The sequence below is a fragment of the Alexandromys fortis genome, unplaced genomic scaffold (assembly GCF_014885135.2).
Source record: "Alexandromys fortis isolate MF-2015 unplaced genomic scaffold, M_Fortis_MF-2015_v1.1 scaffold_16, whole genome shotgun sequence".
NCBI classification, from domain to species: domain Eukaryota; kingdom Metazoa; phylum Chordata; class Mammalia; order Rodentia; family Cricetidae; genus Alexandromys; species Alexandromys fortis.
In genome coordinates, this window is record NW_026067893.1 from 3522808 (window position 1) to 3594299 (window position 71492).

Consider the following 71492-nt stretch of genomic DNA (forward strand, 5'->3'; position numbering starts at 1 on the left):
CATTCGTTTTGCAAACCTGCAACCCTGCTTTAATTGTGAGGAAGACATGGGAGGAATTCCGGCACTGGGGAACTCTACAAAGGACTGACCGACACACCGCAAAATTTTCAAGGTTGTCAAAGACAATATTCAAGAGCTGCTTAGGACACAAGGCCTCAAGGCAACACCTTCCTTGGGGTCTGAGCTGCCTCTCTGCTCAGCTAAAGCCCTGAAGGCCACGCCCCTTTAAGTCTACAGGGCTTCATTCTCTGTGGTTCTAGAGCCCCAGAAAGCCACACCCCTTCGAATCTGCAGGTTAGGATCGGCCCTGCTCTTGTTGCACTAATTTTCTCTTTTAGAAAAATATCTTTGTTGTTTGTTTATGTGTATTGTGAACTGATGCACGACTAATAAAAACTCCGAGAGAGAAACTGGAGTTCAACCTGAAGGTCAGAAAAGCAAAACAACCAGCCACTTGCTCTTACCTTAACCTCAGTCTGAAATGGCGATCCTGCCTCCAGGAACCTCAAAATGAGACTGTGTCTGAGGTCTGTCTCCTCCCGTTTTAAAATCCTCTCTAGGTCTGGGACTAAAGGCTTGCACGACTGGGATTAAAGGCTGCAACGCCCAGTTCCCTTGGCAACTAGTGTGGCTACTGGGATTAGAGGTGCATAAGGCTGCCCAGTGGGGCTGTTTTACTCTCTGATCTTCAGGCGGGCCTTATTAAACACGTATGAAAATGCCGTCGCAGTGAGTCTGCGTGTGTGTGTGTGTGTGTGTGTGTGTGTGTGTGCATGCCACTTGCATGCTGGAGTCACTGGGGGCCGGAAGCAGATGTAGGTGGCCGGCCAAGGCAAGACTGAAGATTTGGTTAATCCAACATGTTCTTAAAAATGAAAAGAAACAGTGAAGTATTTGGTATGAAAAGGAAGAAAAAGAAACAGCAAAGAGAGCTCGCTTGTGTGTGGTTTCTCTTCTGACTGAGCAGACTGATACCGTTTGAAAGAGACCCTAGGAGGTGAGCTTGGAAATTGGTTTGGTTAACCGTTCTAGGTGTGTTCTTTGTCTATGGGAAAAACTATACCAGTGCTCCACAGCACGGAGAGGTGGTTCCATCAGCATTCTCCTGGGCCAGGACTGTAGTGGGTCTTTCTTTGTACCGCCAGTTCCTCAATAATGACATGGAGGCTTCTGATTGAATAAGAAAGCTTGGCCTCAGCTTAAGCTTGTCCCCAACTAACTCTTAAAATTTGAATTAACCTGTTTATATTAATTAATCTATTTTCTGCCGCATGGCGCATTACGTCTCCTTGGTATCATAATCCGACTTCCTCTGCATCTGGCTGGCAAACCCCTCTCCTCAGATTCTTCCCCCAGATTCCCATCTCTGCCCAGAAGTTCCGCCTGTCCTCTCCTGCCTAGCTATTGGCAGGTCAGCTCTTTATTCAACCAATCAGAAGGTGCCCTAGGCAGGTGAGGAAGGAGAATCTTCACAATGTGATCACATATCCTACAATGCAGGATGAAATAGATACTAGGGGGGAATGGTTAGTGGGATGGTTCCTTTTTTCATATACAAGCAGAATGGGAAGAGACAACAGGTATACCATGTCTGCCGCTGCGTGCTTACTCAAACTATGATAAATATGTCAGTAGTTATATGTGGGCCCCTGTCTCTTTTTGGGTTTTGAGACCTTGTCTTCTGTCTGGCCTTAAACTCCCAATCCTCCTGTCTCTGTTTCCCAAGTGCTGGTATTACAGACATGTGCAAGATTGTATCACGAATCTAATTTTATAAACTATGAATACCAGGAAATGTGTGATAGTCAATCCTGTCTACTTGATAGGATCTAAACCACTAAAGGGCCAAGCTTCTAGGCATAGCTATGAGGGGAATTTTTAGGTTAGGTTAAGGTGGGAAGACCCATCCTAACTGCAGGTACGTTGTTCTGGGTCCTGCATTACATACATAGAAAGGAGAGAGCCAGCTGAGCACAAACGTTCCTTGTTTCCTTTGATTCCTGGCTGTGGATGTGCTGTGGTCACGTGTCTCTTAACCCGCTCCCTCACCATGGACTGTGTGCCCTCAATCTGTGAGCCCAAATAATCCCGTCCTCCCCTAAACTGTTTCTCATTGTGAATTCGGTCACAGCACCAGAGAAGTTTCTGAGACAGTGGCGTAGGACGACCTCAGCCAACGGGCAGTTTTCAACACTGCAATTATTGTTCATGACAGAGAACCAGAGACATTCTCTGGCAGCGCTGAGGTGACCTCGTTTTTGTTTTAGCAGTAAGGACCAATTTTACACAAAAATACAACCAAAAGACTCAGTAGGACATTACGACGCAAACTGAACTTAGCCTACCCATGACACTGACTGGAAGCATGGTGTTTGGAAGGGGCTTGGAATGTCCACATCTGGGAAGAGTCAAATGAAGTTGACATTCTTAAAGCCAGATTCTTTCTCTGCCAATGCGTGCTTTCAAGTTTTAGAACTATAACTGGGGTCAGATCTCAAGTCCTGTAAGAAAAAGTAAAGTCTAACAGAGGAGAAATTAGTTTAGACTCAACAGAATGCAGTATCTGACTGACTTGTATAGGCAGCAGCCTGGGGTTTACTGTGGAAATGAAGTCTTGGCCTATTATTAAATAGGGTGCATGGAATTGTAGTCTGGACTTTAATGTGTCCGTCTTTACAGTTGGAAGTGTCACTAGAGTTTTCTTGGTTGATTTAACAAACTATATATATATATACACTTACTGGTAGCTAATGTCCTGTGAGCTGAATTCCAAAGCACACTAACATAGCAAAATAATCCACAGATGCAGAAAGACAGGGATGTGGGCATCTGCAGCACAGATTTCCCAGCATAGCTCCTGGGTCCCCTCGAGAAATGGCTCGCGAGGACAGTTCCAGAGTCCTTGCAAAGCCCTGGGGGGCTCTCCTCTAGAGCCTGGCATCAACACTGGAAGATGCTGCTATCGAGAAGTCTTAGGGAGAGAGAAACAACAGGAGATTCCAGCAGGGGACTTAGCATTGAGATTTGTGACCTCGTTGGTGATGGTGAGAAAGATTATTTGCTGAGGTCATCAGAAATAACCCAGGAAGCAGCTGCAATTACAGGGGCTTTGCAGGGTTCTAGGTGGAGATGCTAGTGAGGAGGGGGGCGCCCTGGGAAGATAGAAGTTGGTCCTCTGATGGAAGCCCTGACACTCTGTGATCTTGGAGGCTTAAAGAACATGGAGGGTTTTGACCCTTCGTGAAATTATTGCTTAGGTGACCTTGACAAACTCAAAGGGAGGTCCCTCCTCCACCACCCCTAACAAAACCAAGCAGAAAACACATTTGGAAAGGGACGGTCCCATCTATAGATGCCTTGCCGAGATGCAGCGCAGGACACAGGCGTGCAGACTTGAACTGAAGGAAACAATACTTTGTCCCTTGGATCTTAAGAAACAAAAGTTGAACGGGCAGGGACCTCTGTCTGTTGGAAACCATCCCCTTGCTAGAGCCAGACAATACGTAATCAATATTTGCTGAACGTCGTGGTTGACACATTATGTTACAGTTTCAGAACTCAGCTTTACCATGGCTTCCAAATACGGGATCCTGTGTGTCTAGTTAGTCATGTCTCTCCGCTCTAAAAAGGATCTTTAGGAAAGTCCTGTCAGAGAGCAGAGTCCCACCTCTGCAGAGATGAAATGTCTCTTGGGGTAAGTGGTTTGCTAAATAGAGGTCCTGAAGGCAGCTTATTTGCTCCTGAAAAGGGACTTTTTTTTTCAGGAAAAACTGATTGCAATCAAGTAGAGTGACTCCCCTATAATTCCAACACTTGAGAGGTGGAGGCAGGATTATTGCAAATCCCTAGTAATCCTGACCTATATAGTGAGTTCCAGACTATCTAGGGCTACATGGTGAGATACTATCTCACCCTCGGCAGCAGGGGAGGATGGACAGAAGTCTCTGTTAAGGGTTAGGAGCAGCTCCCATGGTAACCGTGTTTCTGAAGAGTTTGCAAGATAAGACCTAGGGTCTGAGGAACTGGTAAGGCTCAGGAGTCAACAGAAAAATTGAGCATGCGCGTCTATCCAGCGTCTTGCTTTAACCAAGAGATCCATGGCAGCTGAAGCGTCGATGACACAGATCTAGAAAAGGGACCAACATGCAATGGCTTTGTACCAGCAAGGATAGCGAGAGCGAGTAGTACAAACGGGGACAAAGAACTTTTAATAATGCGAAGGCCTTAAAATGGTGTTGAGATTGAAATGCTCAACCCAGAATTATCTGTGTCAAATTAATTACACTTCCCTCATCTTTTCTTCCCATTGAAATGAAAATGATAATGAGCAACGCTGTTCCGCAAGATGAGTATCAGCTTTTCCTCCGAAACATTTGGAACTCAATGAATATCAATTATATTATACGCTATGCATGAAAAGATGCCAGTCATTCAGGGCTGTGAAAACGTATTTTTATTTCAACATCAAATTTCAAAGAAAAACACTCAGAAATTGTTATGCGCATTTGCCTTTATGGCTTTTATTTTGGGGATGTGGCTCTGAACCCAGATTGCCATGAGTCTCACGTGCTCCTGCCAGCAGTGTGTTCAGATTTAGTTGATCTCTGCCACACCGGATCATTTTGTGGGAAGCAAAGCCTTTACATCACCAAATGTGCTTCTGTCAAGGAGCCCATGGACCATGAGCCCACGAGCAAGTGCTTGCTTCCTTCCCGTTTCTGTTGGAGCCCGATACTGAGGCAGCTGAAGCATGGTCTGTTTACTAAACAACACTAAAACAGGCTAGAAACAAAGGCCACAGGCGCTCAGCTGATGGAAGGAGCCAGCAAAGCTCACAGAGCCTTAGGTTGCACTATCTGCCCAACTGCTGATAAAATCAATGGAAAGGAGGTCTCAGCAGGAGAGTGTAAAGTAAACGGGTTTGTTGGCTTCTAGAATGTTGCAGATCAGGGGTCCCTAGACACGTCTAGTAGCCTGAGCCCCTCCATGCTGGCCTGCTGGAGAATGGAACGAGGGATGTGGAATACATAGATGAGCATCATCCTTCCAGCTTTGAATGTAGCTCTTCCCGCACCAGTGATTTGTGAGGCCTCCCATCCTTCTTCCTGGCAGTAACGTTGATTTTAGGATGGCTCTCTTCTCGGTGATCGACTGGAGGGCCTGCGCTGTCTTCCCTCTCCCAGGCTGGGCGCATCCCTCGCTCTTCTGACCACACATCTAGCTCTTCAAGCCTGCAGTTCTGGTTATGTTCTTCATCTTGACAGGAGTGGTCTGTTAAACATGGGATGTGTTCTTGGCTATTTTGGGGCCTCTACAGCGAGCATAAGTCCTGGCATCTTCAGCAGATGTCCGGAGAGAGGGGATTGAGACCGGCATGGACACAGTGGGAGGATCTGGGAGGAGCTGAGGGAGGGGAAAGACTGAGATAAAAATACGTCCTAACAACATCCAGCCCATCTATGACTTGCTGGAATGCATGAAGGGACGGATCCTGCAGAACCGTGGCTGCATGGTCTACACGACTCAGGGCCACAGCGGGATGTTCAGGGAGTTTCTGCAGGAATCCAGCGGTGACGGTGTGCGGGAGGCCAGAGGCCATGAGCCTGGCCAACAACGCATCACACAGTGAACATCTGTAAGGAAACCACCTGGTACAGCAGCTCCCAATGCCTCTGAGACGAAAGGAGGTGATGGAGGGGCAGAGATGGAGGATCAAAGAGCTTTGGGTTTTGTTTTGCTTGCTTGCTTTTCATTGATTTGTTTTTATTTGAAGTTGATAATCTTATTTGTAGTTTTTTTATGTATTTATTATTTTATTATGTTAAAAATTATTTCATCTTTTAAAAATCTATCTTATTCATCATTATTATTATTATTGGTTTTCCTTTGCAGGAGCAGTACAATAGTGAGGGGCAGATGTAGAGGAGCTGAGAAATGGGTAGAACTGGGACAGGAATATGTAATTCCTGAATTGATTAAAAATTATGTTTAAAATTTTTTAAATAAAAATGTAAAAAATGAAGGATCACATGGGCACTATATTGTAAACAAATGTGCATCACAACATGGGTACCATTATGAGCTAACAACTGTGAATCCAGGAACACAACCTTCCCCTCACCTCCTGACACAAGAACAGAGGCCCAGCGTAGCAGTCAGCTTTCTGGGAGTCAGCTGGTGTGATCTGCTTCCCTGGGAGGATTTGTTCAGCCCATTGACAGAATCAATACCCTAATGCTGTTTTCTTTTTCAGAGACCCCTGACCAGTCCCATTTATGCTGGCTAGCCTATCCACAGGGAAAAGTGAGGTGATGTCATCACATGATGTCATCAGGCACACTACCTTTCCTTTTCAGTTCTTAGATGTCACACATACTTGGGAAGGCAGGAAAACCCTTGTCATAGGATGACTGGGATGAAAGCAAACTGAAGATGTTATCTTGCTTGCTTATAGGTGTAAGCCCTGGCTTGGTGGAGTGTCAGTCAAGGAATGTTTTACCCGACACCTGTTTGCACACATGATGTGGGATTCCCCTCTGTATGCTGTGAATACCACTGGTTAATAAAGAAACTGTATTGGGCCTGCACAGAGCAGAATAGAGGTAGGCAGGGAAAACTAAAGTGAATGCTGGGAGAAAGGTGGCGGATTCCAAGAGAAGCCATGTAGCCCAGTCGGAGACAGACGCCAGAACTTTACTCAGTAAGCCACAGCCACGTGGCAATACACAGATTAATGAAGATGGGTTAAATTAAGATATGAGTTAGCCAGAAATACGGTTAAGCTATTGGCCAAACAGTATTGCAAATAATATGGTTTCTGTGTAATTATTTCAAGTCTGAGTGGCCTTCTACAACAAACTGGCCCACCAGCCTGGTCAACTATATCCACATAAAAACCTGAGAAAGCTTAAAAAGGAATTCTAGACACAAAAGAACAGAGTTAAGCATGGCTTTTGGTAGCCACAATTTTTTTCTAGATGGGCTTGTGGTGAGCAAGGGCAGGCTGCTTTAAGAGAGGTGCAATTAAAACTGCATGGCTTTTTTATAAACAGCTCCTGGTTCGCCAGCACAAATGGCTCTGACCCTTTTGAGAGGTCTGGCTACAGGGCATTTAAATGGGGTTTGCAAGCAGACTTGGTTAATGGCAACATAGACCCAAGGTGTGCTTGAAAATGGGACTGTGAACATGGCTTGCACTAAAAAGACCTCCACCCCACCAAGTTGGACTGGGTGGAGCCAAATGACAAAGCAGCCTTAGTACTAATCAAGCCGCAGCTTAGCATTTTAAGAAGCTCTTCTAGTCAGAAAATAATCACAGACACACAATAAAGACAGATTCGGATTTTAAAAAAAAAGACCTCTAAATGGGCCACAGTGTTAGATAAATCTACATGGGCTTGGGAGAGAAAAGAAAAAGAATATAAACAGTTATAAAAAGAAGTAAGTGTTTTTTTTAAAGGTATCTTTAAAGAGACAGAGTACAGACAGTTAGATTAAAGGAGTAAAGATAATGAAATAAATATTAAAAAATTAGAGTAAAAGCAAGTAAGTCATGTAAAGATGGAATATACACTAACAGTCTGGATTATGTATATTATTGTGTTTTCTTTAAATTTTTTGACTGTGAAGGAGCTAAGTATAGAGAGATATTTCATTGTATGGACTGCTATGTTAAACCAACATAAAGGTATCTTGTCTTCAAAATTTGGGTCTAAGGATATGTTGCTTTGGAAAAGAGGCTCTTCTTTTGTTTTCACAGATGAGAACCTGTGGATTTATTCCACACTAATGTGGTTTGATGGACCAAGCGTCGCTGTGAACACCCTCAAAAATTACTTCACCCAATAAAAAGCAGGAAGCAGTTTGGAGAAAACTATGCCCAAATTCCCTAAGTGATTGTTTATAAATGTTTGCTTACATTTAAAGGGGGATATGCTATAGAGACTTGCATTGGTATGGATCTTGGTTTATTGATACTAATTTAAAGTCAGTTTTGTTATACTGTGTATATGTATTTCTGCTCTTGATTAAGGTATTTGTGCAAATCATTTAAAAATGTAATATATAATTAATATAGGTTAATAGACAATTATCTTTAATAGTCAAGCTTGTGTTCATGTTAGATTTTCTAGATTGACAGATATGTATTTCATATGGATAGGCATTTTTCAAATCTTTCAAAGACCTTCAGAATATGGCATTTAAAATGTTTAAGAATGCTGGGTGGTGGTGGCACACGCCTTTAATCCCAGCACTTGGGTGGCAGAGGCAGGTTGATCTCTGTGAGTTCTAGACCACCTGGTCTACAAGAGCTAGTTCAAGGACAGGCTCCAAAGCTACAGAGAAACCCTGTCTTGAAAAACAAACAAACAAAAAAACATTTAAGAACTTAGGACCTTTTACGACAATGAGACACATCTGCTCCTGGCAGCACCAATCTACTTCAAGAGGACGATGGGCATTGAAGAGGCTCCTTATGGAGTTGGTTAGCCATTTGGGCAAGAAACTGCTGGATGCTATGAGCCTAGGCTGACGATGAATGCCCCAATGGTACAGAAGAACTTTGGGTGACTGTCCAGGCAGCGAGAAGTCTCTGTCAATTCTAGAGTTTTGGAAATTGCTTACAATGCACTTCCTGTTTATTTAGGTAATATTATATAATATTATATCCTTCTGGAGTCCCACAAACACGTACTACCGTGACTCAATGGCTGCAACATCCCATAACCCTTTGTCTGCTGGGGTGAAGAAAATCACGGCTCCATACGTCTTCTGCCATGACGCTACCGTGACACTTGGGAACCATGGCCACTGCGGCTACCTGCACAAGATGGGCTGGCCTGCCTACACTCCATCACGAGTGGAGGAGGGGCCCATGAGGCCTTGCGCCTCCCTAACAAGCTCTATGAATGGTTGGTGGGGGTCTTTTTCTTCAGTGGTGTAGCCACTGCTAAGTTGCCTTGCTTGGCAAAAAGCTGTACACTGTGCTCACACCAGCAAGTCCAACCTCGGTGGATCAAAACAAGGCACAAAAACAAGAGAGTCGTGTTGGGAAGAAAGTGTTCAGCCGGGAAGGGGATGGGAGAAGGTAAAGGGGCAGTGAGTCATATTCATGTGTGAAACTGTCAAAGAAGACAAACAAATAATTATAAAAAAAGCACAATTTCAGACTTAGCGGATAAAATATTTTCAGTTAGAATTTTACAAAAATATAACACAATATTTTGTTTAAATTACATTGATTTATTTTCTTGATTTCCCTCTTAGTCCTGCATGCACTGTTAGCGCACAAGCCAAAGCTGATCTCCACCTCCCCGGAAGGGACGGTGAGCACACAGTCATCTGAGAGCTTCTCCGTCAGCGGCCACCAGCAGTGACCCACATGATGTTCATAGAAAAATGTATCAAATATCCTGTTTAATGTAAACAAGGCAGAGAGGCTAACAGAGTATTAGTGATGATATTTTACAGGGCTTAGAAGTAGGATTATCTATCTTAACATAGCAAGTGTCACGATGACATGCATATTTTACTTTATTATACAATCCAAATACGTAGTTACCACCTAGTTTGTGGGTTTAGCATCTCCCCGTGACTCCTGTGACACAGTGAACTTAGAGACTAAGTGGTAACTGTGATGTAATAACTCAGGGAGACATTACCCTGGAAGTACAAAGTCATTCTATAATCTGTGCCCTGTAAAATTAATGTAACAATCTTTACACTAGCAACAGTGTAAGCAAGCTAAGGATTTTGGTCCATATACATATATGGACCAAATATGGTCCATAAACATATATATACATACACACGTTTAAATACATTTATGTACAAACACAATAATATACAGGTAAGCCAAAAAGCTATGAATCCATCCATAGCTTCATATTGCACAGATACAGTATGAGAACATTATATAGTTATAATGTGAGCCCTGTAATAAAAATTGGCAACGACAAATCTGATTTTGTCAAGTGAAAATGGCTTGTTGCTGAAAATAAACCCAAAGGCTTCTGCTAGAAAGTTAGAAAATAAAAAATGTGCACACCAATTTCCTATTTATACAACCACGGAGCAGGTAGAGTTCGGTTCGGAACTCACCATGGCAACCACTTGGCTAAGGTGGTACTTCCACACACCCGGTCTGTGGAAATCCTGGAAACAGCCAGGTCTCTGGAACTGTGGGAAAAAGCCTTAGGGATGTGGCATATGGTTTCCTTAACAAATCGACTTAGTTCTGACTTGTGCTGACTCTAGGTCTGAATTACATATGCAGAAGAAATTACAGAGGAGAAGCCGACTAACCCTAGCTGGTTAGGGATCAAGGTCATTATGATGACTCAGGAAAACTCTATTCGCAGAAGCAGCAAACACACAAATTATAGTTAAAGCTTTACTGAGCTCGTCTGCGTGGATGAGCGGATAAGGTCCTGCCGGGAATTCAAGACAAGTATTTGGTCTGGGAGGTCACCTCATTGCTACCACACCTACTGAGCACTAGGAAGGCATTTAAGAAATATTTGATACCTCTCAATGCCTTATTACTTAGATGAAATACACCTTCATCTAAGTAGACTGCAGCAACATTTAAAAATGAAGGTGCTGTGGTAATTCTTGCACAAACTGGTCAATAAATACAACAAAACCATTTCTCATCACTCACGGCCACAGAAGGAAAACCATGCAGGGAATCACTGTCTCCTGTTGTTATAGTGGAGTTCTTGATGAGCAAAGAAAGATCTGCATCTTGTTGGAAATGCACAGTTGTTTTGTTTTGACAAGAATGACCGCCCTAGACCTGAGGCAGGCTATTCATACTGTCAGCATTTTGTTTCTAAGTGGCGAAACTGAACTATAACATGAATCAGAAACGCTAGTAAAATAGACTGAACAAAGCGTCAAACGCGCTCTGAGCACATGCCACGCGCTGTGGCTGTGCACACACATCTGGTGACATCACAGAGGGGTGGAGGTGGAGCCTCCCGACAGCAGAGAGGAAAGTGCCGCCCGCTGTTTTCACAGCAGCCCACCTCTGAGCGGCTGCAGAGACAGGCTGAGCAGGTGACCTGCAACTGTGCCCTGCAACTCGGCTCACCTAGACATCCTGCATCCAGGCCACTCCCACACACTCAGGCTCCTCAAATCCGCTAAGGTGTGAACTCAACATAGACTTTTTTAAAATCTCTTTAGAATCTCTTAAGACAAAAGACGGAACAAAATGAAAGCAAATGTAAACAGGAAGAGGCCCTCGGCACCCTGACGGCCTCCTCAGACTTGCTGTCAGCTCCCACCTGGACACGCCCACTCCACTAAGAAAGTCAATTATGAAACAGTTTCATAAAGCCATTCTCAGAGAAGGCATGGGGAAGGTCTCAGCATGTGTTAACTAGCTTTACAGGATACTACTTTAACAAACGCTACCACTGAGGTGGACGAGCCCAAGACTGCTGCAAACGTGAATGTGGAGAAACTGGAGCCACACAGGGAAATCAACACGAACATGGCACAAAAGAGTAAAAGAACATTTCTTTAAAAATATATATTAATTAATACTTTTTTATCATATTAAATTGTTTTCTTACAAAAGCTGAAGAAGTTGATGCTGTTCTCTGTGTTTCATCTCCTGGAGCCTTCTGAGGGCTCCTCAACTACATTTCTTTCTCATTTACAATTTTCTTAAATATTTTGTATGATAAGAATCTTAACCTTAAAAAGTTATAAAATTAGTGATTTTTTGCTGCTTATTAATACAAAAGAATATAAGCATTTAAGTCTCAGAGAATGTCAAAATGCTTTGCTGCCTGGGAGGATATTAAAATAACAGAAATACCAGCAAAGTCCTGACATCAGGAGTTTTGCAGCTTTTCGGTCACTGGAAATGCTATCCAGAAGATCTGATTGCATCCCGGGTTTCAACAACGTGCAGTTTACACAGAGAATCATGACGGAGCCAGGGAAGCGACAACAGGCCTGTTCACCGGCAGCAGCCAGGCAGCAGATTCCTACTTCACTGACAAGGTTCTCGTCCTCTCATGGCTGGGTGGAGCTGAGTCTTTACGGATGAAATGTACACAGTAACGCGGGTTCCCAGAGATCACGGTGATGTCACTCACGGTGTGGCGGAAGCGTGGTACTTCACAAAGGCAATGGCTGCCAGCTCCTTGCAGAACTCCTCTAAGACAATCACACCCTCTAGCAACGTGATGTGGTCGATACTGGAAAAGGCAGACAGAAGGTCAGGGAACAGCACACACTGGGCTGGCTGAGATTTGTGGACAGAGTATGTAAAACACTGACTCACATCTGGCCTTCAGGCTCCAAGCCGAGCAGTCGTTTTCTGACTAGGAGAAGCTTAGGGGTGAAGTCTTGAATACGCTGAATTCGAACCATCAGGTCACCAACAACCTGCAGCAGAAGCAAGATTTTAGCCCCTGAGTGACTGCATAGGGATTCTTGGACAGAGATGCCTCCCTTCCCATCACCAAAGAATGCCAAGTGTCATTACTATCTTTGACCAACCAACTCCTATCTAATCTTCAAAACGTAAATGTCAGGGCTGGGAGATGACTCATGGGTGAGGGGCTTGCTGTGCCAGTGTGAGCACTGAGTTCGAATCCCCAGCCCCCACATACAAGCACTGGTAGTGAACACAGGACAATCCCAGGGGCTCACTGGGCAGCTCACCCAGCTGGGAGGGTGAGCTGTGGGTTCAGCAGAAGACCTGACCTCAAAAACTGAAGTGGACAGTGACAGGAAGACCCCAGATGTCGGCCTCTGGCCTACACAGAAGCACACACGGCCAAGCACACCTCCATGTGCACGTATGCATGCAGCATGGGCCTGTGCACACACGCACACTCACTCATACACACGTGCACACTGTATAAAAACAAAACTTGAGGTTTACTTTATGTGGATGTGTGTTTTGTCTGCATGCAGGTATGTATACCGCATGCATGCTTGGTGCCTGCAGAACCAGAGGGTGTGGGATCCCCTGGAACTAGAGTTACGGAAGGTTGTGAGCCACCGTGTGGGTGCTAAGGCTGAATCTTGGCCCTTTGCTGTTCAGAAGGCCGAGCAATGACCTGTGAGCAGGAGACACGCCCTACTCTACACGAACCACACAGTGAGAGGAGGACGCTGGCGCAGCTGGGAGATCCCAGAGAGCAGAACGTTAATGAACTCACCCTGACGATCACAGAGAAGAGCGATCTGCAGCCAGAGGCAAGGTTCACATAGGGGTCCAGAAGGTACTCATGGGTGTGGGGGTGGGGGAAGAGGCACAGCCTGGACAACACTGAGGTCACCTGCAGATTCACATCATACGGCTGCGGAAAGCAAGAACAGAGATATTCATGTCCTGTGCAGCCCCAACACTTCCTCCACAGCCACAGCTCCCATCCTCTTCTGCAAGGGAGACTGGCAGCTGAATTAGCCCTTCCCAGGAACTCAGTGCACGTACTGCACAGTGCTGAAATTTACAAACAGAAAACACACAGACACCTGCAGAAAGACAAAGCTGATGCAGGAGACAGCTGTTTATGTAGGCTGACGTCATGAATGTGTGTAGCAGGCCATCAAACCTGCAGCACGTCAGATGCAGTATTATTAATCATGAATACGGAGGGCACATTGACCCAAAGTCCTAACAAAGGTGTTTGAATTAAACACAGAAATAACTTCAGGGCTACTCCCCGTGACTCAACGCGTGCACGCAGCTGCTCTGACCTCTCTTGCACGTAGTATCACAATAACCCTGAAATTAATTGTTTGTTGCTGTTTACAGGCCACAGAAAGCCTGCGTTAGAGAGAAAGGTGTCTTTAGAACTTCTGACGGAGCCACTTGGTCCTGCCTGTTCTCTTTCACTGAAGCAGACAGGAATCTGGTGGACTCAAAACGAACTACCTAGAGACAGATGAGGCGGCTAGGACAGCAGAGGAGTTCAGGACCAAGTTTAGAAGCAGAGTGAACTCTGCTTTATCACCATTCACTGACTACAATGAAAACAGACTGCCAATCTCCGGTACTGAGAACGGCTGGACACGGCAGAAGACAGCAGACATGCTGACAAACATAAGCTCCCCCTATTCTGTTACAAGGGTACAAGTCCTGGATTTAAGTTCAACTGTGTGTTTTCTTAAGTAAACTCAAGGTTTTGTGAGAGGAAGAGCTTTCTTCCAGCCACCCTCTCCAACATCTTGCCTTAAACAAGACAGAGGAAAGGAAATCTGAAGTTTAAAGGAGAGTTTAAAAGTCTATTTCCCTACTTGTAAATGTTTACAACAGAACACACACAGAGCCTTCTTCAAGAGAGAGTCCCTTGGCCACGGGAATTCACAACCCTTGGACAGTCATCTAACAGAAAGACTAAGTCAGACAAGATTACTCGGGAGGTCTACCACATTGTATAAGAATCAGTATCTTCCGATGAGTTACCTGGTCAAGAATTCTTCCCATTCTGTCAAATAAAACTTTCAAAAAATGTCCTTCAAAGAAGGCTGCTTCTAAGTCACACTTCTCCAGTGGTTTTGGGGCTCCGGGCCACTCCCATCGCAAACAGACAGCGCAGTAGTCTCGGAACTGGGGGAAAGCATTGGGTATTAAAGAGCAGCCAATCAGGATGAAGCAGTCTTTTCCTCAGAGAGCTCATAAAGAAGCCACGGCTGTCAGCTGCCCGTGAGGCACCAGGGCCAGGTGGGAGGACGCTCGGCCCTGACTAGGAGTACAGGAGACACCACAATGGCAGGGGCACATCCAGGCTGCTGGGAAACGGATTATCTGACTCGAGAAGTAACTCCTTCAGTACCTGCTACGTCCTTTCTTTAAAGGATTGAATCCTTCAGTCATCCTGACAGACTCGGAGAACATTTACAAGGCAAGGCTCAGAGCCCAAACCTCATCTGTCTAAGGTGTTACAGGTAATAATGTTACACATATTGTTACATGAGGTGGATGGTCAAAGCCTGTTGTGAAGCAAGCTTACTGTTCTTAGGACATACAGACACTGGGCATGTCACCAAGAAGGGACAGAACAGTACTCTCCAAAAGGTGGCCCATGGGTCAATGCTGACACTCAGATTCTTGTGACCACCATCAGTGACGAGATTGGAAAAGGGGGAGTCAGCATGCACAGCTCACGGAGTTGACTAGGCACTTTCATATTGGCCAAATCTAGCAAGGAAATGTGTTTTTTCAATGTTCATTTTTCTAGTAATTCATTTTTGATTATGTTCAACGAAGTGTTAGTATATGATAGAGTAGAAATAAAAACTAGTCCTTGAGAGCCACAGGTGCACTAATGGGTAATCCCGGCTCTTGGGAGAGGGGAGCACGAGGTCAAGGCCATAAGCAAATTCAAGGCCAGCCAGACTAGCCAGAGACACCAAATCAAAAATAAATAAATAATAGATGATAGATAGGTAGAGAGAGACAGAGAGTGTCAGCAAATTGAAATCTCATTTCTTGGTGAGCTGATTCCTTTCTTCTGAGTAATGGTTGCTGGCAACTGGGCAAGGTAACAGGAGGGCACATGTGTGCATTTATTCCCCCCCACCCCAAGATCAGCCGGCTCTGTCACCTACCTGCCTGTGAGCATCTCTGAGGTAGGTGTCATACCCAGTGCCCTCGACATGGTAGGATGACTTTGCTTCATCTGGTACTAAACAGAGGAAACTTAAAGGGAAGAAAGGCCACAGTGAGCAGAGTCTCTGCCACAGTATCTCATACACTCAACCACAAAATACACTGTGAGCTTAGCCAGCTATAAATACAATGGAAACTTGAACAATCAAAGTATACATTGCTTTGTAATGGTTTTATTAAAAAATAACTAACTCTGCATGTCACACAAGTCTAAAACAGACAATACTGTGTCACAATAATGGGTTGCTTTTTCTATTAATCTCAAAAACTGGCTTTAAATAACTGAACTTGAGATATTTTTATAGACTGTAATTTTACTTTTGAGCCAGATGCAGTTATTTTATGTTACTTGCCATGATGTGGGATTCCCCTCTGTATGCTGTGAGTACCATTAGTTAATAAAGAAACTATCTAGGGCCTGCGCAGAACAGACTAGAGATAGGTGGCGAAAACTAAACTGAATGCTGGGAGAAAGAAGGCGGCGCAGAGAGAAGCCATGTAGACACTGGAACTTTACCCAGTAAGCCATAGCCTAGTGGTGATACACAGATTAATGGAGATGGGCTAGTTTAGGATATAAGAGTTAGCCAGAAATATGCTTAAGCTATTGGCCAAATAGTACTGCAAATAAAATGGTTTCTGTGTGATTGTTTTGGAGCTGAGCAGCCAGGAACTAACTAACAGCCCCCTACAACATTGCAAGGGTCAGCATTAAAAGCAAAGACACTAGAGAAAACTGTCATGAAAAAGATATTTAAAAAAAAATGTAAAAATACACAATGAAAAAAATAGTTCAACACTTAGCACACATGCGAAGTGAGAACCATTCGTCAGACTGGCGCTTGCCGAGGCTACTGTCAGTGCTGGGGACGTGTGACGTCGTCTCTATTAGATCCTCAGTTATCTTTCCTTTTCTTCAGTTGCTGTGCTATGGCTGGTCTTGGAAGCAGACAGAACGCCCAGGTGCTCCTCCACTGGGCTGAGAGAAAACGACTTTTCTGTGGAGCTGGGTTTTCTCATGGCATCAGCTGTGGCCCCAGCTGCCGCCTGCTACACGACTCAGACAAAAAGGCTCACAGGACCTGCAACACCGAAGTCACGGTGCACTCCTGTGACGGCCTAGGGCGGATCAATCACACAGTGACTCACCTGTTGACGATTTTATGGACTTCCGTCTTGCCATCATTTTTGGGGTGGTCTGGGCTGGCATGGGGTGAACTGATCCACTCTTGGTTTGGCAGAATGTTATCTGGTGAAATGTCAGTAAATAATGGATCTTCCTCCAGATCTCTACGTTCAATTTAATGATGTATAAAAAACAACATTTATTATGACATTTTCTAAACCAAAAGATTCTTTGCTAGTTTTTGAGAAATATTACATAAGTTTTCTAATACAAAGAAGCAATAATGTATTTAATATGCAAATTCCCACTTTACACTAACAATCTCCAGTGCCCACTGCTACTTTTGTTACCTGGCTCAAGGGGTAGTTAGCATTCCCTGGAATTTACCCAAGAGGAAGCGGCTAGACTGCTGGGGAGAGCTGCCCCCAGACACTTACACAGCTCCAGCCACCAGCCCATTCTCCACCGCATCCTTATCTTCCGGGCACAAAGGCCTATATTCCGTGTAGTTCCTTTCCTCCAGGTTTCTCAGGACCAGGTTGTAAAGAATGTGCTCGCTGGGCTTCTGCAGAAGATGCTCGAACAGCCTCAGGGTCATGATGCTTATCTGAAACCACAGCGAGAAGCCGTGCCAGGGGCTGAAGCCACACAGAAACTCACTTGAAGGGTCACAAGCAGAGGCTAGTGAGGTGGCTTAGTGGGTAGAGGGCCGATTACCCAACTTCCGTCCTGGGACGCACATGGCAGAGGAGAAAACCGACTCCGGCAAGCTGCCCTCTGACCTCTACAGGCACACCATGACACATGCATGCCACCACCCCCAGACCTCCTTCCACCCCCACCACCTCCTCCACCTCTACCATCACCAAATCAATCACAAGCGCATTAGAAACACTTAGAGACTCTACGCCAGCCATGTTGCGCATGGCTTACCTCATCAGATATGTGATCACAATGCTCGATTAACCTATGTCTTAGGGGATGCCTGCTAATTTCCGACAGCGTTTCTGGCTCCCTCTGCTCTCCGAGGATAAAGGCCACCATCTCCTGAAGCAGGACGTCCGAGGTCACTTGTCGAACAATGCGATGCAGCAGAGCCGTCGATGTCAGGATCCCCATCTCGGAGCTAGGGAGGCAGATGGGCGGTCAGTGGGAGGAGTGACGGACAGCGACTACTCGACTACTCTACGGGAGAGGGCACTCACGTCTGCATCAGCTGAGGCTCCATGACACCGATAAAGAACCTTTCATGGATGGCTTTGGCGAGAGCAACAGCAGCAGTCTAGAACACAGCATGAACATCAACAAATCACCTTGGGCCTAAAGAGCAGGACTCTCACCAGAAGCCATGTGGAGATAGGACCCAAATGTGGGTGGGGCCTCGGCAAAGCAGGTGTTGGCTTTTATCCAGCCCCATTCCCCAAAACTAAAAAGATCAGGGAAAAAAAATTCCTGCAACTAAATTCAGAGTAATTAATATCACCCCAAAGGGGAAAGCTGGAGGGGAGCCCCCCCCCACCCGCCCCACGCAGTGAGCATCTGCAAAGCACTGCACGTGACACTTAAGATACTTTTGGAAAAGCGATTCACATTTACTGAATAAGCACATTTTAAAGCTATCAACAAACAACAAAGAATTCAAACCTTTTGTGCTTCCTTGATGAGTTGATCACAATAATCAAACCAGGAAAGAAATGAAATTAAGGCTCGCTTCCCAGGGAACGCTGACGCATCCTCTTTATGACTATAGGAGTCCAACCTGCACAGCACAAAAAACAAACCTCAGGTGAGTGTGCACACCAACCTGCACGGCACAGAGAACCTCAGGTGAGCATGCACGCCAACCTGCACGGCACACAGAACCTCAGGTGAGTGTGCACACCAACCTGCACGGCACAAAAAACAAACCTCAGGTAAATGTGCACAACAACCTGCACGGCACAGAGAACCTCAGGTGAGTGTGCACGCCAACCTGCACAGCAGAGAACAAACCTCAGGTAAATGTGCACACCAACCTGCACGGCACTGGGTCAGTATGGGGCCAGGTGAGTGCGCACATGGCCCTTTGTGCTTAGAAGCAGAAAGAAGGCCCTGATGGTGGATCCCAATCAGAAGAGATTTAGGAGACACAGATGAGAGCTCTCTCTTCAGACAAAGCCACAGATCAGTTCCCTCCTTAAATGGGAAACCATCAGATGGCTAGGGGTTTGGCCAGCGAGACAGTACAGGAGCAGGGAACGGAAGGTCTGCCAAGGCAGGCGCCCTGTGCTCATGATGTCACCAAGTGCACCTGCCTGAAGGACACAAGCAAAACACAGCATGGGAAGACAAGAGCAAAGGGTAAACTTCGGGGGAAAAAAGGCAAAAGGTTAAGTGGATGAAAGCATTCGGCTGGCCATAAGTTGTACTTGATGGGTTTAGAACAAAGGGGTAATGAGCTGGGTGGGGAGGGAGACACAGGTGATCCAGGGGAGCCGGGAGAGGCCTGTATACGATCAAACACACTGTGTGAAATTCTCAAATAATATACTTAATTTTAAAAAACAATGAAAATATTAGGCTGCTGGTAGACAGAAGCTTCTGAATAGTAGGTAATGTTACTTTTACCTTAAAACAATTCATAAATGTTACATAAAATTCATATTTTCTTAAAGATTTTTGTTTCTAATGTGTGTTGTGTGGAAATGGTGTGAACACAGGATCCCATGGGGGCTTGAGGAGTGGGTCCCTGGAGCTAGGATTATAGGCAGGTGTGAGCTACTCTGTGTGGATGCTGGGAGCCAAACTTGGGTCTTCTGCAAGAATAGTATGAGTTCTGAACTGTGAGTCGCCTTTCTTGGCCAAAAGTCGTATTTTCTAATGAGAATAAAGTGAGTGAGATTGAGAAGTGGAATTGAAGTAGGGGAGTCTACCACACGGCCACAGGACCCCCAGACTGTCTAGGGCAAGGGAAAGTTACTAAAGGGCAGTCTCTCCTAGGCCAGGTAAAGCCCGAGGCAGAAGTGGGTGGACCTGAGTTCCAGGCTAGCCAAGGCTACACACTGAGAAATTGTCTCAAAAACAAAAGAAAACAAAAAGACCTCTTTTAAAGACTTCTGCTGTTAATATAACAATCAGTTGTTGATCTTGACATAAACCCTATAATGGGCAAAATAAAAGGAGCTAGACTCTGTAACCCCGGCTGTTCCCACACCATTTTGTCATCCCTAAGTGACAAAATAAGGGTCACGGCAGAGCTAAATTTTCCAAACTAATATTCTCGTCATTGTAGAGCAGAGGTGGACTTTGGCACGCAGGCACACAGGCAGGAAACAACGGTGCTTACCCCCAGTTCACTGCCTCCACAGTTTCAATATCCAAGGGATCCACCGTCTGGGGGAGGGCCTGGTACAGGGAGGCAAGTCTGCCGGTCAGCAGCTCGCACAAGCAGGTGCTCTGAGCAAGGCACTTGGCAGCCGCAGGCTCTGGCAGACTCACCAAGAGCATCAAGCCCTCGCATGCTTTCACGGCTATCCGGCCGTCCTGAGAAAGAACACACGTGTTATTTGCGGAGTTAAACATGAAAGGATTCAGTGTTTTCCATTAAAGAGTAAATGCGTTTCTACTTTAGACACGTATTACTGTGACCACGTTGGGAGCGCAGGCTGGGACTCACAGGGCTCTTTGTCAGGGTCAACAGAGAATTCACTAAGTTGTAATCTTGTTTCGGCCGACTGTTGGAGGCCTCTGGCAGTGAGGTGACATTGAGGTCATCCAAGCTTGCAGACAGCTCATCCATCTGGTGAGGGGGCTCTTCCTCTGGCTCCGTGTGCCCCACCCCAGGAGCACGGGGCAGCTCCTGCGGCTGGTGGCACTGGCTGCTGTCCGCTGACACGGGGTCCTGACTTTTGGGGTTATCAGCTGAGGTGACACTCAGAGTTCCTTTGGAAGTGAGCGACTTGGACTTGTTCTGAAAAGGAATGTGTGTCTGTGAGGGTCATAGTCAGGACAGACATTGCGCTGCACGGGGAGGCCCTCCTCAAAGGAACAAAACCCAGATCACATCGAAATGCCCCCTCCCCGTCCTCTCTGGTGTGTTGGGGATCAAGGCCAGCACCTCACTCGGGCTAGACACGGTCTCTCCGTCCACCTCTGAGCTACACCTCAGATGTAGACTTGGGGTTAGGGTGGCGCTGATGGGGAACACGAGGTCCCAAGTGCTGCGCCGCTGTGTGGCACTGCCCATCCTTTCCTGAACATTTAGTTGTGACTCAGGCTAACCCTGAACCCACTTTGTAGCCCGGGCAGGTCCTGAAATGGCAAGCCTTCTTCCGCTATAACCGACCTGTGCCATGAGGCCCAGCTTGGATTTTTCTAGGATAAGCATTCCAGGTGCCTAATTAAAGTGGGAATAAGCGTTCCGTCAAAAGATGTCCAGACTCAAACCACATTTTAGATGGATCTCAGTCACACCAAGTTACCGACTCGCCACACTACACGCATTTGACTCTGACCACACCATGAGCAACGTTAGCCATAACCACCTGACTCCTGAGAGTTCCCAGCTGCAGTTTAGTAACTACGTTATCACAGATACATCAGGCCAGTCCTGTTGGGGAGGGTGCAAAACCTCAAAAGTTCAAAGGTTGCCAGCATTAGATTGAGGTTTCCAAAGAAGCCTCACGTTTTCTTTAATTTGCTCACAACTTTTTCTAAGGATTTTCAAAATCTCAACCTCTGCTTAGAACATAAGGAACCTCCCCGAGGATGGTTTTAATTGTGCTGGAGGAGTCCATTTGCTTGCCTGATCCCCACATCCAAACACAAACAGGTTCTTAACAGGAGTAAATCATAAGTTTCAAGGCAAATATGTCTTGCTTCCTAGTTGACATAGAACAGAAATCAAATTATTCACAAGGCAAAGTTCCCCTGATGCCAGCCTCACCACAGGGCTGACAGGAAAGGCTGAACCGACGACGTCCCCGGCGCCATCATCGGACACCATGGCCACTGCTGGGTGAACATTACTAGCGCGCCCTTGAGAGGGATGAGCCCACGGCTCACAGTTCAAACAGCCCCATGTAGTCAATGACTTGCCAACTGCCTACAAAACCACAACTCTTCTACATGCATGTAACCCCAGCAGATGCCTGCAATGGCCGGTTACACTGGAGAGCTGCAGAGTAGTGGGTGGTGACAGTCGCTACTGTCCACATCAGGGCATAAAGCTCTGTCGCCTGGAAGGCTCGTCATCCAGTGAGGGTCAATCAGCCGGGAGTTAAGCTTTGTTCACTATAAGAAGCTGTGCAGACCCAAAGACTGACAAGGCAGAACCACTGTCCTCAAGAAGCGAACTGACCAACAGGAGGACATCAAAGGCACGTCAGGTCAGTAATTCTGGAGCAGGGGAGGCTGTGTCCGCACTGACTACTATCTACTCACGTCAGGTCAGTAATTCTGGAGCAGGGGAGGCTGTGCCCGCACTGACTACCATCTACTCACGTCAGGTCAGTAATTCTGGAGCAGGGGAGGCTGTGCCCGCACTGACTACTATCTACTCAGCACCACGTTCTACGCTGAATAAAGCAGACCTGGGTTTTAAACGAAAATGCTCCTATGAAGACAGGCGTGTCAAGTACATTTTATGACCAACACACACAAGCCCACAGACTTCCCCTGGTCCATGTAATCAACAGACGAATTTCAGGGATTTTCAGGTATGTTTTGGGGGAAATCCATCTAAAGTACACTAAGTGTGTCTAAGAAAATATTAGAAAAAAAAGAACTTTGAAAAGAAAAATCTCAGCCAGGAGTCATGGTTCACACTTGAGATTGGAGCTTGCAGGGGCTGAGAGAGGATTTCTGCAAGTTCAAGGACAGCCTAGGGCTGTACTGAGAATGCTAGGCCAGGATGGGCTACACAGAAATGAAAACCAGCCAGGCACGCAGGCAGAGGCAGAAAGAGCGCCTGGTCTACACAGCAAGTTCCGGGCCAGCTTGGGCTCATAGTGAGCTCCTGTCTCAAAGCACAAGCAAGGTGAAGAAATCCCACAGGGAGCCAAACTTATCTATTTCTTATCAAACATTCAGAACAGATGAACTATAATGCAGTTCTAAGTAACGTATCTTGAGAAATCCCAATTCTTGACTAACAGAACTATTTTGATGCAAACTTGAAAAAGAAGACAATAAGGGCACACATTAACAGAACACAGGCATTTCATGGCCCTGGTACTACACACAGAATTAAATCCAGCAATTCTGCAGCTGTGCTGCTTGTCAGCATCCGGAAACGGTGCAGATTATTCAACAACAGAAGAGAAACCAACACATCAGAACGGCAAACACCGAGAACGTCCCGACGCCCCGAGACAGTGGGCACCGGCACACGCTGCCAACAGAGGGCTGACCACAAAGCCGCTTTCCCTCAAGGATGTCACTGCTAGGAAAAAGAATGGGACAAGGGCATGGCTAAGTCATTAAAATGGCTGTCTCTAAGCACAAGGGCTTCAGCTGAGATTCCCAGCACCCTCCACGGGGGCTCAACCCTGCACTAGGCAGGTGGAGCCAGAAAGACCAGACAGTCTACAGTCTATCCCAATTGGTGACCTCCAGTTTCAGTGAGAATCAGTCTCTCTCTGTCTGTCTGTCTCTCTTACACACACACATGCGCGCATGCACATGATATGCAAACATAAATTTTTTAAAAATCTAAAAAAAGATGAAAGGAAAACAGTGAACCAGAGCAGAAAGTAGACACAATTTATTTTCCTTTTTAAAGTTGTAAATAAGATTTAAAACAGACCATGGCTATAAAATAGTACAAAACACGGCAGCTGTGCAAATGGAAAGCGAAGCTGTCGGTAGCTGGAGATGCTGTGCAGCCCCTCTGCACCTGCTGTTCCCCCCACGATTCCCAGGCACAGCGCGTGTCTGGTTCAACCGCTGAAACTCCCCTTCCACGGTGACTTCAAGTTGAAAGAAACACCGATCTTAAATGAAAACTACTTCTGCAGGCAGAACTTGCAGGCCTGAGCTGCCCTGGGGATTGCACCTCAGTTTCCACAATGAGCTGCGAGTCCGAGAGTGTGGCATACCTCCAGAAAGAAGTTGACCAAGTAGGGATCCTGTTTCAGCTTCGCGCAGACGATGCAGAGAAACTGGATCTCTTCATTTTCCGTTGGTGTGGCAAGCACCTCGCCACACAGTCGGATTAATTTCTGTCAAAACAGTTTTTAAAGTTTAAAACTCTCTTTGTGATATTGTGGAGGTAAAGCAACAAGAAAACGTATGGAACTTTACAGAGAAGTACAAACATGGCGAGATAAAAGAAAACCCAATGTCTGCTAATTTTTATGCTGTGAGAACAATATACTCCATTATTCTTACTCCCAGAAAAACAATACAAAATGACTTGTATATGGGATCCAATGAGCTTTTAACCTGCAGTCCGGGGAGTGCGTACCTGCACCGGCCTGTGAACGTTGATGTGCGGAAGCAGGGGCTGCCGGATTCTTCCCAGAAGCTTGGTATAGAAGAGTAAAACCTGCTGCTTCATCCCCGGAGGACACTGAGCACAGACAGACAACACACGTGAGTGTTCACAGGACAGACTATGTCTGTCAGCACAGCCCCCCCTCAGAAACAATGCCAGTGACCAGTTAATGACTTTGCCATAATAAAAATTTCCATTCATAGCTATGACTGGCATTCTAGAAGCACAATTATACACCTGAGACCATACGTGGCATGTGGAAGCACGGCCTCAGGTGATTACACACCAGGGTGAGCACGCACTGTCGAGACTAGCATGCTCGGGCACCATCAGGCTGGTCACTGCTGGGACAACACAGGCCCATGGGAGCTGACTCCCTGCCAGACCAAGGGCAGATTTTTTTTTTTTTTTACTTAGAGCAATGAGCAGTTTATAATAAATGCATGGATATTAATAAAAAGGCATCTTGTGCATTGACTTCTTTATGCTAACTGCCAAGATATTTGGATTATAAGTACTATAAAGAACATCACTAGGACATTCTTAGAGCACGCCAGCTACTGAAAGGCAGAAATCCTGACGCACACTCTGGATTAAAAGAGCGTGAGTCATATGCTCTGTAATAAAGCAGATGACACTGCCTACATTCAGTGAGAACAGTCATGCGCATGTGTATGCTCACGGATCATCACAGACATGCTACATGGAAACAGGCTAAATATAATCCTTAGCACGATGATATTTTTAGGGTAACAACTACCTTATGTTATTCAGATAAAATGCTAACAATATTTATAATCACTTATATCAGAAATAAGCTTATTAGCGGTACAATTACTAGCATCCTGCTAAAACATCCAACTAATTCAATTTAGTATGGTAAAAGTGCACACTCTAAAGAATGAGGGCAAGGGAACATAAGACAGCTCAGGCTATCAGATCTGCTTCTTAGGGAAGAGCGTGCTTAGCTCAAATGCACTTAACTGGGGCATTACACCCTTCGTTAAAAAGAAATTGTCTTTAATATGATTTACACTATGTGGAATTAAAATACCATCATCTCATTTAGTCTCTTACATCGCAGAAATTCCCAGAACCACTGAGGTTTCGGCTGGAGGGGGGTCTACCATCACTTCCAGCCGCCCGAACTGCAGTTTATACTGGAGAGTAGGTGTGCAGCCAGCAGCCTTCTGGCGCCTGTAAACACCATGGTGTCCACACCACGACAAAACCAGCGGACACATTTCTTAGAACATGCCTCTGTGGCTAAGAATGCATGAACTTGAAGCTTCTGTGGTAAAAATACCACATTATATTATATCTAATATTATAACATAAGCTCTTATGTTATATTAGATTTGCAAAGATTTTTCAAAACTCACTAGGCCCAACATTTGCATTACATCACTGAGTGATTCAGGGACTGTCGGGGTAACGATGCTCCCTTTCAGGACCACAACCTCCCTGACTGTGAGTTTGCCCTGGGATTCCAGGCAGCTAAGCAGGAGTGCGGTCCTGAGCAGCGGCAGCTCTGCTCTCTGTGCACAGGACACAGGACCCCCCATCTCCCCGGTCTCAGGCCCAGCAGTGCCACGTGCCGTTCCTGTCTCCACACTTGAACTGTGCACCCGGAGCTCTGCCTGTATCACACAGGGTGGGTCAGGGGCTTACGTCGGCCTTCCCTAAGGTGTACAACGTCTCCAAGATCTTGTGATGGAGCAGGTACTCCATACACGGCCCCGTCTCCCCAGACTCTCGCTCATTTTCCTCTTGTACCAGTATGTCCAACATCTGCTCCAGGTGGGACGGGATGTTCGTATCTGTCACGGGGGCTTTATCATCTAAACGATAGAAAAATTACATCAAATACTCGGAAAATTTCTTAAACTTCCTGTGTGCGACTACATTACCCTCCTTCCTGCCTCCATCCCAACTCTGACTGAACGGAGTTCTGAACCACATGTCTGAGGCATATTCACAGCATGCCTGTCTTTGTTAGCATGACACCGTCAGGCTGTGACCCACAGCCTGGAACATACTGTCAGTGAATGCTTCTCTGTTATCATTTGGAAATGGTCTCTGAAAGGCAGAACCCAACCTCTGTCTCCTCTTGTCCACTGTTCCTAAATTATTAACTTTCCTGTGACCCCTGCACACACGTCTGCCTGCAGTGCCTCCTGCTCGTCTACTCAGGAGCTCAGCTCCCTTAGAGCCCAGGTTAGACCTTGCTCCCTCCAATCCTTTCTCTCCATCCTCCAGCTGTCCCAAGACGCTCCCCGACTCAGACCGCATCTGTCCCGCACCAACGAATGTGCACACTTGCTTCTGCTATGGGATAGAGAAAAAAAATCCCTTAAAGCAAGAATGTTTAAATCCTTTAAAGCAAGGCCTTAATGCCAAAGAAAGAAAAGTAAAATCATAAAAGCTGACAGTAATATTAAATGTGGCTTGTCTCAAAAGAGAAACCTCTGCAGGTCAGCGGCTAAACACAACTGCACTCAGTGCGTGTAAACTGACTTTACATCTGGGGGCCACACCCCGGCCACCACTGACTTCAGAGCTGCTTCGGCACCTCAGCACCACAGATCACACACGCAAAGGAGACTACGCAGCCCAGATGGGCTAAAGTACAGTTTGCTAATCCTCAAGCTAATCTAGCCAAGCCCTTCTCCTTACTGATCAGAACAGGAGCAACAGGAGATAACACAGGATACGTGGGGTCTACTCCTGGCTGCTCTGCTTTCTGCCTTGTTTGCATGGGAGAACCATCCACTGTCCCACAAGGCCAAGTCCCCACTTCAGTGCTAATTCTCTCCTTCCTACGTAGTGACGACACTCACTAACAACCCAGTCTGACTCTGGGATTTGCCCTTTCCTCCACTGGATTCTCTGAAACCTATCTCATATCTTCCGTCTGTCTCTCCACCCATTTCTGTTTAAATGCTGGTGTTGGATGCTGGTGTTGTGGATGCTGGTGCTGGATGCTGGTGTTGTGGATGCTGGTGCTGGATGCTGGTGTTGTGGATGCTGGTGTTGGATGCTGGTGTTGTGGATGCTGGTTTTGGATGCTGGTGCTGGATGGTGGTGCTGGATGGTGGTGTTGGATGCTGGTGTTGTGGATGGTGGTGTTGGATGCTGGTGTTGTGGATGCTGGTGTTGTGGATGCTGGTGTTGGATGCTGGTGTTGTGGATGCTGGTGTTGGATGCTGGTGTTGTGGATGCTGGTGCTGGATGCTGGTGCTGGATGCTGGTGTTGGATGGTGGTGTTGGATGGTGGTGTTGGATGCTGGTGCTGGTGCTGGATGCTGGAGTTGTGGATGCTGGAGTTGTGGATGCTGGTGTTGGATGCTGGTGCTGGATGTTGCACCGAACTTGTGCCAGGCAAGTGCTCTACCACTGAGTTATCCCCCCATCCTAGGACTTTACATCTTTCCAAGTAATTAAAACATTTCCGGGGTTTGGGGGAGGTGGCTCAGTGGGTAATGTACTTGCCATTCAAGCACAGGGACCGAGTCCAAATCCCAACACCCACGTAAAAGCCAGGTCTGGTGGCTGTGACTGTGACCCCAGTAGTCTGGGGAGAGAAAAGTCGGGTGGACCTCAGGACCTCACTAGTCAGCCAATCTAGTAAATCCATCAGCTTCAGCAACAGACAGCATCTCAAAAAGTAAGGTAGAGACGGTCAACGAGATGGACGAACAGGCGAAAGTGCCTGCTGTGCCTGATGACCCGAGCCAACCCTGGGAGAGAGCCAACTCCACAGAGCTGTGCTCTAGCGCTACACATACACCAAGGCATGCTTATTCATTTACATTGTACACACACACTACACACATATACATCACACACACGCGCACATGCACACACACACTACACACATATACATCACACACACGCGCACATGCACACACACACATACAAGGGGGGACGGACAGGAACAGAGGGGGATAGATGGGGACAGAGGAAGAGAGAGACTGAGCAACTAACTGACCAATTTTTACAAACATAAAAAAGATGGAGTGACTAAAGGTGCCAGGTGTGGTCTCTGTCCCCACCCCGCTCCCACCCATCCTGGGTCTCCTTACGCAGCATTCCTCATGGGGGTGAACCACAACTGCCCATCTATTTTCTACCCATTTCTCCAAGCTTCATCACTGATCATCTCAAGGACACCCATATGGGGCCGGCCGGACGCATCAGCAGGTGGGAGCACCCAGTGAGGGCCTCTCCAGACAAACGTGACCAAGAGGCAGTGTTGTCTTCTCAGGACTGAAGTAGCCACCTGTCCCCCCTTCCCCCCCATACAAGCTCTATCAGGACAGAGCTGCCGGGGCTGCTGCGTGTGCAAGACAGGTACTCAGTTCCCGCTGCCCAGAACAACGACAACATAGGAGACGCTCCAAAGGGACATTGAGAATGTCCCTAAGAGAGGAGTCAAAGGTAAAACTGTTTAAAGTTAACAATAAAGTAACTGAGAACTCATCTTGAAGCAGATCGTAGGCACGCATGCTCTTACCTGAGGTTTCTATGTAGTAATGGGTGATGGCCTTCCAATGATACACAAAATCTTCTTGTAACGGCAGAGACGGTGCAAGCTGCAAACACAGAAGACCAGACGTGTAAGAGTGAGGCACCAGAATAAGGGGCAGACTTGAACTCAGATATCAAATACAATCAAAATGTGTTGAATCCAAAGAAGTAAAATGATTTACTAAGAAGAAAGCCACCTTTATCGATACTATTACTAAACTACCCCACATCCAACCTTCCCCCAGCTGCTGTTATCACGTGGCTTCCGGTGACTAAAACCAAAAGGCGCGGTATCGCGACCCGGCACTACTGATAACCAGAGGTCTGCGTACCTGGGACTTTGGCAGGGGAAAGGTGATGAGCAGCTGGCAATCGCTTACCCATCGGCACAGCAAACACGAGCACTGCCAACGTCATAATCAGATTAAACTGCTCCCTACTTCCCATGGCTTCCTGATGAAAATATTTTTCTTTGTAAGCCTAGGTCAGGCAGTGTATATTTTTAGGAAAATAACTACATGAACAAGACATAAAGTCTACAAAATGTGTTCAACGGCAAGCTTTGAGAGGCACTTCATAAGTTTTAAGGCCAGAATTATAGCACTAGCCACCTTGCCGCAAGCCGACCAGCATTAGGGAATGTGTGTTAAATGGAAGAAAGGCAGATGTGGCCACTCCTTTGACTCTGGGCTCTTTTGCTAGAAAGGGGTGGGGGTGGAGGGACAGAGAGGTGGGGGACACCCTAGAGGTGTCATCGACTTCTGTCAGATGTACAGCTCTGACCACGGTTGTGCAGGGTAGAGGTTTCTATCCTGAGAACCGAAGTCTGACGGGTAAACTGCCGTCTCATGCTCGGCCTCTAAGTGCCAAGAGTGTCCGACCGTCCAAAACTGAGGCCAGCGGTCATCTACAAAGCTCACGCTTGGCAATGCAGCAAACTGAGCACACGAACATGCATGCACACACTCATCACGTCCTAAGAAGTCTGCGATTCTGTGTTGGCTGAATGACCTGTAGGCAGATCTCTCCTATGCTTCCACTTGTTCCGAGATGACCTTTGGTTTCCCAGCCAGCGACCTTGTAGTTGACAACTCTGTCAACACAATTTCTCAACTCTTGTGCAACTTACGGATATAGTCACAGACATGCTAAGTGGCTCCATCCACCAGGTGAAACACATTTATGCTTTTCATAAATGTGTGGATTCTGGATGAAGAATTTCACACCACCACTGGTTTCTTAAAGCTGATTCTTCCTACACTGGCCTGTGTGCAGAGATCTTGACCGAGAAGGTAGAACTACCCAGGGCCACCGTGAAGGAGCGAACAGGCAGCCAAACTTTACTTTTGTGGAGTTAAATTTACTAAAATGGGGCAGACACAGGAGGGAATGGGATGTGTTTAATGTAGTGACAATTCGACCTTTTGGGTGGTGACAGTGTCCCTCCTCCAGCCTCTCCCCAGCAGTGGCACACAGCAGGCTGGAGGCTTTGCCAGTTGTGTATGGGCAGCCTTGCCACAGAATAGCAGCAAATCCCAAGCAGGATGGCGCTATTACCTCAGTGTTGGAGGGAGGGAAACCGTGGAACTATTCTGAATCGCCAATAACTCAGATGAGTAACAATCTCATTCAAACATAAATAAATCTTACTTTGTGAGACTACAGTGAACGTGTCTTTTCTGTTACTAAGATGCAAATGACCTGTTACCACTGCATAAAAACATCTATCCTTTGAAAGGAATGGTGACTCAGCTCCAGGAGACTGTAATTTAATGGTTTAGTATTCGGAGATGAAATTCTCAAAACTCTCATCCCTATAGCCAGCCCAAATTGCCAGGTTACGTATCTGTGACTTCCTGTTCTCCTATGTGGAAGCTCCTCCTCTTCAGGAAGTTTTCCCTCTCCACTCTGAGGCTTCCTCCTAGCCTTGACACCAGCCTTTCCCACTGTTTAACCTTCTCTCCCTTAGGCCGAATCTGGACAAGGGCTAGGGTGGGCCCATCCCTTTTATCATTTAGACTCCTGGTTTCAACTCAGCAATGGAGCCCAATCAGCACCAAAATACTCATTCCATGAAAAAACGGGCGGCCCAGTGACTGACAGTTGATGTGTGGACTTGCAGGCCAGCACTGCACTGGCCAAGCACATCATGGAGTCTTTACTCACTGGCAAACTGAGGCCAAACCGAGGGCCTGGCAGAAGCAAATGCTCCACCGTCAGGCCACACCCCCAGCTCCTTTTCACTTTCTGGTGTTGCAGCAGGGGCTCACTACATATTCCAGGTAGGCCTTGAACTTGCAATCTTCCTGCCTCCGCTTCTTGAATGCTGGGATTACAGGAGTGCACCACCCAGGCACCCCGCCTAAAATGCTGTTAAACTCTCATTCAGAGTTCCTCTTTTGCTCAAACTCCCATCAGAGACCAAAACACCGGTTAGCTGACTTTCCTTAGGTAACAATGCTTTCTGCTAGGAACCTGGACTTTGTCCAACATGTCCAACATGCAAAAGAACTTCCATCAATAAACTGGACAAAACTTTGTGGCCACAACCTCTGCTTTCAAGATCTACAAAATGCACACCCTAAAAGATTCCACCCCAAACTGTCTGTTCTGTTGTTTGTTTTTGTCTGAGACAAGGTCTCTTATAGTCCCAGCTGGCTTCAAACTCACTGTGTAGCTGGCCTTGAGTTCCTGATCCTCTGGCTAGTAAATCTAAAATATATTAATTTAAACATATATTTAAAAGTTTAAAAGGGGTAGGTACTGAGATGATCCCGCAGTCAAAGACAGGTGCTGGTGTCTGACCACCTGTGTTTGATTCCCCAGGATTCATATGGTAAAGGGAAAGATGTCCCCAGACTTGCCCCCATCAACTGCTGTGGGGTCTCTCTCTCTCTCTCTCTCTCTCTCTCTCTCTCTCTCTCTCTCTCTCTCTCTCTCTCTCACGCGTGCACACACACATGCATGCACTCACTCAAAAAAAAAAAAAAAAGCCATGATAAAAATGTTCAGAAAAGGTCAGCCGGGCGATGGTGGCGCATGCCTTTAATCCCAGCACTCTCGGGAGGCAGAGGCAGGCGGATCTCCAGGAGGCAGAGGCAGGCGGATCTCCGTGAGTTCGAGACCAGCCTGGTCTACAGAGCTAGTGCCAGGACAGTCTCCAAAGCCACAGAGAAACCCTGTCTCAAAAAACCAAAAAAAAAAGAAGAAAAGGTCAGGGGTGGGTAGAAGCCTGGTACGGAGCTCCCCTAACATTTACCAAGGCAGGCCCTGGGTTAAATCCTCAACACCAGAAACTAAACAGAAAACAAACCACCAGCCTGAGGTCCCAGATCTTGGGGGAGGGGGGCAGAAAGATCAGGAGTTCAAGGTCATCTTTGGTGACTTCGTAAGTTTGAGGGCCCTGACTCCAAACCAAAACAAAGCAAAACAAAAAATTTAAACTCCTTATCTAGATGAATATATATCTGATCAACCTTTAAAAAAATACAGAAGGCTTATTTGACTGCTATGGACACTTGGCCAGCAACAACACTAGGAGGCCAGGTAGGGCAGCATAGTTCTGCAGATGCATGCAATGAGAGGTCTGGTCACAGGCAGGCCTGGGATTCCCTCCCAAGTCAGCAGAACCCTGACGAGTCTATGCACTGGAATGCTGCACCAGAACATAAAAAGAGAAAGAAAAAGTCAACAAATTATGGGATGGAAAGAGAAAGAAAAAGTCAACAAATTATGGGATGGAAAGACATGTTTATGGATTAAAAAAAAGTGAAAAAGTCAATGAGTAACCAGGAACTAATCTTGGGTTAAGAAACATTCAGCTACCAAAGGATGGCTTATTTACCATTATCTAAGAGTTCTTTCCCAGGAGAATGTTGAAGGGGGCATAAAAAATATTCTTCATGGGATGAAGTCTATTATTCTATAATTCCAGCCCTAGGGCAAAGGAGGAAGATCTACAAATTTACAACTCTGATTGTTTGCTGACCCTAAAACTCACCGTATTTGATTTTTTTCTTTAAAAAGGTATGTGAATTTGGAAGTGATTAGGTCATTCTCAATGTAGGTTCAGGACCAGCCTGGGCTGCAGAGCAGAACCAGCTGGATTTCGGGAGCTGTACTTTCTCTTGGTAAACTGTGTGGCTGGCAGCACAGCTCAGAAACCAGCACTGAGCAAGCGGACTTGACATTTTTTTTCCCAGGGGCCAGACATTTCTCCCTGGACTAGGCCAACCTAGTGAACTCATTCCCCTCACTGACAGAGCAAGACAGAGACACTGACTATTACCTAGCCAGTCTCTCTCAGGTAATTTGGCAGATGTTAATGATACGTGCAATTATAAAAAGATTACAAAGTTAGAAAACACAGGCCTTAGGACAAAAACGAGCTAGGCTTGGAGATGTGCGTAGAACTTAACACTCTAGAGGCTAAGGCAAGAAGTTCAAGGCCAGTCTGGGAAACCTGGTAACATTTGATCTCAAAAAAATAAAATAAAATACAGTTGGAGAGCTACTGCCTAGAATATGACAGGCCCCAGGGCCTAATCCACGTAACTTAATTCTTTCTAATTTATCATCATATTACGTTTGATGACTCTTTATAATCTAAAGTATAATTCAAAACATCAATATAACTGTTCTTAAAACTTTTAACTATTTTACGAATGCAGGCTGACTCTATCTAAAGCAGGAACCACAAGCGTCTCACAGCCCTGTCCATTACAGCCCTGTCCATGGCCACCTGTGTCAATACAGCTCCTCACCCTCTTTCTTTCTTGGTCTGATGTGTCACCAAGGGGGGAGGGAGGGACAAAAACAAAATACCTAAATTCCATATACTACATAACTGGCAATTGTATTAAAGTTTTGTCTCCATAACTAAAATTCACAATTCTAATTTTGTTAGCTGACCCTTAACATCACTGTGGTATTTTTTTTCCTCCCTTTGAAAAGTAGAGTGAAGCTGAAAGTGTTATTTTCTTTCTCAACATGTAAAGAAAATGTCATCTTAAAAAGGAACACAGTAACTTTCTTCACACAAAATAAGCAAGTTTAAAATAAAGCCGCGTTGAGCACCGGCAAGGTATTCTCCTTCTGGGTTGTTCAGGTCTGTCAGGAGGTTTGTGTAAGGTCCCTCGGTGCGTTTAAGACCGGCCTCAAAGAACAGCGGTTGCAGGCTGAGCCAAGAGCGTCCGGGAAGCGCAATTTTAGACAAGAAAGGGGAAACAGATGGTGTGAGCCCGGCGATCGCGGACCTGCAAACTCCTGCAGATCCGTCACCCAGGTCCGGCCGAGGTGGGCCGCCGGGCCCGAGCAAGCAATCGCCGGCACCGGTGTCACCCGGGCCCGCGGTCCCACCCGCACGAAAGCCAAAGCAAGCCCAGCCCACCGGCGCCGCCGTTCTATTGTCTTGGGCGGCGACGGCCCGGAGGCCCCGGAGGTTAACGGCCCGGAGGCCCCGGGAGCCGCCCGGTTCGGGGCGGGAAGGCAGAGGCTGCGGTCGGGAGGAGCCCGCAGGCCTCCCGCAGCCTCCCCCGCGCCCCGCAGCCCGGGCGGCCGGTCCCCGCCACCTCGCACCCCGCGCGGCCTCACCGCCTCCACGGCGTGCTGCAGGATGGACGTGAGCTTGGAAAACATCCTGTCCCGGGACTGCAGCAGCTTCTCCCGGGACGACCTGGAGAGCTCCTCGATGCGCCGCCGCCGCCCCTGCTGCGGCTGCCCGGGCCGCTCCAGAGTGAAGGCGGGTGCGGGCGGGAGCTGAGGACGAAGGCCGAGCGGGAGGCGCGGCGGCTCGGGGAGCGCGAGGGGCGCGGGGAGCGCGGCGGGCGGCTCCGAGAACACTCGGCTGGGACTCGGGGCCCCGCGGAGCTCGACGGTGGCGGTGGCGGCGGAGGCAGCGGACACGGTGGCAGGAGGCTCGAGCTCTTCCGGCAGCGCTGCCCGCCGCGTCCTGCAGGGGGCGCCGGTGCGGCCCGGGGAAGCCGAGGCCTCCGCTGCAAGCGGCGCTGGACGTGGGGCGGGGCGCGCAGAGGCGGCTGCAGCGGCGGCGGGGAGGGCGGGGCCGGCGCGGTGCACCGGGAGCTGCTCGAGCTCGTCTCTCAGTGAGCAGCGCAGGGTGGGGGTTTCGCAATGACACGTTGACGTGGTGCTTACGTGTGCACCGTACGGGGGCGGGGGCAAGTTGGGAAGACCGCTAGGGAAATACCGGCATCCCTAACGCCAAAACGACCGGTGGGTCCGCGTGCTAGGAACTCGAGCGCAGCAGAGGCAGGTGGGGGGGATAAAAGAGTCTGCTGGACTGTATAATAGCTTGTCTTACCAAAACCGGAAGTTCCGAGTGGACACGTGGGACGAGGGTTCGGTTAAATAACTCAGGATAGTGTCGTACACCGTTTCAGTGTGTTCCTGGAAAAGAGTCTTTAAGATGCCTCAGACCGATGAGTGGAGTGGGATAAGCACCGAGCCGGAGGCTTCCTAAAACACTGTGTGTGCATCAATGTTGAATCCTAGAGGAAACACTGATTTCGACTGGACAATTTTAATTTGGTTGATAGAACTTCTGAACAATCCTGGTGAACTTTGCGGTAAGCTGATGTTAGCATTTCACCGAGAGGATCGATCAGGACGTTCTGGATTAGAGGAGTCGATTTCTCATAACCTTGGGTGAAAACACCTATTTATAGTAGAATTCTTTGAACAGAGGGCAGGAAGGGCAGAATAGCCGGTTTAAGAAGCCGGGCCCTGGAGCTGGGTGCCTGCTGGGGTCCAACTCTGCCACTCTTGGGCGTGGGGTACACGGATTTTCACACACGGATTTCCCTCGTTGTTGTTATAATATTAGTAACCATCTAGAGGATGGGAAAACAAGGTGAGGGGAGACTTGAGTCTTCTCCTTCGCTTCCATTCTTGGGTTGTATGTACTTCTGCTATGCTCAAAGGGCGGCAAACACGACCTCACTTTCTGCAAACTAAAGTGCTGGCAACATCCTCTAGTATTTGTCGAATATTGAAATGTGTTCCTTTGCAAATTCAGGCTCCTTGTTCCTGCTCCAATCCACAGCACATAATGTTTGTTGTTATTATTATTCGTAATACTTTATTAACTATAATGTTTCCTGGCTTAATTATATGGCATTTCGTGTTTTCATAATGCCTAACAACCACAACTGTGTGACGAGGTATGTTTAAACAGACTATGGGTTGTGTACGACGGATATTTAACTTTGTATACTTATTATAAACATAATAAAATATATATTTGGCTCTGGGTTAATAACAATACTCAATGATTTATCTACCTGGTACCTAATTTCTGAGATGCACAAGTTAACCAGAATGTCACTGAGCCAGTGGTTATGGTTGCTATTCTCATCCCGGCATGCTTGCAGTGACACTAATGTACAGCGTGCTAAATGCATGGGTGCAGTTGGATGCACCTCAACAACTGACTTGAGAAAGCTCAGGAAGAAACGTCCTTACCCTTAAAAACACCGTGGTTGCCTGAAATTCCTTAGCTGGGACCTTCTGTATGTATTCTGTTTGCTTAAGGCAAGTCATAAATGTAGTCCTTTTTGAAAACTGAATTGGGGCTGGAGAATGCGTGCTAAGAATGCTTGCTGCTCTTCCAGGCTTCCCAAGTTCAGTTCCTCACACCTGCACCAGGTGGCTCAACCTCCTATAAGCCCAATTCTAGGGGATCCAACACCCTCTTCTGCCTTTGAGGGCATGTGCATGTCTGTGTACTTGGAAGAAGCACACACACTTAAATAAACACAGAAGGCCTGGAAAACTGAGGCCCAAGTAGGATGGAACTGAGAGAGAGAGAGAGAGAGAGAGAGAGAGAGAGAGAGAGAGAGAGAGAGAGAGAGAGAGAGATGATGATGATGCTAATTTTCAGTGTTTGGCGACTTCTGATTCACTGGGTGGATGGGAAAAAAATATTAGCAACATCCGCTTCACAAATCTTGCTAAACTGAGTAAAAAGTTTCTCCTCTGAAAACCCAAAAGGACAAGGAAGTCGGGAGAAGAGTCGGTAGCAGAACTAGGAGAACTGGAAGACAGCTAAAAAGGGGTTAAAAGCCAGGAATCGAAGCAATGCATTAATTCCAAGATGATATAGATATGAATTATTTGCATTAGTATAGCTTTTGCTTTATTGATAGAGATTTAAGGTCAGTTTTGTTATATGTATATGTATTTCTGATCTTTATTAAGGTATTGTGATTGTGTAGTTCATTTAAAAAGCGCACCTTGGGGTGCTACAAACAATTATTAGAAATGGGCTAGTCCAGGTGCGAGAATTAGCCTAGAAGAGGCTAGATAGAAATGAGGCAAGCGGTGTTTAAATGAATACAGTTTGTGTGTTGTTATTTCGGGCATAAGCTAGCCAAGCGGCCTGGGTGCTGGGGACGCAGCCCCGCCGCTCCTATTTCAACACCAAGAACTTCTCATGGTTTAGGAATTAGTAACAGAAAGTGGTTTTCATGTGAAATGTCCCCCATAGATAGTTATGTTTGAACACTTGGTCCCAAGCTGCTGCTGCTGCTTAGGGAGTTAAGGAACCTTAAGGAGGCGGGGCTTCCTAGGGGAAGTGCACACTGGGAGCCTGGGTTTGAGAGTTTGTAGTTGGCTCCTCTTCTGGTTCCCTGTCCGTGCTCCCTGTGTGGGGGTGAAGGGAAATTGGATTGCTCAGCTTCCTGACTTCTAGACTAGCCTCAAGCTCCGGCTGCCATGTTTTGCCTGCCATGATAGACTGTCCTCTCTGGAACCATAAAGTAAATCCTTTCTTTCCTAAGTGGCTCTCAGATGTGGTATTTGTCACAGCCACGGAAAGGCAACTGAAAGAGCAAATGGCACAACCAGGATCTAAAGTGGTAGGACAGATGAAGTTTGTTGAGAACTCGGTAGACGCCCCCTCTCTGCTCTCTGCAGACCTGGCATAAGATGGCTTAAGTCAGGAGAGGGTAAAAAGGCCATGTCGGGATAGCGGGCAAGAAAAGAATGAAGTGGAAATGGACAATGAAATGGACACATTTCTACCCCACCCCTGTCTCCTAGTGTTGTTCCCTTGGAAACTACAGCTCCCAGACTCCTCCTGGATTACCGATACCTGCGCACGCTGGTGTGCCCAGGTGCGGGTCATTTCTCCCAGATAACCTTGCGCTTCCCGTTAAAAAGCGAGCTTCCACGAGGTCTCGCTCTCTCTTGCCCCCACCCTTGTGTGTCTCACACACCCATCCCTTATCGTGTCTCCCTCCCCCCATTAAAGTGCACCCACGTGGGAGCCTCGTGTCTTGTCTCCTCCTTTTGTGAGTGTCTCGTCTATCCTGTGTTCGTCTACACACCCCACCCCGCCGTTTTTAAAGGAATAATACCTAGGATGGTCAACCAGTGTGGTCTCCCCTGTCTCCTGGGATTGTCAACCAGCCTGGTCTCCCCTGTGTCCTAGGATGGTCACACCAGCCTGGTCTCCCTGTCTCCTAGGATGGTCACACCAGTCTGGTCTCCCTGTCTCCTAGAATCATCAACCAGTCTGGTCCTGCTGGATGGAAAGACCAGGAATTGAGAAAGACCCGAAGATGCTGACAGGAGCCCAGTGCAGACCTCTGAGCTCTTGCCATGTGCTCAGATGGCTCAGTCAGTCTGACCTCTCCTAAGTGGATCAGACACCATGACACCATCAGAAGATGAGGAACGTGTATACGATCCATAATAGAGACCGAAGAAGGACGTGAGACGGTGGAGAGACTCAGAGAGGATGAGTTTGTTCTGAACGGAGGGAGACTAAAACTTAAGGGAAATGTTCCCGCCACTCTCCAGGAACAAAACTAAAACTTAAGGGAAATGTTTCCACCACTCTCCAGGAACAAAAGACAATTCTGCCTGAATAGAGAGAATGATTTGCTGTGTCTAAAGCAGCAATGGTAGAGCACAAAGAAGGACGGCCTAGAAACCAAGAGGAAAACACAGAAGTTAAAAACGAATATAAAAAAGACGGAAACATTTCCTCAAGTGTTTCCTAAAGACCAGTGAAAAGCCAGGAGTGGCATTGCCCGTCTACACCCCAGCTCTCAGGGTCAGGTATTCAAAGCCAGCTCGGGCAACATAAAGCATTCCAGGCCAGCCTGGGTTACACAAGACCCTGTCTGTCTTGGGTAGGCTTTCTATTGCTGTGATAAAACACGGACCAAAACCAACTTGAAGAGAGAAATGTCTTTACTTTATCTTAAAATTCTTGAGGTCACATTCCATGACTGAGGGGAGCCACGGCAGCAGCCAGAACAGGGCAAAAACCTGGAGGCAGGAGCTGATGCAGAGGCTGTGGAGGGTGCTGCTTCCTGGTTTGCTCCCCATGGCTTGCTCAGCCTGCTTTATTATAGAACCCAGGATCACCTGCTCAGAATGGTACCACCCATGGTGAGCTGGGCCTTCCCACATCTATCACCAGGCAGGAAAACACACTAGAGGACTTTCCACTGGCTAATCTGATGGGGGAGGGTTCCTCAACTGAGGTTCTCTCTTCCCTCTGCTGTGTCAAATTAACACTACCATTTAAAAAAAAAAAGCAAAGACAAAACAACAATAACAACAAAAAGCCAGGTGAAAGAACTGTTTTTAATTACACAGCCTGCTAGTGGTCACATAAATGAGGAATCGCTAACAAATAGCTCAGTTTATAACTTGCTAATTTCTAAGCATGGGTTTCCAGGTTGAGAGCACCCATTCCATATCAGAACAGTGATGAAAATAAGTTCATTCCATCAGACACTTGCAAAATTTCAGAACACTAGGTTTCAAGATATATCGTGAATACTTCCAATGAGAGGAAAGAAAAACGTGTTCTTAAAAGCCTAAGAGTCACGGTGACCTGACAGCTCCCAGCGGCAGCATAGGAAGGGACGAAGGCACTGGGCAATGCTTCAAGTTTCTGAGGCAAAATTACTTCTAGCCTCGAGATGGACGAAGACAAGGTTGTTCTTAGTGTGAGAATAAAGGAAGACATTTCAGATGCAGGAGATGCTGAACACCGGTCCCAGTTTTGCTCTGTCTTGGGAAACTGAGAGTGTTCCATCTAAACTCGGGGAGTAAATAAACAAAGGGCAGGAGGGGCAAGACAAAGAGGTGAGGAAAAGTGAAGGAAATTTCCAGGACAGATGAAGTTGAGTCTGAGGACGACAGCAGCTGGATGAATGACCAAGCAGTCGAGGTAAGAATGGTCAGAAGAGTTTGGACGGTGTGGGGATGCAGTTGGTAAGTAGAATATGTATGTATTTGAGCAGGATATCTAGAGAATAGGAAAGTTTGATGTTGGCGTAGTAATAAATTAAAAACAAAACAGCTAAGTAGCGGAGGTGGTGGTGGCGGCAGCAGGAGGAGAAAGATTCTTGTTAACACCAAACATGCGGTGTTGCAGAATGTTTGTTTACACTGTGGAGACGTGTCTCTGCCAAGGCACCTTCTCATTTACTTAATAAAGAGCTGAATGGCCAGTAGCTAGGCAGGAAGAGTTAGGCGGGACTTCTGGAGACAGAAAGGACTCTGGGAAGAAGTGTAGAGTCACCAGCCAGATGAGGAGGAAGCAGAATGGGCAGTACAAAGACACCAAGGAGGCACTGAAGAGGTCGGATATATGGTACAGGGTAGAGGTGACTGAGCCACATAGAAGAACATAGATTAATAAAAGCAGGTTAAGTTATGACAGATAGTGAGACAACCCTATGCTAATGCCCAAGCTTTCATAATTAGTAATAAATCTCCATATTGTTATTTGTGAACTGGCAGCCCAAATAAAAGTTCAACTACATAGTGATGTATGAGCAGGCAGTCAGTCTACATGGCACTGATGCTCATAGTCAGCCCACATAGACTATGTTAATACATAGTCTACATGCTGCTAGTACACATAGTCAGTCTACATGGCACTAACACACACAGTAGGTCCACCAGACACTAATACACACAGTCAGTTCACATGGCACTAACGCACATAGTCAGTCTACACGGCACCAATACACTTACCATTTATAAAACCATTATAACATAAACTGTGAACACCAGTCCAGTTAAGGCAATAAGGCAATGACATTACTGTATGAGGAAGATGAAAGGGTACACATAGGTGGTGGGATGGGGTGTATGTGTGTACACTGAATCCTCATCACCTCAGTGGGGAAACATCAGCACATTAACAGCCGCTGAAAAAATGGCTTGGAGCTTGAGAGCACGCACTGCTTTTGCAGAGAGCCCAGGCTGCTTTCAGCACTCACAGGGCTGCTCACAAACAAACCTGTAACTCCCACTCCAGAAGATCTGATGCCACCTGGACTCTGCTGGCACCTGCATGCACGTGTGCACACGTGCACAAGTTAATAAAACGAGGGCTGGAGAAATGGCTGTCCTTCCAGAGAACCCAGGTTTGATTCCCAGCACTCACATGGTGGCCCACAACCATCTGTAACTCTCCCCCTCTCCCCCCAGAAATTTGGAGTTCCCTTTTGGCTTTCTTTGACACCAGACCAGCACGTGGTAAAAAGATAGGCATGCAGGTTAGAAAGACAGCCTTCCACCTAAAAGTAAACACATCTTTCAAAAGTGCCGTAAGCATTTTCTTCAAAGAAAGGAAGTAGCTAAGGACAACATCCTCTGACGGTGTTGACAGAAGGTGGCTCTGTGAAACGGGAAACGGTTTGGAGGAAGGACCGAGGCTTTCACAAAAAACCCTGTCAGAAGCTCTAGGTGAAACCGTGTGTTGGCACAATGCAAAGTTTGTTTGGCAAGGGCAGAAACAAAAGGCATTTTTAATGTTTCTGACAAAAATTCAGACAAGATCATAACCCGTGGGAGTTAGTAACCTGTCAGAGAGGAGGAGCATGGTGAACTCAAAAACCAAGGTAAGGCCAACCACAATTTTCAGGTTACAGAAAATATGAGCATAAATGAGAACAAGAAGCCAACTATTGCCAAATTTTGGCGTGGACGAGGCTAGTGAAAATGTCATTATTGAAACAGTGAATGTGGAGACATAGTAGGGTCTTGGGAGACAGCCCAGTTGCTGAAGTGCCGTCCATACAAGCTCAGGGACCTGAGTTCAAACCCCAGCAAACAGAAATAAGTTACATGCTGGATTAGCCCCTTGCAATCCCAACACCAGGAAGTGGAGACAGAAGGACCCCTGGAGATTCCGGCCAAGAGGCCATGTTCAATCAGTGAGCTCTGAGCCCCTCTCAGACAGTGGTATGCAGTTCTACCCTAATTGTTCATGGTCCCAGAGTCTCTGAGAAGGGCCAGAGGATATGGGCAGGCAAGGGAAGGGCTCCATCAGCACAGCCATGGGGCTCTGGAGTGGATAGGGTGTCATCCATGCCAGTGTACACCCTGCAGGGAGACCGCTAAAGGTCACCTGTCAGTCTGTAAACAAGACTAATATATTAATTGGCTTCCTAGAGTGAACTCTGATGGAATCGCACCTTGCTTTGTTGTTGGGATTGCAGGAAGTCTAGACATGGTTTATGTCACTCCAAGAGAAGGAATTTTAGCAACTCCTAAGCATTTTGCACATGGAAAATTCTCTGTGGGAAAGCCTGCTGTTTCTAGAAGGACAATGGAGTTTATACCCACTGGAGGACTCGGCCAGTGGGGGAGAACCTGGAGGCTGAATATGATTGCATATCAGTCCCGTCTTCGTGGACAGTTCCAGGAGGAATTCTGAGAAGCGGTCCAAATACTTTCCGTGAAGTCCCAGTGGGATCATGTGCCCAGTGACCGTCATGGGGACCCCAGTGTCCCTCTTTTGCTTTTCTTGTGTCTCCCGTATGCTCTCCACATTCTCCTTTCCTGAGGTCTGGAGTAAACCACTACAGCCACGTTTACTTCCAGATCTACTTTTAAGCAAGTCCACTGTGTCAGAAAAGCTGAGTGAGCAGGCCAGCTGCCACAAGCCAGGGAAGGCTGAGGGAGACACTGCTTTGCCACCTCCCCTCCGCCCTAGCCTACAATAACAAAGCAGCTCCAGGAAATGACCACTTCCTGTTAGATCCAGCTGCACAGAACAACAAAATCCCACATAAAGTGGCTTAAAGCAGTTATTTCCTTAAGTAAAAGAAACCTGGGGTGGCCTAAGAGGTAGCTCAGCAGTTAGGGCAGTTGCTGTGTTTCAGATCCTAGCACCCACATCAGGTGGTTCACTAGCACCCTCTTCTGGCCTCTGCAGGCACTGCGTATGCATGGCATACACACAGAAACACACATAAATAAACCTAAACACAAATTTTTAGTTAATTTTTTTGATTATTTAAAAAATGAGTATGGATATTTTGCCTGCATGTAAGTATGTGTATCATGTGTGTGCCTGGTGCCTAGGGTGCCAGAGAGGGCATTGGGTCTCTTGGAACTGGAGTTACAGATGGTTGTGAACCGCCGTGTAGTTTCTGGAAACTGAACTGGGTCCTCCGCAAGAGCAGTCAGTGTTTTTAACCACCGAGTCCTCTCCAGCCCAACAACAACAACAAAAATTAAAGACGTTTCCTGGGTTGAGTTAGAGCCACTGCGATGGCTCCAAGATCACTGTATGTTCCTAACAGTCCTAAACCGCCCCCGGACACAGCCACACTCAGGTCTTCCTGGTCCCGTGAAGGTGCAAAAGCGCTGGTTCCCAACTTTAGGGCAGGGATGAGGAAGGGAGAGAAGAGCGCTTCTGCTGTCTCCTTAGGAAGCGGGGCCTCATAGCCCCGCACCCCTGCTCACCTCCCTCTGGTCAGAGCTTACTTTTATAACCACAGCTAAGGGCGAGGAAAGAAAATTAGGAAGTGAAGTGTTCGACTCTGGGCAACTGCCAGAAAAACGACCTTGCCAAGGTAAGACAGACAATCCAGGAGAAATGGCCGCCTCGATCCAGTGTGACGTAGGACAGAAGGGTGGAAGATGTAAACTATGCCTTTCCATGAGGAAAGCTGAGAGCAGGTTGAAACCTGGGTGTGCACATATCCGTGTGGCACTTAGAGTCCTTAAGTGTGAATTCAGGGGTTTGATTTTATTTTTAAAGCTCAGTCCTATGATAGTTCTATAAAAAAAAAAAAAGTAGCACTATATTTTCTAAAAGTGATAGATTTAATAGGGAAGGGACAGGCTCAAATAAATAAAAGCCAGTATAGGGGCTGGAGAGATGGCTCAGAGGTTAAGAGCACTGACTGCTCTTCTAAAGGTCCTGAGTTCAGTTCCCAGCAATAATATGGTGGCTCCCAACCATCTATAATGAGATCTGGTGCCCTCTTCTGGCCTGCAGGCAATGTAAGCAGAACACTGTATACAAAATAAATAAATAAACCTTTTTTTTTTTAAAAAAAAAAAAGTCAAGATATTATGTTGAAATAGGAGCGGCAGGGCTGCATCCCCGGCACCCGGCCGCCCGCATGGCTAGTTTATACCCAGAAATAATTACACGGAAACTGTATTTTTTCAAACACTGTCTGGCCCGGCTAGGTCCAGTTTCTTATTGGCTAGCTCTTACATATTGTTCTAACCCATTTCTAATATTCTGTGTAGCCCATGAGCTGGCTTACCAGAGAGGATCTTAACCTGCGTCTGTCTGGAGTGGGAGCATCATGGCGACTCTTTTCTGACTCAGCTTCTTTTTCCCAGCATTCTCTCCTGTCTACTCCGCCTACCTAATTTTCTGTCCTATGAGGGCCGAGGCAGTTTCTTTATTAGTAAGAAATCACTCCCACATCAATATTAATTGTGTCATACAATATTGGACCAAAGATGTAACATCTCTCATAGGAGATAAAGACAGGATATAAGTAAAAAAATTGCATCTCAAGAACACACATTGTCTGGGCTCGTAACATACATAATAAGTAGGCACAATGTACGTCAGGCCATCAAGACATTAACATAAATTTAAACTAGACTGAATAGGAGAGAAACCATAAAATATTTATTTTGCTTAAGTTTGTTTTACTTAACATAATGGTATCCAGTTCAGTCCATTTTCCCACAAATGTCATAATTTCCTTTTTGTTTACAGCTGAATAAAACCACCCAACGATGCACCGCATTTTCTTTGCCTATTAAGATGCTGCTGGACTCTGTCTGATCTCATGGCTTAATTATTACAAAACTACAGCCGCAGCCGGGCCACACCTATGTCTTTCTGCTATTGCCGATAGCAGCGGCACATGACTGTCCAGGCAACAAGATGTCTCTGTCAATTTTAGAGTTTTGGAAGTTGCTTACAATGCACTTCCTGCTTACTTAGGTAATACTATATCCTTCTGGGGTCTTTGATGGAGTTGAAGAATAGATAGTTATAATTATAGTTTTTCTTAGTTCTTATAAAAGATAAAGTAGATATAAATATTGTAACTGTAATTCTTGCTTGATATCTGTTTTGTTATATGTAATTTTACAATGTTAAAGTTAAAACCTTCCTTTTTATTTAGACAGAAAAGGGGAAATGATGTTGGAAGTCCTGTATATGTGTTGCTTTTATTGGTTAATGTATAAAGCTGCTTTGGCCAATGACTTAACAGAATATAGTCAGGCTGGAAGAAATATAGAGAGAGTAGGCAGAGTCAGAGAGAAGCCATGTAGCTGCCATATGAGACAGATGCCTCCACCAGAGCCTGTGGAATCTTTGCCAGTAAGCCATGACCTCGTGATGATACACAGATTAATGGAGATGGGTTAGTTTAGGACTTAAGAGCTAGCTAGCAATATGCTTAAGCCATTGACAAAACAACATTGCAATTAATACAGTTTCTGTGTGGTTACTTTGGGTCTGAGCGGCGGGGAATGAATGAGCAGAAAACCAATGAGGGGCCAGGAACGAAGGAGCGGCCAGGAACAAACAAGCAGCCTCCGCCAACAATACACGAATAAATCAGTAAATAGGGCAGGCAAATGAGCAGGTGTCATGTGGATAATCAAGGGACGCAGAGACCAGAGGCAGAGAGCCCCACAGGTGCGGACGTCTGGTGATGGGGAAGCTCTGGGCACGGCTGAGGAAGGCCAACATGGATGCGGCAGGGAAGTGGAGAAGCTAAGTGTTTAGTGACAGTCAGTCAGAAGTCAGAGCACGTAGAACAGTGTAAGCCCTCTCAGATCTCTCTTTATGTCATGTAGAAAGGTTAATAGAAATATGACCCATGCATCCTGACATCTTAGAAAATGTCCCCTGTTGGGGAATACCTGGAGGAAGATTTACTGTATATCTGCGGCGTGACTATTGAGCTCCCATCAGGAGGTCATCCTGTCAAATGAGTCCCTGCCCTTGTGAATTGCCCAGTTTCAGACGCTTGCTAAGAGGTTTGCCTGCATGCCCTGCTGATCCAGCTGGATCCAGCTCTTTAGCTCCCAGGCCAAGTGATGCTTTAGTATGCTCTCCATCCATTCCATTCCAACCCCATGAGCAGGTTGATCAATCATTTGCCAGCTCGAGATATCCTGGTTACTTGACGTGATGTCTGCCGCCATTACAACCATCTCTCTGAGCTTGATTCTCGTGGTTGGGTGCAGCAATCTGGTTGCATCATTTCGGAATCACCCTAAGTCATTGGTCACCCCCCCCCCCCCGCCGCCCCAGCAGCAACACTCAGTCTTCCACTGCCACAGAGCCTTTCCGGACCCCTGGCACCATCTCCCTGAGAGTAGTTCATCATGTCTAGTGCACAGATGTCTTCTTACGTTTGCTCCCTTAAAGATCTAGTGGGGGTGCGGGGGATGCAAGATGCGGATCGTAAATGAGCTTCACATTCCTTCGTGTCTATGCCAAGAATGTTCTCTAGCGTCAGTTTTATGAAACGCTGAACCCAAAGTTCAATCAACAAACCAAGGAAAAACCAGAGCCTCTTTGGCTACGCTAGCATGCACACATAAAATCTAGGCTCATTCTTAAATGCATCCATATGAGTACATTTGGGTTAATCTAATTTTGACTTATTTCCTCCCTGGAGTAGCACTCCTCAAATTCATTGACAACATGTTCCTCTTTTTTTTTAATCTCTATATATACACTAGAAAAATATGGAATTCTTTCAAAATCTAAACCATATGCTCCTGGGCTAAACTTAGCCTTCATCCCCTTGAAGCATGTTGAGATCTGACTCTAGTTATGAGCCTGGAGTCATCTATGTGGGTCAGAGAGGGACTTGAAAAAGACAGGCGTCTTCCCCAAGACCTGACCTCCCCATCAATCAGGAGGCCTTGGATCCACAAGCAAGCCAAGTTTAGGAGAGTGGAGTTGGTACTGATTAAATGCAATTACGTGCATTTAACACACCATAGAGCCTTGATTACAATAAAAGACATGAGGAAATATAGTCATGTTTTTATAGCTATATGTAGAGTCAGCATGAAAGGGGCAGCTATAATTGTGTTCAGACAAGACTGGGCATGTTCAAGGTGCTGTGGCCGTATATTCAGATGTCATGTAGTCCTGGGGGTGCAAACTACAAGAGTGGTCGTGTCAAGAATAGAGTAAGTTGCCAAAGTGGTGAGAAACTTTTGATAATACTCAAACAAAGTGTTGATATTTTTCTTACAGAGCAGTGCAGTCTTGAAATTTTATTGCACACTAAACAGTCAAGCAAGGGAAATGCTTTTATCTGTATAAATATCTGCCCAGAAATAGAAAAGTTATGTAGGAAAAGAGGTGTACTTTTAGTACTTTATGGGTATGTACTGTATATTGCAAAAATAGCCCCCCAGCAAGATCCCAAAAGAACCACTAGGAGATGGTCATGCCATCATCATGAAGACTAACCAACCAGAGGGTCTACCCCAGAACATGGCACAAGGATTTTGAATTTCATCATTGTTCTTCTTGTTCTTCTTGGACGCGAAAGGAGGACGCAAGACACAACAAGACCCACGTGGAGCGCGAGGTTTATTGCAGCATGCGGGAGAGAAGGGGAAAAGAGGACAAACAGACGGCGTTCCAGCTTTTTAAAGGGTCCCCCAGGCAGTGCGTCAAATGCCATGTTCTGCGCCTGCGTAGCCTTTGCATGGACCGCTAGGGGCTCCTGGGAAATGTAGTTCCCCAAGCAAGCTACGCTCAGGGGCCTTCTGGGGAATAACAATCATGAGTGAAATTCGAAGCCAGATGGACTTATGTTGTTGCTGGTTTGTTTGTTTGTTTGCATAGCTTTTCAATACATAGCATAGGCTGGCATTGATTCTCCTGCCGTAACCTATTTAGTGCCAAGATGGCAGGTATGTGCCACTGGACCCAACTTACCCTGGTAGTTTCTGTATGGAGAAGAGACTGTGGAGAAGACAAGAATGGCGTGGGAAGCTGAGGTTAGAGGTTCCCAGTATTCCAGAGAGTTTGTACCATTGTAGTTACTTCACTGAGAGAACTCAAGGAATGGGAAATTTTGTTTTGCTTCTTGGTCTTTAGCATTCAGTACAAAGTTGCTTGAACAAATTATGGTGATGGTTCTTTACCTCATAGTGAGCAAAAAACAGAGACACAACCTTCAGGAAAGAGTCAGGGTGAAGTAGACAAGATGCACAGAGTTACTTTCCTCCAACCAAGCCTTGCACTACCTCCCAACAACGCCATCCTATTATGAATCCACTAAGGGATTAATCCACCCATTAGGTTGGAGTCCTCAGGATTGGCTTGCCTGGTGAAGTAGCATCACAGACACCCCAAAAGTGTACTTAAGTCATTTATTGATACTTCTGAATCAGATAGGTTTAGAGAAACCACGACCGAGGGGGCCGTGACTTGAGTGAAGGGTGTGTTTCTTGGGGAGCACAGGTAGCATTTGCTGAGAACTGATCTCCAATGAGGAGGAGATCAAGGGCCATGCCGTGGGTCTAGCAGCCGCAGTTCTGGGAGGTGATGCTGTTGACAAGCACGGGAAACAGGGGTGAGGTGTTCTTCAGGGGTGGGAGCCAATGGTCCTGCCATCAGCCTGGAAGTTGCCTGTTACGTGGTGGTGGTGGGGGAAGTGCTGAGGCAGTGGGCGGAGACACGCGGCTGGGGCGGGTGGGCGGAGACACAAGGTTGGGGCAGTGGGCAGAGACTCAAGGCTGAAATAGTGGGTGGAGACACAAGGCTGAAGCAGTGGGCGGAGACACGCGGCTGGGGCAGGTGGGCAGATCAGGGCTGGAATTAGGTCAGAGCATAGACAGCTGAAGTGGAATCTTCCATGAGCTTGACTGTAGGGGAGAGGAGAGAGTGGAAGGGTTCACCTAGAGGCAGGGAGAGGGAAAGGCATCGGAACAGGAGAGTGATGCCCTTTGTTCTGTATTTTCTGACCACAAAGTAACAACAGTGATAGCAACTAGTGTGGCGGTCTGTTTCTCGGTAGGGCCAGGAAGTGAGCTGCCGCCTCGTGCTTGCTCAGCGAGTGCTCCTCCATGGAGCTATGCTCCCAAGCTCCATGCTAGTAACATTTAATATTAGCAATTACTCTGTTTGCTTTGTTAATGACGAATAAACTCGAAGCAGAATGTCCAACTAGACATTCCGCTCCTCTGGACGTGTACAGAACCAGACAGAGACGACTGCTACATAATTCTGAGCAAGGATCGATGCATTCACTTTGAAATGGCTATTTTATGTCATGTGGTTACCACCTCAACAAGAAGTAAAAGAACAACTATAAACCCAAGGCAACCGGGGCTGGTAGGGTGGCTCAGTGGTTCAGAGCCCTGGCTGCTCTTGTAGAGGCTCCTGCTTCAGTTTCTTACACAGTTGTTCACAACCTCCTGTAATTCCAGCTCTAGGAAGTCTGACGAATTCTTTTGGACTTTAGAGTACCAGGCACACGTGTATCCACATATGTATATGCAGGCAAAGCACCATTCACGTTAAGGAAAAAAAACAAAATCACAAGGCCACTAAACAACTATGAATACTACCAATGGAATTAAATGGTGTACAGTTCTATGTATTTCACGCAATATAGTATATGGAAGTGCATTGTTTTTATAGAGAAGATAAAGGAGAAAATAGTCTGAATTAAAAAGACTATCATGCAGGTATCTCCTTTAGATATTCAGTTAATATTAAAACAGGAAGTAATTGCTGCATGTGGTGGCCCACACTCGCAATCCCAGGACTTAGAGGACGGGAGCAGAGAGCAGGAGGACCAGGTGCTCAGCAACTCAAAATCAGCTTACACTGTGAGTTTGAGACCTGCCTAGGCTACTTGAGACAGTCTCAGAGAGAGAGAGAGAGAGAGAGAGAGAGAGAGAGAGAGAGAGAGAGAGAGAGAGAGAGAGAGAGAGAGAGAGAGAGAGAGAGAGCAGTGTCTGAGAATGTGTGAGGGAGTTGAATTCCAAGCACAGATGGAGGGACTGAAATCATATCAGAGGAGGGAGCCCCTTTCATTTTAAAAGAAGGAAGAATGAGTTCCGGGCATAAAAGTGTGTTCACTTAGTTAAGTTCTATTTTTTTCTAGAAAGGAAAGAGAAAATGTGGTTTGAGGCTTTGCGCTAAATTCTGAGGAAAGTGGAGAATTCTTGCAATAGTTGTTAGTGTTTGTGGGTGGGGAGAGAGGTGGTGGAGGTGAGGATGTGGGGGACACGCACTGTGAACACTAGTGGGCAGTTTGAAATCTCGTGAAAGAATGGGGTCTCTTATGAAGCGGGGGAGACCGTCTTTCCTGTGAAAGTTCGACAAGTTTGGTGATTAGAAACTCAGGAAAGGATGTGTGGGTAGGTGCCAAGAAACAAATGGACAGGAATGGAGAAAAGTCAAGGACCAGAAAGCTCTGGGGTAAGAAGAGTGACCCACAAGGACTTGGAAGGAGTTGGCAAGATAGAAGTGGAGTAAGGACAGGTCAGCCATAAACCAAGTGGACATCACAGCCATGGAGAGTTGGTGGGAGAATGTAGCCAGGATGTCTAGAAACGGCAGCATGGAGAAGCATAGTGGCTGATACAATCAATGGCTCAAAGGTGAAAGGTGCAGAGATTTTCATAGGAGAGCAGAACAGCAAGCCTAGAGATGGCACCGGGAAAAGGTCACCAACACGAAAGATCCCATGGCTCAAATCTCTCTCTACAGATGAAAAAACCAAGGGAGAAACTGTATTAGTCAACATTCGAGATGTCTCAGATGTTCCCTACCTGCCGGTGCCCACCCTCTGCCCGCACGGGCTCAGGGTCCGTTTGTAGCAGGAAGGACTGCAGGGCTGATGCTGTATTATACATGACACTGGCTGTGGTGGCCGTTGCAGCCCTATCTAGCTGTCCTCTTGATTTCTTTGGTGAATACAGCTGGTGCAGCTTGAGCCACCTTAACATAGGTTAGGGAACTAAAGTTCTTTGTGATGGGCTTGTGAGTGAGTCTCCAGCCCGAGTCGTCCTTCAGATGACAGACCGCTAGCTCACATCTTCTTTTCCCTTGCTGAGACTCTCCGAGTGCACAGGCTTAGATGCCCGCTGAACCAGCCTACTGTAACTGGAAGATCGCACATGCTCACTGTAAGCTTCACACTTGGGGCAACTTGTTAGGCAGTGATGGGAAAATAACACAAAGAGTTTTGGTCACTTTATGCAAAAATACAAAGCCAGTGAGCTGCGGATTTGAGGTGGGAGCACAGGGCTCCTAACTCTCAAGCCAGTGTTCTGTTAAAGCACACTGTGCCCTGGTGTAGCGTGGACTTTGTGTCACTGAATGTCCTGGCTGGTTTAGCATGTCAACTTGACACAAGCCAGAGTCATTAGAGAAGAAGGAGCCTCAGTTGAGGAAATGTCTCCATGAGATCCAGCCAGCTGTAAGGCATTTTCTGATCAGTGGGGGATGGTCCAGCCCATGGTGGATGGGGCCATCCCTGGGCTGGTGGTTTTGGGTTCTAGAAGCAAGCAGCCTAATCAAGCCAGTAAGCAGCTCCCCTCCATGATCTCTGCCTCAGCTCCTGTCCCAGGATCCTGTCCTCCTTAATTTCCTGTGCTGACTGCCTTCAGTGATGAACAGCAGTGTGGAAACGTAAGCGAAGCAAACCCCTTTCAGCCCCACTTTGCGTTTTGGTCGCTGTGGATCGTGGAAGCGATAGAAACCCCGGACTAAGACCCTGGAGATAGGGACGGAGGTGGTGATGATTGATGTCAGTTGCCGACTCCACACGGGAAGAGTCTCCGTAAGGGATCATCTGGATAGGATTGTGGGCGTGTCCGTGGGGATTATTGTAATTCTATCAGCTGATGTGGGGGCACCTGCCCACAGTGGGCAGCACCATTTCCTAGGCAGGGGATCCTAGATTGTGTAGAGAGTGGGCTAAGTATAGGATGGAATGCAGGTGTTCGTGTTTTCTCTGCTCTTGACTGTGTGACCAAAGGCTTCAAGCTCCTGCCTCCTGGCCCTCATGTGATGGACTGTGAACCTGGAGCTGGGAACAAAAATAAATCCTTTCTTGCCTATGTTTTCTGGCAAGACTCCATCCCCCATAGAAGGCTCCATTTTCCCTTAGGGACCTCTGTTCATCCCAAAACAAAATTGAGATTCGTGGCCTGGATGGATTTCAGGGCAAGTCAATATGAAGCAGAGCACTTTAACACAGACCTGAAGTTACATGGTTACCAGAAACAGGTAGAGGGTGAGGCACGCCCACGTGCAGGCATGGCTGTCTCAAGCGGTCACTCTTAGTTTTCCTTCTTTTTGTTTTTTAAAGGTGTATTTATTCCTATTTTATGTGCATGAGTGTTTTGCCTTCAGGTATGTATTGCGCCATGTGCCTGCCTAGTGCCCAGAGAGGTCAGAAGAGATCAGAAGTGTGTCAGGTCCCCTGGGGCTGGAATTACAGATGGTTGTGACATCGCTGTGGTTGACACAAAACTTCCCTTCCCATTTTAACATCTCTCCAAGAGTATTGCTTACAACAAGGTTAAAAGAGAAGGATTTTTCTGTATACAAAAAGTTAAAAGACGGATGTTGGGTAGTTGTGATGGTGGTGTTTAGATTTAGGAAGCGTGCTAGGAACCCTTATATGATTTATTTAGACCCAAAGTAATATAGTGTTTTGTTCTTTTTCTCTTTCTCTTCTTCTTCTTCTTCTTCTTCTTCTTCTTCTTCTTCTTCTTCTTCTTCTTCTTCTTCTTCTTCTTCTTCTTCTTCTTCTTTTTTGACACAGGATTTCTCTCTGAGTAGCCCTGGGTGTCCTGGAACTCGTTATTGAGACCAGGTTTTCCTGGAATTCAGGGATCCACCTGTCTCTGCCTCCCTAGTGCTGGGATTAAAGGCCTGAATACATCACCACTGCCCAACTTATTTAATGTTCTCTACAACAGGAAAAAGATATCGTCTCTGAGTCAATTTGGTCTTTATCAATGGTACCTGAAGTTTCCTTCCTTCCTCAGCAGAAAGTGCAGCTCAGAGCCTGGAATGAAGGGCCCAGGCCACCCCTATGGTTTCCTCTGTCTTTCCGTCTCCCTCATTCGGATTCCACATCGGTGGGTAGAAAAGTGTCATGGGGCTCAGGAATGGTTCGTGGCTCATGGTTTTGCTTTTTCACAGGAAAGAAAAGTAAAACCTGTGCCGCGCCTCCTCTGGCAACACTCAGCAGCACACATACTTTCCGTGCCCCCATGTAGTGTTTCTGAAGGGCCCTTACAGCTTTGAGGCTCTGGAAGGATTGGGATTGGTGCAAGCCTGCAACCTCTCAGTGGCGAAACCAGGAGAGTATTTCTACTTGGACTTTACCCGCTGGCAGGAAGGAGCTCACGTACCTGAGTATCAGTTAAACCCTTCAAATTCTTCAGTGAAGGCAGACCTTCCCGGATGGTGAATCAACAACAGGATCTCGTGTCCGCATTTCTGCGTGTGACCTCTAAATGCAGTGTTCCGAGAAGGGCAGGCTGCCAAAAAGGCACTTTGTGGCTTCCATTCCTGTGCCGCAGCCTTTGCAAACGCATACGGCCGCTTTGTCAGAGGAAGGTCTCCAGTCTCTGTGGCCCTTTGACTTCTAGTTTGTATCTTGGGTTTAAAAATAAAAATGTAACAGTGGCCTTAGTTTTCCCCGCCTTAAAAATATAGCTAGAATCAAATTGCTTTTAAAATCTTTGACCGGGCGGTAGTGGCGCCCTCCTTTAATCCTGGCCTCAGGAGGCAGAGGCAGTTGGATCTCTGTGAGTTCAAGGTCAGCCTGGGCTACAGCATAAGTTCCAGGACAGCCAGGGCTACACAGAGACGCCTGTTTAAAAAAAGAAAACGAAGAGAAGTATCTCATCTTTGTTCCTGTACAGCATCCTGCCCCATTGGAGAAGTTTCTTTTTGAAGTGGACACTGGGTAACACAGACTCACAAGTGGTCCAAAAGTAGACAAGTGACTGTGGGTGTTTAACTCTAACGGGAGAGCTATAGCACCCAGTCCTGTAAGGCTAAAGGGACCTTGTAGAAGAGCGCAAGCTAGAGGTTGGGGGCACTTCCGAGAAACAGCGTCTTCAGTACACCACAGGGCCTTTGTTTTCAGGAAATCACAAGGTCAGATCAAGGCAACAAGCAGGTGGGGGAGGGCCATCCCCAGCTGAGGAGTTAGTAGCAGCTGCTGGTTGTTGAGAGAGGAAGAATCATTGGTTTTTTCTTCAGGGAGCTGGGCCCTGGTAGGTGGATGACTCTACACTCACACTTATATAGAAAGATCTCATTGGACTGGTGATGGCAGTGGTTTGATTTATTTAACTTTTTATTTTATGTGCATTGGTGTGAAGGTGTCAGATCCCCTGCAACTGGATCTTCAGACAGTTGTGAGCTGCCATGTGGGTACTGGGAATTGAACCCAGGTCCTCTGGAAGAGCAGTCAGTGTTCTTAACCACTGAGCCATCTCTCCAGCCAGATGACAGTGGTTTGAATGAGAAATGTCCTCCATAGTCTCAGAGTATAGCTGCTGAGGCCATGGACCAATCACACACTCTCTGGGGATCTGAGAGGTGTGTTCTCTTGGCCATCACAGAGACCCTTGCTCTAAAGCAGGCATAGGAGACACAGTCTCCGGGATTACGGTGGTAGGAAGACTTTGCTAATGGATGTGTTCTGAAGGCTAAGATGATGTCATCTGTCCACAGATATGGCACAGAATATGACGGAAGAACAGGAGATATAAACACCTCCATATCTTCTATTGTATCAGCAATATGGGCTATTATTTACTGAGGCTGTGAAGACAGCGAGAATATTGGAAGAGAGAAATATGGAGTTTGCGTTCATCCTGTTTGCTCTGAAATGTTGACCAGACCTTCAAATGGAGGGAAGCCAGATGAGTATGCAGGCCTGGCTTCAAAGACGACATCTACTCTGTAGACACACATTAAAAATCACCCATGCACATGCATTCTTTAGAGACTTGGGTTAGCCTATTTAAAAAAAATGTGTCCATGGTGGGCCTATGTGTATATATACATGTACATATGAATGTGGGGGCCTTGGGGTCCAGAAGAGGATGTCAGATCCTCTGGATCTGGAGTTACAGGTGGCTGTGTGCTGTCCATAAGGGATGCTGAGAACCAGACTCGGATCCTCCACAAGTTCAGTGTGCATTTCCCCCACTGAGCCTCCTCTGCAGCCCCTAACTTGGTTCCTATCTGATGGATGTATGTTGATAGAGAAGAATTTCAGGTAATGCCTACAGGAAGGAGACACCCCCAAAAGACAGAAGGAGAGACACTCAGTGGGCACCTTGGGGGGCAAAAAGAGGCAGAAATCAGTCAAATAACTGTTTCTGGAACAATAAATACTCACGATCTGACCCTACTGTTTTAATCGATGTCTGTTGGATGAGAGTTCTATTAATACCTCGATAAGGGGACTGGTTTTAAATGATCGGGAGGAACGTATGGGATATAAACATCATTAGCTATTTTGCTGAGTCCTAAACCTGCTGTGTCAGTCGCTGTGTGTCTCGTGACTCATTTCTTAGCCTCTGTGTGCTTCTGTGTCCACTTTGTCTGTAATGGGAACTGCAGAATTGCCAAGAGCCCTGAGTTAAGAACGGTCACAGCGGCTGAGATGATATCCAATAAACGGTGCCCAGCCAGACCACACTTCCTGTCTCGGGGTTGCTAATGGGAGAAGCGATGATGGAAGGGTTCAGTGCAGGTACTTTCAGTTCCCACTGTCCTGACCGAGCCTGACTGTTCTTTTTCCTGGGGTGCTGGGGAGACACACCCTAGCAAACATATATAAACTCATATGCAAACACACAGATACATATATATGCACACAATAAACACACATTTACACACAAGTATAAATACATGGACACACATACACTGGGATTACAGGTTCTTCTAAAACATTTTTTCTTTCAGTTAAATTTATTTATTTAATTTGGGGTGGCACACATGTGCCATGTTGTGCTTGTGGAATTCTAAGAGCAACGGTCAGGCTTTGTGTAGATGCATTTCCCACTGAACAATCCTGTTGACGCCCAGCTTTTCTTAATGCGGTGATTGACACATGATAGCTTTCTTTTAAAAATAAAATCTGGAGCCGGGTGGTGGTGGCGCACGCCTTTAATCCCAGCACTCGGGAGGCAGAGGCAGGCGGATCTCTGTGGGTTCGAGACCAGCCTGGTCTACAAGAGCTAGTTCCAGGACAGGTTCCAAAACCACAGAGAAACCCTGTCTCGAAAAACCAAAAAATAAAATAAAATAAAATAGAATCTGTAATTAGTGTTGCAGTATTTGGTGTCGTTATGGCATTTTTTCGAACAAAATTTATTTTTGTTGATTCTCCACTTCCCTCTTCTCCTCCATCCCCTGATTCTTGTATCCTTTCTTTCCTGGCTTCTTTACTGCTTTTCATGAGGGATGTGGAGGGTGCATGCACGCGAATAGGTGAGTTGCAGGTGTGGTGTGCGTGTGCACACGTGTGTGTGCACGCATGTGTGTGTTTTAGTCGATGCATCAGTTGTACAACGTAATAGGTCTCTTTATGATATTCCCCCACAAGCCACATGGAAGTTGGTAAGTATCGACTCTGTGTTTCCTGGCACCTGCAGGTGGCAGTCTGAGAAAATACGTTCATTAGGGCTGCGTGCAAACTCCAGTGTCATGTACTATGCAAGTAATAATACATCAAAGACACTTTAAATACACATGCATGGAATTTTCGCAAAAAGAAGGTACATTTTGAAAGTGTACCAAACAATATAATTCTCTTCTACTTACCATCAAACCAATTCAAGTCCACATGTGGTCTGAACTCTAGCAAGCCACAGTGCATAATTTTTATGTTCCTCTGAATGTTTAGAGATGGTGCGTAGTTTTTTTATGATGCGGTAAGTAGGGTATTTTCAGATACGCACAGCTTTTGCCGTGCGAGGTGCTTTGGCTTTGCACGCTAGTTTTGGGTTTGCATTGCCCTCTGCTAGCCCGCTCTGGCATTGCTAGAAACACTCAGCTAACTGCCCAGTATCTGCAAATCACAGTGCTCCTTTTTATCCAAACAGCGCTAACACGTTTCCTCTGCTTCAGAAATCTACGGGACAGGCGAGGTGGCTCCATGGGTAAAGATGTCTGCTGGCAGCTCTTTCTGGAACCCGGTGGTGGAAGGAGAGAAGATTCTCACGGGTCCAGGTTGTCCTCTCACCTGCCTTGGCATCCTCATACATACACATGCACACACACACACAATAAATACATAAATGTAATAAAGAAAAACATGGTTCTAGGGGCTGAGGAGATGGTTCATGGTTAAGAGTACTGACTGCTCTTCCAGAAAACCTGGGTTTGATTCCCAATATCCATCTGATGGCTCACTACTGTCTGTAGCTCCAGTTTCAAAGGATCTGAACCCTCTTCTGGCTTTCAAAGGCATCAGACATGTTAAGTGGTACAGGTCATACAGGCAAAATGTCATACGCAGAAAACAAAAATAAGTTTTAAAGAGCCTCTAAAAGAAAACACCTATGATTCTACTTGTCGTATAAGAGAAATGCAGATACAGATGGTCTTCAAAGCTATGCTCATCACACGCACCTGGCATGGGGAAGGCATGATCACCAAGAGGGTTTTCTCAGGGAGGCCTGTCCTTTGCTCTCTGAGCCACTGCATTGCCCCAAATCCAGGAAACTCAGCTGCATAGTTTGTGCTAGTGTGCCCTCTCTGCTGAAACATAAAGAGAGAAAAGCTATTCCTATCAGTATAAGATTTTACAGTCACTCAAAACTATTATTATAAATGATTTAATACTAGAGTTCAAAATGCATGCTTAATCTTATAATTGTATTTACACAAAAATGATACAGAATTATAGAAACAGGGCCCTGACTGTGTATTGCATCCACTCCCTGCTCCTGTTAAACCAACAGTCTCACCTTCTCTTTTCCCTCCCTCCCTCCCTCCCTCCCTCCCTCCCTCCCTCCCTCCCTCCCTCCCTCCCTCCCTCCTTTTCTCCCTCCCTCCTCCCCTCTGAGACAGGTATCACTATATATGACTGACCTGCAATTTGCAATGCAAATTTCTTGCTTCTGTCTCCCGAGTGCTGGTGCTGGGATTAAAAGGGTCCACCGCTACACCCAGACCTAAACTGACTGTGTTTATTCTTATCCCAGAGTCCTATCTTTGTACAAAGGCAAAGGCCCAAACACGCCCAACAGATGAAATCAAGACCTCAATCGAATTATCCAACCATTAAGAATAAGTATAATTTATTCTTAGTCTACTTTTTAGAAATGTGATTCCTTTTGGGTTTCAATTCAGATTTTTACCAGAAAATGACATGGCCGCAGCCTGGTTCCTTACCGCAGCCAGTTCTAACAGAGTGCACTATGCTCTGTATCCCAGCGGTGAAGAACTAGAATCTATGAATATGAGTTTACAAGGTAGCACCTTTAGGTGTTTAAGTTCACAGTTATCTTAATGTGTGCTGATTCATAAGCTGTAGGATGCAACACACATCAGAATATTTATTTGAGATGTAGATGTTACACTAGGTGGCGCTGTTTGGCAAGGTAATACTTGGATTGGCTTGGAGCATGGGTTTCTCTGTTTTGGTATTCTGAGGCAGGGTCTCTCTGGGTAACCCTACTGTCTGCTCTCAACTTGAGGCACTCCTCCTGCCTTAGTGTCTAGAGTGTTGGAATTACCGGTGTAAGCCACCACATCTGCTAAGCGATAGTTCCGTTGTACTCTGTCATATTCCACCGTCACTAGGCAGATACACAAAACTTTACAATAATAAGTTCTTAATTTAAAAATAGGGGATGGCAGAAGACAATAAACAGAAAATCCACCTGTAAGTCTATGTTGTGGTAGCTTTTGAATTTCATTTCTCTATGGTTTAGGAGCCTCTCTGAGCCAAGCCTGGGTCCCACCCCGCCCTTCACTCCCATAAAATACATTGCAATCAGATTCACAATCTCGTCTTTCTCAGTCTGGATTCTTCCTTCCCCACTGGTAACCTTTTCCTATTATTGTTTTAGTGTGTGTGTGTGTGTGTGTGTGTGTGTGTGTGTGTGTGTGTGTGTGTGCTGTGTTTTGTTTGTGTTTGCCTGCCCCCCTCTTCTGTCCCCCCCATTACTGATCCCCTCCCCCAGAAGAGTTCTCCTTCTTCTTTTATGTCATAGCTGTGGATACAGATGCAGACCCAACATATGAGAGAAAACACGCAACATTTTGTCTTTCCTTTCCCATTTAACCATCAGGAAAATGCAAATTAAAACTATATTGAGATTTCATCTCACCCCAGTCAGAAAACAATTAGCAACAAATACCAGGCAGGATGTGGGGAAAATGGACCCTGATTCGTGCTGATAAGAAGCCATGGGTCTTATCACCTGTACTGGCTGATTTTGTGTGTCACTTGACACAAGCTAGCGTCGTCAGAGAGGAAGGAGCCTTAGTTGAGGAAATACCTCCAGGAGATCCAGCTGTAAGGCATTTTCGCAATCAGTGATCAATGGTGGAGGGCCCAGCCCATGGTGGGTGGGGCCATCCCTAGGCTGCTGGTCCTGGATTCTAGAAGAAGGTGGGCTGAGGAAGTCAGTAAGCAGCTCCCTCCAAGGCCTCTGCATCAGGATCCTGCCCTGTTTTTGAGTTCCCATCCTGTCTTCCTTCAGTGATGAACAGTGATGTGGAAGCATAAGCCAAACAAACCCTTTCCTCCCCAACTTGCTTTTTGGTCCTGGTGTTTCATCACAGCAATAGAAACCCTAAGACATCACATTTTTCTCCAATTTTTAGGCCTCTGATTTCATATCCCTGCTGTGAGATAATGCTCTTTTATACTGTAAAGATTTATCACTCATATTGGTTTAATAAAATGCTGGTTGGCCAGCAGCCAAGCAGGAAGTATAGGCGGGTGATCCGATGAGAACTCTGGGAGGAGGAAAAGCAGAGAGTCAGTCACCAGTCAGACACAGCAAGATGAGAATGCCTCACTGAGAAAAGGTAGCAAGCCACGTGGATAAACAGAGACAAGAATTATGGGTTAATTTAAGTTATAAAAGCTAGTTAATAAATCTGAGCTAGTAGGCCAAACAGTTTATAATTCATATAAGCCTCTGTGTTTCTTTGGGGCTGAATGGCTGTGGGATGGGGCAGGACAGAAACTCCCCTCCATTAAATACACATATAATTCTTCTTATATGAAAAGTTGAGATACACACCTTTCCAAGCCTGACTTATTTCACTTAACATGCTAGCCTTCAGTTCTGTCCATTTCCCCTGGGAAATCACTCATTTCATTCATTATTACAGCGGAATAAAACCCCACTGTGTATAGATGCCACATTCTTTTGCACTGTCTGTAGATAGGCACCTGGGCAGGTTCCTTTCTTAACTGTTGTCAATAATTCAGCACTAAAGATGGATGCACAAGAATCTCCACGCTCTGCTGATGAAGCTTCTTCAAGGGATTGGACAGCAAGCAGGTCATTGGGAGATTCTATCTTTGTTGAGAAATCCCCACACCATTGAGAAGCCATAGTGCACCAGTATATACTCCCTTCAGCACGAATAAGGGACCCTCTTCGGCCATGTCCCTGGCAGCATTTGCTGTTTGTTTTTCTGACTGGGGTGAAATGAAATCTCAATACAGTTTTAATTTGCATTTCCTGATGATTAAGGATGAACATTTTTATGTATTTATGGACAATCTGCGGCTCCACAACCCAGAAATGACCTTTCTCGGTATCACCAGCGATGTGCAGGCTGCCCAATTCAGTTTCCCGGTCCGTGTCGTCTCATGCTCCTCTCTGCAGCGGCGTTGTCCTGAGTGGGCGCCCACGAGAACTGACAGGTGGTAGTGTACAATCAGTCCAGCTGCAGGCTCAGCAGACACGGCAGCCTGAACCCAGGTGGAGAATTAGGGGAGAGTGTACACGCAATAGAAATCAGCTGGTGCTTCACACTGGGGCCTTTCTTCCTGATGGCCACTTGCTCAGTTTACTGGACACAGAGGGGTGGTGGGTACCATCTTTGCCTCTTAGAGCCTCTGTCTTAGCCGACCCATTGCCTTTTGTTAGCATCCATCTGGAGTCAGCCCTGGATATCCCCCTTTCAAATGCTAGCCAGCTTCAAAATTGGTCTTACTGATTCCCATGTCTTTAAATACTGCTGTTATATAGATCACATTCTGATCAGTGTTTCTTTGCCCTGTTACCCTCCCTGGTTACCCCCACTTAGACTCCTTCACCTCTGACTACAAACCTGTCCTCTAAGAGTCTAACATTGGTGTCTCTTAGACAGATAGCTCAAACGTGTGGCCAGAGCAGAGTTCCAGACTTGACTACACTGAGCTTTCTCTTCGTCTCTGCCCACCACTCTTGGGTTCAGGGAGAGAGCGCCACGCCCATGCACTCTTCTCTTGAAGCCAGAACCCAGAGAATCAGCTGTAGTTCCCCTGATCCCTCATTTACTCAACAAACCCTGCCAACTGTCTTTGGCTGTGTGTGTGTGTGTGTGTGTGTGTGTGTGTGTGTGTGTGAGAGAGAGAGAGAGAGAGACAGAGAGAGAGAGAGAGAGAGAGAGACAGAGAGAGACAGAGACAGAGAGAGAGACAGAGAGAGAGACAGAGACAGAGAGAGAGACAGAGACAGAGACAGACAGACAGACAGACAGACGGACAGAGACTGCACGTGTGTGTACCTTCCCATCTCAACACGGGCTTCCACCATTCTTCACTTCAGCCCCCACCCTGTATCTGATCTTCAGTTTTTCTCTCCAGCTCGTTCTCCACGGAGCAAACAGCAAACATGACGTCAGTGTGAGTGACATCATGCCCCTTCTCCACTTAAAGACTGCAAATGGTATACAATTTCATGTAGTTTAGGAACTAAGTTTTAGGTTCTTATCTAGTCTTTGATTAGCTCTTCGGTTGAAAGTATCATCTTCAGATTCCTTTGTGTTCCGGTCAAGCCCAGGATGCTGGGCTCGGATGCTGGGCTCTCTAGTCCTTGAGCCTGCCTGGCTCCTCTCTCCTTCACCAAGTGGGTCTTCTCATGTGTGCCCTGCCTAGAACGCACCTTTTTTATTTTTCTGTACTGATTTTCTTCTATTACTTTAGTTAGCAAATCAAATTGATCAGTTGATTATTTAGGTTTTTTTGAGACAGGGTCTTATTAGTAGTCCAGGTTGAATTTGACACACAAAAAAATCTTCCTGCCTCAACCTCCTAGAGTGCTTGGAATACAGTCACATGCCACCACATCTGGCTGTCGGATGAGTGTAATGTTCTCTTTCCACTGTCCTTTACTTGGTCCCCTTGTCTTTTTCTTGGTGAAATTAATGTCCATAAGTCAGGATTTCCATCATAGGAATAAGTAGTAAAAAAGCATTAAGATTATCTTAGTCTGGGGCTGGGCAGACGGGTCAATTGGTAAAGCGCTTGCTGCACAAGCGTGAGGGCCTGAGCTTGGGTGCCCGGCACCATGTAAAAAGCTGAGCACAGAGACACACTTGTAATTCCAGTACTGGGGCAGAGATAGGAGACTCTTTGGGGCTTGCTGGCTACACAGTCTAGCTGAATCAGTGAGATCCTGACTCAGTGAGAGATCCTGCCTCAAAAAATAAGATGGAGACCAAGATGGAGGAAGACACTCAATGTGGACCCATGCGCACATGCGCTCGCTCTCTCTCTCTCTCTCTCTCTCTCTCTCTCTCACACACACACACACACACTTAGCATGAGACACAGTGTAAAGTAGGTACTAAATGGTAACTTTTATTTATTGTTACTATTGCTTGGTTTTAGTTTAATTTAGCATTCCAGAGCACCCGAATGAAGGCCTGCATCCTGAAGGAGCAGTGCTAAAACCGGGGACATTGTTTGCGCCTTGATTTCTCGCCTGGGCAGCCCGAGCTAGGCAGACATCACCTCACCGGTGTTAAGTATGTTCTCAAAGGGAGAAACCAGCATGGCGGAGGGTCATGGTGGTCCTCACAGGTCAGAGGAGAAGTGCACAGATGTACTGTGAGACCCTGGTTTTCCCTGACAAACTCACAGGGCAGAGCATATTGGGATTTGGGCAGTTTGAGCAATCAGAGTGATACGCCTGGGGCTCTGGTCAGACGCTTCTAAATTTAGTTCCTAGTTTAATTCAGAGAGTTCTGCAACTTTAATCATGCATTAAAAATACAGCAGCCTGCTTGGAGCAGCAGGGAAGTGCAGGGACAGGGAAGAGGAAGTACAGGGGCATAGAAGTGTGGGTACAGGGAAGTGTGTGTGTGTGTGTGTGTGTGTGTGTGTGTGTGTCTGCGTGCGCACGCAGGGACAGGGCTGTATTCAGTGTTTAAAATCAGGAAAACAGGATCTGCTGGGCAGTAAGTCAGCTCTCCTAGTGAGAGGAGTACAGCCAAGTTCATTGGGAATTTAAAGAACAGGAGTCCCAGCACCAGATTAAAACCTTTTAAGGAAAGGCTTTTATTCAAATGCTCAGGAGAAGTGGCTCTGATGCCATTAGTGACCAGACCATATCTATCAATGTGACCGGAAGGTTGTCTTCCCGGGAGCCTCCAGACAGTTACGTACTTCTAGCCAAATCTTCAGGCTGTACCCTCTCTGGTCTCCTGACCTTCCTTGAGGGGTTAGAACAGAATTTTCTGGAACTGCATGCTCCATAATCTTTAAGCTTGCATCCTATTTCATTCAGCATAAGCTTGCAGGGGTGAGGGGGACCCAACGCAGCTCAGAAACAGAGAGACCAGAGATTCGAGAGGAGACGAGAAGCCCCACCTACTCTGTTTTTCTTAGGAAACTTACTATCTTGCCTGCCTACTTTTCCAGGAATCCTGACGAGTGCTCTCCAGGGTCAGCCTGGGGCTGTTTGGCAACTTCCATCAAAACAGCCCTTTCTTAAAGAGGGCCTCGCAGCGTGAAGGTGTTATCCCAGCTGATTTCCAGGCACCCGTGCTCACTCGATTCTTTTAATTAATGAATATAAAAGAATAAGAAGCCCAGCTTTGCTAGAGAGCAGCTAAGGAGCCAAGATCAAAATAATACTGCAGACTCCACCTCTGAGATGACTACCTTTTTTCCTTTTTTGAGTAACAGTGAAATTAGAAAAACTCCAATGAGGAGCCGGTGGAAACTGGTGAAGGAGCCCACAATAAATCCTACAGAGGACACCACCCTAGGCAGCCTTCAGAGACTCAGAGAGGATTATTATTATTATAAGTTATCTCCAGGATAAATTGACGGATGAAAATGTGCTGGTTAGAACCAGAGCATGTTATGAAAGAAGCAACATTTCATCATGCGTGTGCTTTGCATGTGTCCTGCAGTCATGTATACCTGCGCATGAAGGAGGGAGCTATGCAGAATAGCTGGCAGGTGCAACTCTTAAGTGTGTCTCAAAGTCCTGCGGGCGTAAGGCTTTAGGTAATTGAGAGTATATCCCAAAGGGCCTGTTGAATTCTGGTCTCTTTTTCTCTCTCGTTTCTTAGCCAGAAGGTAAATGTTCGACTATGTCCCCCATTCCTGCTAGGACACTTTTTTACGTCACAGGCCCAAAACAGTAGGGCCAACTGAACATGGCTGCTCCAAAGTTGTGTGGTCTTGGGGTGTATATGAAAGCAGGCTGAGCAACCCAAAGCAGCACACCTCCATAATCTCTGCATTAGATCCTGCCTCCAGGTTCCTGCCTGGAGTTCTTGTCCTGGCTTCTACTAATGGTCACCTGTGTAATCAAATAAACTGTTTTCTCCCCAAGTGGCTTTTGGTCATGGTGTTTATGACAGTCATAGGAAGAAGACTAGGACACAGGCATTTGTCACAGCAATATAATATAATATAATATAATATAATATAATATAATATAATATAATATAATATAATATAATGTAATATAAATGTATATAAATGTAGAGAGAGCCAAAGCACTTTTCCCATTATATACTTGCTTTTTTAATATGGAAACATAGTTGGCTCACATTATCTCTGTTATCTATAGTTACAGTCTGTCTGTCTGTCTGTCTGTCTGTCTGTCATTCTGAATCTGTGTTAACAACTGACTTGTCTTTGGACTTCGAAGTACATTCTCCTTGGCATCTTCAGCCATTTTTACCAGATACTGAGTACTGTAGTCATTGCTTTATTGGATCCTGGATTTTATTCAGTATTGTTCTTCATTCTAGTAGGCTGTTGAGGTCTTTCCAGATCAATTTGCTCTTCTCAAGGCTTTTTAAAAACCACGAGAGTGGACAGATAAATTTTTCACTCTGGCAATATTTGAGCTTTTATATTCAAGTGTGGCTCCTGTGAGTCCTCAACCAAATGCCTTAGATTAACTACCAGCTTATGTCCACTGTACCTTGGAGGACGTGTGAACTCAACAATCTGCTTGGTTTTCAAGTGTTTGTCCATTTTCTCCTCTGAGTCTCCAAGTGATGGACGTGCAGTCGAGCAGTCAATAAGGTCTCCAGAGGATGTTTGTGTGTACTGGAAGCTCTTCCCGTCCAGCAGTCACCATTTGCCAATAGCTCCTCAGGTAGGGTTGGGACTCCATGACCACCTCCCCTCCTCCGTGTTGGTTCTCTACAGGTCTTGTGCATGCTGTCATGACAGCTGTCAGTCCATGTGTGCAGCTGCCCTTCAGTGCTGGGACACATGGTTTGCCTGTGGTCGTCCATCTACCCCTATAGTTCTTATAATCTTCTGCTTCTCTCTTCTGGGATGATCCCCGAGCCTTGGGAGAAGGGTGTGATACAGATATTTATTTAGGACAGAATATTCTGAAGTCTCTTATTCTCTGCATGTTGGCAGTTGCGGGTCTCTGTATTATTAACCAATATTCACTATGATAACAAACTTCTCTGAGGAAGCCTAAGAGATACATCAATCTGTGCATCAGCCTATGGGCATAACGGTAAGTCATTAGGAGTCAGTTCAGTACTGTGTCCCTTTAACAGAATAATTGTAATAGCTTCTCCTCTGGGGCCTAGGACTTGCCTGGCTGTGGGTTCTTGTTCCCTTAGCAGTGAAAACCCTGAGCTTCATTTTAGGGAGTGGGCCTTGGATCAGTTCAGAAAGTGGTTTTATAATCTTCATGCCATTACTGTGCTGGTGGGAACGTCTTGCTAGGCTAGTTATTATTTTTATCTCACAGGATCCATAACTCAGTTAGACTGATGATTAATTTTATCCCCAGTTGGCCTTTAGCACTTAACCACCACCCCCACACCACAGAAGCTGGCCAGTAGGGATGGTGCTTCTGGGTTAGCACCAACTTGATTTCTGCATGTTTATTTTTCTTCACTTTTTAGACCTGTCCACTGTTGTTCAGTTTCAATGGAATGTGTCTATTTCCATGTTTTTAACTCATTCTAGTCGATATATTCATGTTTCCTTAGTTTGTTGACTTACACAGTATTCTCAGCTGTTCTTGTCAAGTGTTGGTTCTCCTACATGTTCTAATTCTTTCCTAGGATTTTTATTATTTATACATCAATTCTTCTCCTCCATCTATCCTTAAAAATGTTTTTGTTTAAAATACTTTTTCAGCTAGGTGATGGTGGTGCATCCCTTTAATTCTAGCACTTCAGAGGCAGAGGCAGGCTGATCTCTATGAGTTAGAGTCTAGCCTGGTCTACAAAGCTAATTCCAGTACTGCCAAGGCTATACATAGAAACTCTGTCTCAAAAATCTAATAACATAAAATAAAATATTTTTAATATACCATATTTTGACCATATTCTTTCCCTTCCCCCACTCCTAGATCCTCCCCCACTGCCTTACCCACCCAACTTCATGTTCTTGCTCTCAGAAAAATAAGAAAAACAAAAACGAAAAACCAAAACAGACAAACAAACAGAAAAGGGAAATCAAAAGACAAATTTTTTTTTAAAAAAAAGAAAAACAAACAAACAAAAGACATGGAGTCTATTCTGGTTGGCCAGCTACTCCTAGGCATGGCGCTTACCCTGGAGTGTGGTTCAGCTACCCAGTGATGCTTCCTTTGAGAAAACTGTTCTTCCTTCCAGCAGGTATAAATCACACATAGCTTCTTGGTTAGAGGTGGGGCTTTGTGTCCACTTCTGCTTCCCAGCTCTGGGATTTTGTCTTGTTTGAACCTGTGCAGGTCTTGTGTGTGCTGTCGCGGTCTCTGTGAGTTCACATGTGCATCTGTCCTGTTGTGTCTCGATGTGGGATTCCCCTGCATGCTGTGAATATGTTTTATTATCATTGGTTAATGAATAAGTCTACCTCGGCCAAAGAGTTAATAAGGCAAAGCCAGGTGGGAAATCTGAACAGAGATATAGAAAGTAGGCAGAGCCAAAGAGACGGCATGTAGCTGCCACAGGAGACAGATGCCTGACGAAACCCTATCAGTATGCCACGACCTCAGGCAATACATAAATCATTGACCGAGGTTTCTGTCCTTCCCAGTCTCATAGCTGTTCAGTCCCAAAGAAAAACACAGAGGTCTACATTCATTATAAACTGATTGGCCTAGTAGCTCAGGCATCTCATTAACTCTTATAACTTATATTAGCCCATAATACTTGTCTGTGTTAGCCACGTGGCTTGGTACTTTTTTTGGTGAGGCAGTCACATTTTGCTTGTTCTGTGTCTGGGTGATGACTGCAGACTGAAACTTCCCTCTTCCCAGAATTCTCATTGCCCTGCCTCTACTTCCTGCCCGGTCAACCCGCCTATACTTCCTGCCTGGCTACTGGCCAATCAGCGTTTATTTAAATTACAAGTGACAGGGTCCAGACCATTGTCCCACAGCAATAGATTAATAAAAATGTGTTAATTCAACACAACATGTAAGAGCTAACAAGGAATATGACTAAACTATTGACCAAATAGTTTCTGTGATTATTTGGGTCTGGGCCGCTGGGAAATGAACAAGTAGTCTCCCACTACAGGATCTCAAAGAAGCTGTTTCCTTAGATTCTTTTTGCCTCCCTTCCACACAGATCCCTGAGCCTTGAGGGGAGGGGTTTAATGAAGGCATCCCATTTAGGACTAAGTGCTCCAAAGTCTCTCACTGCCTGCACTTTGCCAAGTTGAGGGTCTCTGTGTTAATCACTATGTATGTCAGGAAGCAGCTTCTCTGGTGAGGGCTGAGCGATGCTCTGACCTTAGTCCCAGCCTGGCGTCTCCCTTCATCTATCTTAACCAAGTTTTGCGTGTTATCCGCTTCCTACATTTTCAAAGCTTTCTCCTGTATAGTTTTATAGTTTTACCTTCTATGCCACTTCTTTTTTCTATGTTTTCTTTATACCTATCCATTGGATTAAAGGCTCTGACCGTAGTTTTGATTCTTTTTTAATTTACTCAATCATTTTGATAGTATACCAGCTCAGTGATATCACCTGTTATCACTTTACTTTATATATTTTATACCTAATTTATATTTGCTGCACGGGAATTGTACTCCTCTGTCACACTTTGGTCTATACCTGCTGTTCTGGCTGAATCATACCAAGAGCTGACTATGTTCATGTGTTACTGATGATCTTTGCATCATTTTTGGTGGCTTTTACTCCATGGAAATTGTTGGAGTTCACATTGGGGATGCTTTAAAAACATTTATTCTCCCCCAGACCCATGTGTGTGTGTGTGTGTGTGTGTGTGTGTGTGTGTGTGTGTGTGTGTGAGTGAGTATCCACAGAGGCTAGAAGAAGGAGCTCCCTGGAGCTGGAATTACAGGTCATCTGAACAGCTGACATGGATGTTAGAAACTGAATTCAGGTCCTCTGAAAGAGTAGCAAGGCCTCTTGACTGACTTGCCATCTTTCCACCCCCCCCCCAGGTGCTTTTATAAAGCAGAATTTTGCTTTATTTTCTTGAGAGTCCAAGATTCCATCAACCTGAGGTCACCTAACTCCTCTAGAGGCCTGGATTAAAAAGCAGTCTCAGAGTCACCCTCTCTACCCCACATGCTGTCCAAGACCAGGCCTTCCTTGTCGGATTTCCTAATTGTCTACTGCCCAGAGGTGTTTGATGTCCAAGTATTAAGTACCTTTTTTTTTTCTACTAGAAATTACGCTAAAGTAGAATTATTCCCATGCTGCTTGTATGAAGTTCAGGCTGAGAATGAGAAGAGAGTGAGCAACAGCCAAGAGCTGTGGGAGTGGAGATCAATATTCAATCATTTGAAGACAGAAAGCATGAATAATGCACACTCGCTCGCTTCCATTCAAAGTAGAAAGCATATTTTTGGCAAGAGTCAAAAGTAACTAACCATTTTTCCCCCAGACAGTTTGGAATATGTTTCTTCTTTTGGTCAATCCAAACTCCTCTAGTTTATAGTATAGAATTTATAGTATAGTATTTATTAATCTTATAAATGACACTCATTGTGTCCCAAAGATATCTTGTTCTTTCCAGCTTGCTCACACAGAGATTATTATTTCAGAAGCAACTGTCTTGATTCAGGTTGGAAGAATTAGTTCTTAGATTTCTAACGCTACAGCTGTTCTGTAGCGTGGCTGACTCTGAAGGCATTCCTCAGTAGCGTTGCTGCTCAATACAAGTCAGTGGGGCTGGGGAGATGCCTCGGTGGGTAAATGCCCACCCAGAAGCACTGGAGCCTGCGTTCAGATCCCCAGAGCCCACACAAAGCAGGTATGGTGGCGTGTCCCTGAATCCAGCACTGGGGGTAGTGGGCACAGGTAGATCCCGTCCCCCAACCTGTGTAGTGGAAACAGTGATCTCTAGGTTCAGTGAAGAGACCCTGCCTCAAAAAATAAAGTGGGGGGGGCAATGGAGGTAGATATCTGGTACCAGCCTCCAACACTCATCCACACACACCCTTGCACGTATGTGGGAGCGTGTATACACACACACACCAAATAAAGATATATAAGCCAGCCATATATATTTTAAAACTTGGAATTGATACTAAACCTGAAGATAAAATGCAATTAATAATAGGAAAATCTACTTGTAGCTAACAATGATCTCTGACAATAAACCTATATTTAAATGTAATTTTTTAAAAAAAATATTTATTTATTATGTATACAATATTCTGTCTACATGTATGTCTGAAGGCCAGGAGAGGGCACCAGACCTCATTATAGATGGTTGTGAGCCACCATGTGGTTGCTGGGAATTGAACTCAGGACCTTTGGAAGAGCAGGCAATGCTCTTAACCTCTGAGCCATCTCTCCAGCCCCTAAATGTAATTTTTATTTATTTATTCATTTAATTTTTATGTGTGTTGGTATTTGGCTTGCATATATGTCTGTGTGAGGGAGTCAGAGTCACTGGAACTTGAGTTACAGACAGTTGTGAGCTGTCACGTGGATGCTGGAATTGAACCCAGGTCTCTCTGGAAGAGCAGCCAGTGCTCTTACCCACTGAGTCATCTCTTCAGACCTGTTTTTGAAGCTGCCAGGTCCTGAGTACACATGTCCTTCAGTGTCTTATATTAAATGCTATCATATTTGCATGTAAACTATACATTTCTGTTTGGGTTCTTTAAACCATTTCCAGCTTAGTTATAACTAGTGTAATGTAAATGCTGTATAAAATGATATATTAGGTCACTTAGGAAACCAAGGCAAAGCAAGCATAGCAATCCATGTTCAATGCAAACATGGTTTATTTTCTTCAGACAGGTGTTGCTACGTAGCCCAGGCTGGCCTTGAACCCATGACCCTCTTCTCTGGCCTTGGCCTCCTGAGGGCTGAGACTGCAGGCATGTGCCAACGCGTCTGACAAGATGCAGCTGTTCTATTCAATAGTTTCAGCTCACAGTTGGTTGATTTCCTGGATGGGAAAGCTACAGCTAAGCTGAGGACTGACTTGCTCTCCGCCTAAAAAACACTGTGTACATTGCCTTATTCCAGACAGTGAGAGCATATTTTATGACCATCTGTGTGGTCTATTATAAGCGCCTTAAGGACACGAGGGTAAGATCTGCTTGTACTGTATCTGTGGTTGTACAATGAGGTTACGAAGTCCAGAATGACTGTGGCAGACAGATGAAGAAAGGGACTAGGTATTATCGCAAGGCTCAAGGTAGACAAGCACACGGTTCTGGGACCTGTGTCCCTGTATGACATCCACTAGAATACATGCTTGGTAACATACGTGCCGAACTTGGCAGGGCTGCAATGTTCACGGAGTACTTATGGAGCTTTGGGGGAGGAGAAAACACACAGGGCAATCTTTAAGGAGCAACACAAAACAACATGTTTTTAAAGCAGTTGTGTGTTGGTGTTCTGAAAACACATGGAAGCTTAGAGGTCAGCGGGCACAGAAGGACCTGGGGAACGTTTCATGAGGTGGCTTAGGGGTGACTTAGATGGGGAGAAAGGCAATAGCAAAGAATGGTGAGAGCAAAGACAGGCAGGGGACACTATTGAGAAA

At 46.0% G+C, this 71492-nt stretch overlaps 1 protein-coding gene and 2 long non-coding RNA genes across 5 annotated transcripts in view; 1 reads left to right on the forward strand and 2 right to left on the reverse strand.

Annotated features, from left to right (window-relative positions):
- Positions 1-10552: 10552 nt before the first annotated feature.
- Positions 10553-34826, reverse strand: Fhip2a (FHF complex subunit HOOK interacting protein 2A). Its single transcript, XM_050145837.1, has 17 exons — positions 34366-34826; positions 28760-28838; positions 25915-26084; positions 24214-24318; positions 23846-23968; positions 20425-20718; positions 20095-20291; positions 18414-18528; positions 17975-18051; positions 17703-17895; positions 17207-17376; positions 16793-16933; positions 15583-15673; positions 14438-14581; positions 13188-13328; positions 12302-12405; positions 10553-12215 (listed from the first exon to the last, which is right to left on the reverse strand). Exons 1-17 carry the CDS (start codon positions 34408-34410, stop codon positions 12110-12112), a joined length of 2295 nt encoding a protein of 764 aa, XP_050001794.1. The 5' UTR covers positions 34411-34826; the 3' UTR covers positions 10553-12109.
- A 133-nt stretch (positions 34827-34959) lies between these two features.
- On the forward strand, positions 34960-55380 carry LOC126505849 (uncharacterized). Of its 2 annotated transcripts, none has more exons than XR_007592987.1 (3): positions 34960-35357; positions 38257-40023; positions 54791-55380. It is a non-coding gene; the product is annotated as an uncharacterized lncRNA (long non-coding RNA). The 2 variants fall into 2 exon arrangements; XR_007592986.1 differs by lacking the exon at positions 54791-55380 and adding an exon at positions 44798-46737.
- Positions 55381-64956: 9576 nt separating this feature from the next.
- The window catches only part of LOC126503202 (uncharacterized), a 16296-nt gene continuing 9760 nt past the window's right edge, over positions 64957-71492 (reverse strand). For both annotated transcript variants that reach the window (XR_007592221.1, XR_007592219.1), the window contains exons 2-3: positions 67084-67324; positions 64957-65850 (exon numbers count right to left, since the gene is read on the reverse strand). This is a non-coding gene — a long non-coding RNA (uncharacterized lncRNA). The remainder of the gene's footprint in view (positions 65851-67083; positions 67325-71492) is intronic.

Bases quoted from the DNA above. Each gene is read 5' to 3' on its own strand.
- Fhip2a (XM_050145837.1), bottom strand. From the start codon at position 34,410: ATGTTTTCCAAGCTCACGTCCATCCTGCAGCACGCCGTGGAGGCG. The intron at 28,839-34,365 runs GTGAGGCCGCGC...CTGTGTTTGCAG, and splicing joins TGCAGCACGCCGTGGAGGCG to CTTGCACCGTCTCTGCCGTT. The intron at 23,969-24,213 runs GTACGCACTCCC...CTGTTTTGACAG, and splicing joins ACGTTCACAGGCCGGTGCAG to AAATTAATCCGACTGTGTGG.